The 68,908-nt window shown below is 57.6% G+C and overlaps 3 protein-coding genes across 3 annotated transcripts; 1 reads left to right on the top strand and 2 right to left on the bottom strand.

The window, feature by feature from the left end:
- Positions 1-6,142: 6,142 nt before the first annotated feature.
- Positions 6,143-9,418, bottom strand: LOC115336970 (C-C motif chemokine 19-like). The gene is made up of 4 exons (XM_030004824.2): positions 9,299-9,418; positions 8,020-8,143; positions 7,559-7,655; positions 6,143-7,025 (listed from the first exon to the last, which is right to left on the bottom strand). The coding sequence occupies exons 1-4, from the start codon at positions 9,354-9,356 to the stop codon at positions 7,005-7,007; spliced, it is 300 nt and encodes a 99-aa protein (XP_029860684.1). The 5' UTR covers positions 9,357-9,418; the 3' UTR covers positions 6,143-7,004.
- Positions 9,419-16,015: 6,597 nt separating this feature from the next.
- LOC115337485 (C-C motif chemokine 21-like) lies at positions 16,016-19,136 on the bottom strand. Its single transcript, XM_030005841.1, has 4 exons — positions 19,017-19,136; positions 18,297-18,417; positions 17,994-18,180; positions 16,016-17,652 (listed from the first exon to the last, which is right to left on the bottom strand). Exons 1-3 carry the CDS (start codon positions 19,081-19,083, stop codon positions 18,009-18,011), a joined length of 360 nt encoding a protein of 119 aa, XP_029861701.1. The 5' UTR covers positions 19,084-19,136; the 3' UTR covers positions 16,016-17,652; positions 17,994-18,008.
- Positions 19,137-54,919: 35,783 nt separating this feature from the next.
- PHF24 (PHD finger protein 24) lies at positions 54,920-66,033 on the top strand. Its single transcript, XM_030005644.1, has 8 exons — positions 54,920-55,279; positions 60,795-61,167; positions 62,101-62,286; positions 62,747-62,825; positions 62,936-63,138; positions 63,631-63,797; positions 64,021-64,122; positions 64,249-66,033. Exons 2-8 carry the CDS (start codon positions 60,799-60,801, stop codon positions 64,343-64,345), a joined length of 1,203 nt encoding a protein of 400 aa, XP_029861504.1. The 5' UTR covers positions 54,920-55,279; positions 60,795-60,798; the 3' UTR covers positions 64,346-66,033.
- Positions 66,034-68,908: the final 2,875 nt, after the last annotated feature.

Genomic DNA, 68,908 nt, shown 5'->3' with positions numbered 1-68,908 from the left:
GCTTTCGTTCCAGGCAGGCAATGAAACCCACAGCCCTGCAGGCTCTGACACCGGGAATTCCCTGGGGTAGATGGCCTTGGCAGTGGCAGAGGAGGATGCTGGAGCATTGCGCAGTAGCTGGGAAATGAAACCAAGCACGTTGAGAAGAGGGTGAATCTGTAGCTGTAGCGTATCCGGGACACTTCTGCTTTTGTTCTTTGCAATACAGTTGCTGTCATCCATCACTGTAAATGCTGACTGGTGCTTTTCCAAAAGCCACGTCAACTAAATAAAAGGTGGGAAACTGCAAGTTGCAGGATCTTTCAATGAAGGCACTTGGTTTCTTCACCAAAGACCACCTCAGCAGCTCACAAGACTCCTGAAAATAAATGCTGCTTTTCTGGAGCATTGTCCCCCCCAGAGACAGTAGAAAGCCATGGCTTGATAACTTAAACAAGATTAAGGAATGTGCATGTAAACACAGTTGTGCTTGCAGTGTGGGGACAGTCAGTGCACGGCCCAGCAGAGAAGGGGTTTTCCCAGCCAAAACATCTGCAAGAAAGAAAATCTTGCTTTCTGTGGGAAAGTGGAGAAGAGTGAGATGTGTTTGTGGAGGAAGCAGACCGAAGGCTGCAGAGGGTGAACCTCATAAGCCAAGCAGCCATACCACACCTGGCACACCTGCAGTGACACAACACAGCTGCCAAATCCCTCTGGACAGGCACAGAATAGCCACCACTGAGGCAAAGCCTGGAACAGAAAAGTCAAAGGAAACTGGGCAGAAACTGGGCAGCATGGGGCCAAGCAGAGGTTTGCACTTGATAGAGCTAAACAGGTATCACAGGAAGAGCCTCTGAGTCTGCCTTACTGCTAGCAATCTTCTGGCTTTCCCTTTCCACCCCAGACAAGGAAAGGTCTTTCACACTTACGGGTTTAATGCATCCCAGCCAGCCTTGGGCTACACATCAATTTCCCAAATTCATGAGAGGCTCCAAAATCTTCTCTTTTTTGCTGCTGTCCTTGCCTGGTTCTCATCCCATGCTTGTCCCTCCCATCTGCTCCCAAGCAGAGCTAAGGGAGCTCCCAGATCTTCATTAGTCCCCTCCAAGCTCCATCCCTGAAGTCTGAGCCAGGTGGTGCCACCTCACCCCAATCTCCTACAGATCCAGCTATGTTTTGCCATGCAGCCATGCCATTTTGCTGTGGTTGCAGAGCAATTGAGAAAATGAGGGAGGGCAGGTTCCCCCCCAGCCTCCTGGCCAGGGGGCACACCATGGGGAGCAGAGAACACCTTACCTGGAGGCACAGCTAAGCAGGAAAACAGGAGGGAGAGGTGGGGAGTGCCGCAGAAATGACACTAAGCCTCCCATCACTGCCTACCGGTTCATTGGGAGGGATGGGTAACGGGAAAGGTACTTTCCAGATATTTCTGGCAGCAGGATAAGTCTCCTATTTGCTTGTCCTCCTGGTTTTCTCTTTAATCTCCAGTTTTTACTGCTACTGTGCATAAAGAGAAGGTGGGTGCATCTGAGGGCAGAGAGGATGGTTCCCCCTTCCCTTTCCAAAGGGTGCTCTGAGCCCTGGGATCTGGGCAAGGGTGCGCCTGGCTCGTGGCTGAGCCCACACTGCAATGCGCTGTAGTACCTGCAACTTGTAAAAGCACCGAGCTGAGCCCTGTGTGGGCACAAGGGCCCCAATATCAGACAACTTCTGGGCTCAGTTTTACTCCAGGGACCCGGGCCAGGAAAAGCATGCTGGTCCCATGCTGCAGTCCTGGGGATCAGACCTAAGAAGCCAGACCATGGAGGTACAGGCTGGGCGATACCACCAGGGAGAGTTCAGCTGCAGGAGGAGGGCAGGCAGGGATGGCACCAGCTCCTGCTCTGGGCCCCACAGCTTGGCCAAGGGTGCTGGCATCTTCCCACAGGACAAATCTCAGCAGAAAGTGTCCGGACAAGCAGCACTGGTGATGACATGTTGGGAATGAGGGGAGCAAGCAGGGCCTGGCCTGGATCCTCTCCATCACCCACACATGTTACTGTTTAGGCAAGAGCAAACAGCGCAATGGGATGAGACTAAAGGGGCTTTTCCTCACCTGGCTTCCCAGCTTTCCCAATCGTCCACATGTCTCATTTCCTCACAAAAACCCGGGCAGGTCCCTGAGCCCCTGCCAGCCAGGTCCAGCACTGGTGCCAAGGGAGCTGTGCCCATGGAGAGCAGCCCCTTGCATTGGCACCAAGCAGAGGAGACCACCAGCACAACCACCCCTTGCACTGGCAAACATGCCCAGGGCATGTTCACAGCTCCCGTGGACCCCTCTGCACCAGGGAGTGACATGCGAGGGCCGCGGGAGGGGGAACAGCTTTTAGCCCCCGTGGTGCTGCTCACCTTGCCTGCCTCTGTGCAACTGGTTCCTCCCCAGTCACTCCAGGAGCAACATGTGCAACACATGGGGGGTGCTGGTGACAGAACCCCCACCCGTACACCATCTCTTTGGAGGCAAGGGACAAGACCAGTTCCAGTAAAGCCCCTGGAAGGGGTATTATGGCACCAAGTGAGACCAGCGTAGCATTTCCCTTTGGTGACCGCTCTTGTTGCAGAGAAGCAGACGGGTGTTTTTGCTATAGACTTTCAATCCTACCTCCTGGCTAGGAATGCCCACGCCAGCTCAGACCCTGAGAGAGCAGCAGCAGATTGTACCTGCTGTGTCTTGTGCCCCTTGAATGCAGCCTGGGAAGCATCCAAGACAGCTTTCACCATGCCTGGGAGAGACAGGAATGTTCTCTTGATCCCAGCTATGAGACCTGGCTGCCAGAGAACAACCTAAAGCATGCTCAGTTTCTTTGCATAGATGCAGTCTTGTCTTTCTTTCCTGGCCTTGTGCACAGTCACCAAGAAAGCAGCTGTTCTGTCAGCTCCCTAGGAAAGCTTTTCAGTTATAATGTCTTATTATTCCACAACATGTGAAATGCAGGTCCCAGGCATGGATAAAGGACTGCAGGTGATTCAACTGATGCTCCAGAACACCTCAGACCAAAGTGATCCTTGCACGTAGCCCCAGACCTACTGAAGGCATGTCTACATCGTACTGCAACAGATCCTGATCCTGCTCCACCAATCCCTGAGGATGCAGTGAAGGTAGGCAAAGAGCAGGAAAAACACGGCTGGGGAGAGAGAAACAGGAGGACTTGGAACATTTTTTATTGAAACTAACTCTTGGCTGGGACTCAAGGTTTTTGACATGGCAGTGGCTAGCTGCTTTCTCTGAGGAAAGTGGCTGCTTCCCTCTAAAGAGATCGCTGACATTTTGTATCAGAAAAACTTACTCTGTAGTTTATGAAGTACTGAGCCCTGCTGTTTTTTGACAGATTTCCAAGATTCAGGCTCTGGAGTAGGGACAGCTGCTGCAGGGCTGGAGGAGAGACAGACAGCCAAGACCATGTGCCTGGCCCAGGACAGCATCTCCTCCTGTCCTTCACTGGTGGATGAGGACAGTCTGCTGCCTCCCCCTTGAGAGCTGCAGAAGGCAAGGACCTGGCAGGGATCTGTCATGAATGGCTGCATTGCTCTGAGGAGGGTGCATTTACTCCTCCCAGAAGAGATGGCAGCCACGGGCTTTGCAGCCACGCTCTTACAGGCATGTTGGCCAAGCCATGCCTCAAACTGATGGAAATAGGTAAACCTGCTTCCAACATCCAAGAGCTCAGCGCAAGCCCCTTCTCCCTCAGCTTCCCAAGGAACTGGGCCAGGACACCATGCTCCTTGTCAGGGTAGCCTTCAGCCAAGGATGAACATGATTCGCCCCAGGCTAAGCCCCTCCTGCAGCCCCTGACCTGCGCAGGGACCCGCAGCAACCGCAGCAGCTCAGCCCTGGTGCAGATCCACATCGAGCTTCCTCCCCTCCCTCCACAGCCACAGCCCCTCACGGGTCACTGAGCGAGCGGCAGGAAGGCTTCTGCCCAAGCAAGCACAAGTTATCCTCATTTCCCACTCATGCTGTTTGTCTTGGCCTCTCTTCCCATACCAGCCTTCCTCCTCTTCCTCCTCCTCCTCAGGATTGTATTGCTGGGGCTGTCACTATAGTTAATGAGCTGGGACAGAGCTGGTGCTCTCAGAAAGTCACACCCAGAGACAGCCAAGCCCAGGGCATTGCATGTGCAGAGATACCAGGGAGGAGGACCCCAGAGGGGGGAACATCTGGAAAAGAAGCCCCAGCCACCAACCAAGGGACCCAGCAGACCAGGGGAGGAAAAGGGCCAGGGCTAAGCTTGCATTCAACAGGTCTCAGCAAAACCCGTCGGGTGCCTGGACATCCCCTGGTTTGGATAGCCCAGCCTCTGCACCACCATGGATGCCATCCCCTGGGGGGGGGCTGGTGGCCACTTCCCTGCTGCCTTCAGGAACCTGGGCCATCTCACTCCCAGCCTGGGCTCAGGTTTGCTGGCTGGCACCAAAACCAGGCCAGGGACAGTGTAAATAATTTAACGATGTGGACAGTCAGGTATGACACCATGGTCTTTGGGAGGAGAGCATGGTGCCTGGCTGTTGGCCATGCAAATCCCACTCATGCATGTTCAGCCCATGCTTCAGCTGAACGGAGCAACTTTGTTCAAACATCTCATGGCCTGGCCAAAAGGGCAGTTCCCAAGGGGACATAAGGCCACTTTGGGGCAGCAAGACTGTAGTCCCAGCGCACAGACTCAGGACACCCAAGGCTCAGGAGGAAAATGGCCAAGGACTCTCAGCTCATCAGTGATGAGGCGCAGCAGCTGGTGGGCTGCCCTCTATGCTTTATCCATGGATGTGCCCAGGAGCAGGTGTCTTCACCTGCCTCCATTTCCCCAAAAACTCTTTCTCCTTGCCTGTACCCCAGCTGCTAGGCAAGCACCGAACTGGCAGGGCAATTGGCAGACCTGATCAGCCACACTGTGCCTCAATTTCCCTTCAATGCAAGGACAAAGCTCCTGTTTCTGCAGCTCTTCATCCATGCCCCATGCCCCTATGGGAGCTGAGAGCTGGGGAGCTCCAGCCCAGCAGCCGCACCAGAAGGACTGAAGCAGTTTGGGCTGGATGGTGCAATGGGCCGAGACCAGTTGTATGAGGTTCAACAAGGTCAAGTGCCGGGTCCTGCCCTTGGGTCACAACCACCCCACACAGCGCTACAGGCTTGGGGAAGAGTGGCTGGAAAGCTGCCGGGCAGAGAAAGACCTGGGGGTGCTGGTCGACAGCCGGCTGAATATGAGCCAGCAGTGTGCCCAGGTGGCCAAGAAGGCCAACGGCATCCTGGCCTGTATCAGAAATAGTGTGGCCAGCAGGAGCAGGGAGGTGGTTGTTCCCCTGTACTCGGCACTGGTGAGGCCGCACCTCAAGTACTGTGTTCAGTTTTGGGCCCCTCACTACCGCAAAGCCATGGAGGTGCTGGAGCGTGTCCAGAGAAGGGCAACCAAGCTGGTGAGGGGCCTGGAGCACAGGTCTTGTGAGGAGCGGCTGAGGGAGCTGGGGCTGTTTAGCCTGGAGAAGAGGAGGCTGAGGGGAGACCTTATCGCTCTCTACAACTGCCTGAAAGGAGGTTGTACTGAGGTGGGTGTCAGTCTCTTCTCCCAAGTAACTAGTGATAGGATGAGAGGAAATGGCCTCAAGTTTTGGCAGGGCAGGTTTAGACTGGATATTAGGAAAAATTTCTTTACTGAAAGGGTTGTCAGGCATTGGAACAGGCTGCCCAGGGAAGTGGTGCACAACTGGAGGTGTTCAAAAAGCACGTGGACAAGGCACCTCAGAACATGGATTAGTGGGCATGGTTGGTGGTTGGACCCAATGATCTTAAAGGTCTTTTCCAACCTAAAGGATTCTATGATTCTATGAATACTGGCATGGTCCCTCCCACCCCATCTCTGCCATACAACTCCCCGGGGACCCACTCCGGCAGCCAGGCTGAGCATACAGAGTGGGGTGCCCACCTTGCCATGGTACTGAGAGACTCCCAGGACAGACTTGCAGCCCAGCTGCTGTAGAACATGTCCGTCACCCCTATGAAAGCCCCTTTCCCCACCCTTGCACCCCAGCGCAGCCCCCTTGCCACTGTGGCATCGCAGGCAGTGCTGGCTGCACACCCCACACTCCATGCTGGCCTTCAGGCTCAAAGACAAGACAGGTCACACTACTCGCTGGCTTTTCTTTTTATTTAACAAAATCACAGCACAGTGAGAAAGATAGAAAAGAAGCAACTTACACACGTAATTGTTGCATCGAACAGATCTAGCAGCAAATACCTGGAAGTAGTGTGAACACTGCTGATGCATCCCTGCCCAGGCAGGAGCGCCGGGCAGAGTTTGAACATGGTGGCAGGCTAGGGGACTGAGAAGGAGGGCAATGTCCCTGAGGAGAGCAGGGGCTGAGGGCAACATCGCTGCCTGCTCTGCCGCCGCCACATTACTGGCTCTATTTCTACCTGTGCAAGGAAAGGCAGGAGGGGAAATAGTGCAGGGAAGTCAGGGCGTGAGAGAGGGACTGCATCAGCCACGCTCTGCCGGAGAGCCTCTAGGTTGTGCGCAGCAAGGGAGCAGCACAGTGCATGGCCAGTGAGGAACATCTCCATCCTTCCCCTCCATCTCCACACTGTCCCATTCTGGGATGCAGAAGGACTCAGGCTTGGGGCTGATGATGGAAGCCAAAGGGATCAGACTAGTGCTGGAGGTCACAGCTGCTGCGCTGAAGGAAAGGCTGAGGTGCCCCAAACTCATTTCACAGAACAGTCCACCAACCAGCTTCTAGGCTGCAAAGGCAGTGGAGTTTCTGGTCCAGCAGCCCCTGGCTCAGCCTGACGCAGGTTGCTGGGTCACACCGGAGACAGAGGGAAGAAGGGAGAGCAGGCAGGCCTCTGCCCAGCCCCGTACACTGACACAAGTCCTGAGGAGGGTCGGCTCTGTGGCTGGAGGTGGAAGCAGGTCGGCTCCATTAGCTTCAGATTCACAGCTGGGAACCAGCCCCACTCCAGGTGCTGGGGCTGGCCAAGGGCTTCTTCGGAGCTACTTGCCCCGGGGTTTGGCCTGGGGAAGTGAAAAACCCAGCTGCGATGAGTGTGATCCTTGGGGCAGGAGCCTTCCCAGAGTCCTTTCCCATCAGTCAGGCTGGTCACCAAGGGATGACCTGGCCTGGCCAAGCCATGGTGGTGAAGCAAGAACCTTGCAGGGCTTGCAAAGCACCCACCAAACTCATTGCAAGCCCTCCTCGTGAAGATGCACAAGTTACAAACTCCAAACTTGCAGGGCAGAAGTGGGGAGGGGTTTGCTCCCGGTGTCATTTGCTGCGGCACCCGTTGGGCTCAGCCCAGGGTGGCACTGGGTGGGCAACAGCCCCAGGGCTGCATTTATTTGGGGTGGAAGAGGGACTGCAGAGGAGCCAGACTGGTCCCAGTTGGATGGAGGAGGGATGGAGACCAAGACAAATTACTCATGCCTCAGTAGAGCATGTCCCAGCTCTTCCCAGCAGCCCAGTCACACTGGGAAAAGCCTGTCTGGTGGTGGATAAACCAACCCCCGGGCTGCCCCCATTCCTGGCAGAGAACAGGCATGGCTCTTACCTTCCTGGCAAAGCTGGCATCCAGCTTCTCTTGGAGGCGAACCACCCATGGGGCTTGGAGGGGGGCACAGAGACGCTTGCCCTTTGCAGTGATGAACCTGCCAGGCCCATGGGGAAAAAAACCAAGACGAGGTGAGCAAGACACCCCGGGGATGTTCAAGCACAGCTCATGCTCTCACCTGCTGCCTCCCTCACTGCTCTCCTCTATCTCTACCTTGAGATGACTTTCTTCCCTGACTTTTGTCCCAAGTTTTCCCCTCCAGGCAAGTCCTGCTCTGATTAAGCCTCTGATCTCCAGGGTCTCTTCCACAACCCTCCCTATTCCCTCACCCCCAAATCCAGCTCAACATCCCTCCTCCACCCTGCTCTGCCTCTCTCCCTGCCTTCCCGCAGGGTCCAACCCCTGGCCATCACAAGCCTGGGGCTCTTGTCCCTCAGACATCACCACCCTGGGGCTCTTACACGGCAGCCGGGATGTCGCAGCCATCCTGCACCAGCTGGAGCCGGTAATCCTGCACTATCCTCCACGGGATGGGTGTCTCACTTGTCCGCAGGCAGCAGTCGAGGACGTTGTTCCCGCCGTGCACTGGAGGAGGAACACACCATGCAGGCTGAGGATGCTCTCCCTGTGTTGGCTGTGCCTTCACCCAGCCTCCCCAGAGGGTGAAAGGGCTGCGGGGCCACCCCAGCAGAGTGGGGTGGGATGGTGCCCACCAGTGATGCCCACACACCACCCCAGAGGCACATGTGGGCACCAGATTTATTGCTCCCACGCCCCGGCGCCGGGAGCCCTTCACCTCCTTCTGACAGAAAGCAAAGGAGGTGAGAAGCAGCAGATTGGCAGAGGGCAGCCCTTCTGCATGCCTGAGTTCCTCCCACTAGCCCAGGGCCAGCGCCGGCTGGCAAGTGGGGCAGGATGGGGGTCTTCACCCCGCTTCAGGATGCTGCGACACTGAAGATGCCCATTCCCGAAGGGCTGGGAATGGCTTCAGCTGTATTTGCTGAAGCAGTCATAGGTTTTGCAGCTATCCCATCACCAGCCTGCCCCGGACCAATCGGTCCTGTGACAGCTGAGGGACACAGCTGTCTGCACTTCACTGCAGCATAGGGGAGCTCTGTCACCCTCCAAGAAAATGCTGTATTCACTGTTAATGCCCATCAAGGCTGGGAGTGCCCAGGGATGCCTGTAACCTTGGGCAGCAAGGTGTGGAGCAACACAAGGTGTCTGAACTTCCCAGCTGCCCACAGCAGAGCAGAGGGCCTGGTGTCACCCACCCAGACAGCCGTGACCTCTGCAAACCCCATGTCCAACACCAGCAGCCCCTCAAACATGCGTTCTGCCCTAACACACGCCTTCCCTCCCACTCCCAGCCCTGCCACTTGCCCACAGGCTGCCTCACGCCAAAGGGTGCCAGGGATGCTGTCCCAGTGTGCTGGGGAGAATGGGACCAAGGCAATCCCAGCCCAGTGTGCACAAGCTGGGCTAGGGCACTGGGAGGCAGGATTGCTCCATGGCCTTTCCCAAGTGCAGCTTTCCAGCCCCAGTGCCCTGCAGGATCCTGCCTGGACTTCGGGCAGGAAAGAGTCCCTCTGGGATGGGTCACAAGCAGAGGACACAGGAGGGCTGTGACAGAGCCCCAGCCATGGGTCCCTCTAAAAGTCTGCTGGAAATGCAAAAAAGAGCAAGAAACTGCATCCTCTCCCTTCTGCAAGAAAGGCAGCCCAAGAGGTTCCCTCTTACCATCTAGGATATGTCCCAGCAACAGGAGACTGAGGCAGAGAAGATGCGGCTGCTGCATTTTGCTGCTGATGCTGGCAGAGGATGGGCTGGAGGCGACGGTGCTCTGGGCAGGAGAGCTGAGCTCTGCACAGCTTCCCTGTGCTCTGCTGCTGGTGCTCCCGGCTGCCTATTTATCCTTCCAGCCTGTGGCTTTCACTTTCTTTTGGGAGAAGGGGTGGGAAGTTGCAACAAGTCTTGCCACAGGCTGAGTTTTAATCTTTGAATAGTTCCCGAATATCGCCGCTGCTTTTCCTGTAGCCAGCTGCTCTGCGGTCCCAGAGCCAAACACCCTACTGCCCTCTCCACTGCCGGCACCTGGGCCACAGGGGCTGCTGGTCAGGACCAGAGAAGCTCCAGGGTTCGTTTACCCTGTGAAAGCACCCTGAAGCCCTGGGCAAGCACATGGGGGGGGGGGGGTGTCACCCCATACATTTCCCAGTCCATCCTCTGAGACACTTCTGGGACATTCCCATTAGATATTGCATAGGCTCAACCCACTGATACTTGGGGGAGAACTTGCCTCAACCCCATTTTGGGGGTATACACTGGTACTGGGGTGATGCCTGACTCCTCCTGAGCCACCCCTTCTGGTCGCAGAAGCCTGGCTGGCTCCCCCTGCCCCCCCCATTGCCTGTGGGGGGGACACATCCGAAGCTGGTGGATGGAGGGGAGCCCAGCCAGCGTGCTGTGCTCCAGGGCTGTGATCTCACATCCCAAAAGACAACCTGGTTTCCAGGTGTCCCAGCAAATGGGATCTTGGCCAAAGGCAGCTACAGAGCTTCCTGGAAACAGGTTTTCTCAGCACAAGAGCAGAAATCCCCCACGGAGGCTGTGTGCACGGCACAGAGTGTCAAGAGCTCAGTGGCTGCGTGGGCACTGCAGGGAGTGAAGTCCCATTGCAAGCCTTCACAGGAGCGCAGAGACAGGGGCTGTTTCTCCTTGGGATGGCGACTTACCACCGTGCCAGTGCCACCTGCAGTGATGTCCCTTAACCAGCCTGCTTCAGCCCTGATATGTGGCATGTGGGATGCTGAGAGCAGTGGGGTTGTGCAGCCCGGGGAAGGGACGGTGAAGGGGGTCTCACTGCTGCCAGCAGCTGCCTTGTAGGGGTTTGGAGAGATGCCAGAGCCAGGCTCTTCTTGGAGGGGCCCAGGGACAGGATGAGAGGCAAGAGCACCAGTTGCACCCAGGGAAATTCCCACTGATAGTAGGAAAAATATTTCCCCACCGGGGTGAACAAATCCTGGAGCAGGATCTCCACCCCTCCACCCTCTCCCATGCTCCAGCTTCAGCCTGTCCTTGCACCTCAGCAGAGAGCAGTCCACAGTCCTTCCACAGGGACAAATATCTACCTGGGGACAAGACAGAGGACTGGGACCCGGGGATGTCAGTAGGTCCCTCTGCTTCTCTCAGCAGTAGGACACAGCAAGCTCTGCCCCTTCCCTGCTCCACAGCAAGAAGAAAGAGGACACTCCAGCTGTGCCACCAGCCAAGGTGCTCCATCCCTGCACTGGCACTGGCACTAGCCTCGTGCATGGGGTGGTCTCCTCCATCATGAGAGCATTGTGTCCAGCCGCTCCTGTGCCCCGATAAGCCAGGGCTGTGCCAAAAGGGGTTAGGCAGGGGCAAGTGGGCAGGATGAGTGGCCCAAGCAGGATGTGCCAGCTTAACATCAGTCAGCACCTGCTTTCTTCTAGCACTCACAAGCTATTGAAGAGAAATCTTGGCTGGTGTAAGGGGAATTTAGGTGGCAGAGGATTAGTGTCAGTCATCAGCCCCAGCCTCCCTGTGGGTTTGGGGATGCAGGCTGTCTCTGGGACCTGGTCTCCACTTGGTCTCACTGCAGCACTGCCAAAAAGATGATGCAGCAGGGGGGATAATGTCTCCTGGCTGCTGATGCTGGTGGCCAGACCCCTGGGTATAGCCGCTCCTAACCTAAAGCCGGCTCCTCCCCAGGTGCTGGACTGACAGAGAGAAGCCCCCTGCAAAGAGGGAGCCCCAAAAGCAGAGCCCTGACCCACCAGTGAGGGATGCTGGGGGTGCTGGACTGACAGAGTGAAGCCCCCTGCAAAGAGGGAGCCCCAAAAGCAGAGCCCTGACCCACCAGTGAGGGATGCTGGGGGTGCTGGACTGACAGAGTGAAGCCCCCTGCAAAGAGGGAGCCCCAAAAGCAGAGCCCTGACCCACCAGTGAGGGATGCTGGGGGTGCTGGACTGACAGAGTGAAGCCCCCTGCAAAGAGGGAGCCCCAAAAGCAGAGCCCTGACCCACCAGTGAGGGATGCTGGGGGTGCTGCCTGACAGCAAACCCTTGCCTCCTTGCACGTTCGGTGAGTTTGACAGCTACCAAAGCATGCCTGAGGACTGGCAGGGGGAGCTGGGCATCCCGTCCTGTGGGAACCCCCTCCAGGCACTGCTGGGGTCCTGGTCCCCACAGCAAGCGGGGGAGTCCCCGCCACTTTCCTGGCACAAGGGTCTCCCACACGCTGCTGGGTCCTGTCTGGCCACGCACTGAAAGCAGCGTGTTCGGTGTTGGGAATACATCCTTCTGGTGATAAACCCCTTCACAGCCTCTGGCTGCAGGGGACCCCTTGCTCTCGCGCTGCTCGCAGTCCCTGCTGACACAGGGGGAGGAAAAAGAGGCTCTGCCTCCTCCCAGCAGCTGTCTGGATGCCAAGTGGGTGAAAGCACAACTGCTCCGGTCACCTCTGCTCCCCAAGAGGGGTACTGGAGGCTGAGGAAAGGGGCTTTCCGCTTGCGTTGTGAAAGGGGAATGTGACGGGTTTCCCCCTCTCCACTGGGGTCAGTGGGATTTCTAAGAAGAGAGTGGTCATCTCTGAAGTGCATCCCTGTGGCATGCAGGGACGCTGCCCCATCCCCCTCGCAGGGCTGAGCCTCGGGGACCAGAAGAGACGGCGCATATGGGTAAGAGGAGATATTTTGGGGTCCAGGCTCTTCAGACACATGCAGGCAGGGAACGGTCAGGGGATCCAGTGCGATTTGGGAAGAGGGGAGAACATCATGTGCGCTGCCCCATTTAAGCCTCATCCAGAGCAATTTGGGAGTGCTGGAGCTCCAGCCCCGAGGACACCACAGGCAGCACGAAGCATCCCTGAGCACTCACCGCTGCAGAAGCCTCGATAATGTAGTTGTTAATTAAAGTGGAAACCGTGCATGGGGGGGATCCTCATGGGAAATCAAACCCATCAAAATGTAAATGGGCCGTGTGAGCATGACCTCCATCTCCGGGCTCTCCTGGGGGAGCACCAGCCATGCTGCCACCCTCCCAGAGACCTGCCACCTGTGGAAGCACCCGGGGCAGCTGCTCCCCGCTGGCTCATGGGCTCCAGCACGCTCCCTGGGGTGCCTTGTGGTGGTCTGCTTTCTACCTCCCAGCTACGGAGCCGGAAAGGGCAAAGGGGGAATTTCAGCAAATTCCAGGCACAGCCAGTCCCTAGGGCAGGATCTGGCCTGGCTGCATTCACCTCATTGGGAAATACTGGGCAGGCATTGCAGCTGTTTCAATTTCCTTGCAACTCCCAGCATGAGGCAGCCTCCCTCACAGCTCCCACTGCAGTCCCAGTCCTGGTGCAGCACGGGGACTGGGGCCACCACTAACCCACAGGGCTCAGGGCCCTGCTGGATCTCCTCTAGCTGAGGGAACCCAGTCAATCTGATTTAAATGGAGTTAAAGAAAAAAAAGAGCAAGCCATGTTGTTGCCCTAAGGGAGTAAAGATGGTCCTGAGAATCTGGCTCAGAGGGATGCAAAAGGTGCCAATTCCTGCTCTGTTAGAGCCCATCTGTCCCTAACACTCTTTGCCTTCAGTGCCATTGATGTTGAGGTCACTGTAGGTGATGGGCAGCAGAGCCAAGACCTTTCAGCTGGGTACCACTTGACCCCCCCAGGTGAGCACCCATCTCCCGGGGTTCCTACAACTCACTTGTCCCTCAGCATCATCTTTGGGCTGCGCAGTTTCTCAGCCAGGTGCTTCCTGCAAATGTCCTTGGACATGCTGTGATGGCACCGAGATGGCAGTGGCCAGGTGGGATGCCCGCAGCCCTGGCTCCCTGCCATGACACTGCGTGTCCTCCTCTCTGCAACTTCTCCAGGGGTTTCAGGGTGGGATGGCTGGGGAACAGCTTGGAGATCTGTGCAAAAAACAGTCCGTCAGGAATTTCCTTGTCATCTACCATGTGGCTTGGCAGGAAGGATGCCTGGTGAGGCTGCACCCCAAGCTCACTTGTGGACAGATCTAAAAGCACATAGGATGGACCAAAAGCCCTGAAGCCTGCTCTCTTTCACTGTTCTGTTGGCTCTTAGGCTGACACCAGGCAGAGGAGGCTGTGGGGTTCTTGATCTGGTGCAGCTCTGGGACACAGCTCACGTTGGCCCTGCTGCAGGACATCCTCAGAGGAGAGCAGATGCTCTTCCACCACCCCTTGGAGATCTGCAGCCCAGGAGCAGGTCTGCAATCCCCAGCAGGATGGAAGGCAAGAGGAGGGATGTGGGGTCTGGGCAAGCGGAAAGAGGACCATCAGCATGAGGACATACCAAAGCCAAGTGGCTCCAGCCAGCAAAATGGAGGATGGGGGAAGGAGGGCACTTGGGAGCTACATGTAGGCAAGGAAAGGGTTGAGTGGAGCCTCTGAGCTGGGGACCTCTAGGACAGGATGGGTGCCAAGGGATGGCAGGGACTGGGAAATACCTTGGGGCAGGAAGGGTGGGAGTCCCTATTGCCCACCAGCCACTTCTACAGCTCCTCTTGGCTCTCAAGACCATGGCAGATCCCAGGAGGGCGGTCTTGGTGGAAAGAGCACCAAAAAAACACTTTGAAGCTTCAGTTGGAAACCACACCCCCTCTAACACCCATGCAGCCCCACAAACAGCCCTTGGTGCCCACAGGGCTGCTGCAATGCAGCTGGCTCCTGCTTCTCGGGAAGAGCATGGGGCAGAGGGACAGAGCTGGTGCACGTGTCTCCAGGTGAGCCTCGCTGGAGCTCAGCCCAGCATTGCAGCCCAGCACGCTCCGCTGCCGGCACAAGCCCAGAGCACCGTCTGCGCCAGCTAACAACTGGAGCTAGATGTTTGGCCCAGGTTCAAGATTTCCCTTTTCTTCGCTGTACTTTGTGGTTTCTGTCTTGCCTGGCTACTTTCTGCTGTCACTGAAGCCTTTCTGTTTCAGGGTGGCCAAGATCTCCTAACTTTTTGCTCTGCCTAACACAATTGCAGCTTTCTTGCCTTCCCTGCAGAGTGTCTAGTGGGGCTTGTACAGCCCTTGCACACCCACTGCTCCAGCACATGCTCCATTGACACTGCCTTGTCTTTGCACCTGGGGTGAAGCAGCGGGTTTGCCCTGCCCAGGGGTACGACTGTGTGACTCCTCCTCTGCTGCCTCACTGTAGCATCATCTTAGAGCTTCTTACACTTTTCTCAGCTGGGGTCCGTGGATTCACCTCCTCCATAGGGAAGGGGGTTTGGCCCCTGCTGCACGTTCCAGATCCTAGCCCATCACCTTTCCCTTCAGCCTCTCACAGGGAGTCACCTCAGAGGTGTTTCCCTGGTGCCATCTCACCGTGGCAGCACTGTGGCCACCTGCCTCACCAGCAAGAGCCTCCCACTAACCCCGACACCTTCTTTTCCTTGAAAGAAGCATTCTGCAGTAAAGCTGGAAGGGGTGTGCAAACACCCGTGCAGGCGCAGGCACAGGCACACGTGGGGCTGCCTTTGTGCATCCATGTCCATGCCTTCCTGAGCAGGTATCTGTCCGTGAGCATGGGGCAAACTCCGGTGCTCTTCCACAAGCCCTGCTCTTAGGGTAAATTTTAGGGTAAATTAGAGCACCCCCATGGGCAGGTATTTTAAACCTGTTTTAGCGTAATGCCTACCTAGCATTTGCAGGGGAAAAAACACCTGTGTGGTGTTTACATCTGCAGCCACAGAGGGATCAGGATACATTTCACATGCGGGCTTGCTCCTGCCATCTGCTCATGCTTGCTGTTTGTGGCTGCGAACATACTCGTCTGGGCCTCATTTCTAGGGGGTTTTTGCAATCATTTCACAATCCCCAGACACCACAACCAGCACAACAAGGAGTCCTGCAGAAGGCAGGGCCAGCCTCACAGGGCTGGATGCTGTGCGTCCCCAACAAACCTAGGGTTGCCTCCAGCCCTCATACAGCCGCCCTGGCTGACTCCCCGTGAGCGGGTGTCAGTTCCCAGGCTCCCAGCAAAGCCCAGGGCAGAGCACAGCCTCATTAATAACTCAGTTTAATGCTGTTTTTCCCAAAGCAGCCAGGAGCACAAAGCCCCAGCTTTGAGCAAGCGGTGCTTGTCCAGTGAGGTTTGGAGTCAGAGGGAAAGCCATAAGCAAAAGAGACCATGTAGAAAACTGTTTTGTGCCCCTGTGTTTGCTGGATTCTCAGGACCTCTCCATGGGGTCAGATAAGCAAACAGGATGGCTTGACCTTGCTGGGTAACACAGCTGCAGGAGAGGGGACTTGCACAGTCCCCCTCCCCTATGCCAGCAGCTCCCAGCCCCTGCACTCCAGGGACGCAGCGTCCAGGGGGTCTGCAAAAGCCAGGACCTGGGGGATAACAACATGTGGGGCAGGGGAGCAGCCCCCCCCCATGCAGCCCTTCCCACCCCACCAAAGCCCATCACAACAGCCAGAACAAGTGATTTCGGTCGTAAAGGATATATTTTATTGCCTCACATCCTGTCCAAAAGCCGATCTGGCAGACAGCCACATGCTCCCACGTGGAAGAGAAAGCAGCACAGAGCCAGCTCAGCACTCGTCCCGTACTCAGGGCTGGTATCTTGGACTTCACAGTTTCTTTACACAGCCTTAAAATAATAGACCTAAATGCCTGCCTAATAAAGCAATCAAGCCAGATAAATGTGCTTGATAGAAACACCCAGCTACAAGCTTTACTCCAGCCAACACACAGCCTTTGCTGATACTGTTAAGCCCCGCAAAGCCTATTATTGCAATTATATGACTAACTAGACCTTTACTGACCAAAGTCCACGTCTGAAGTCTCCGCAAGCAGATAGCACTACAGCTGCGGTAGAATTGTTCAGCCTGCTCCTTCTCAGCGTGCTGGTGGGGGTTTGCAAGCACAGGAGAGATGCTATTTCCCCGCTAGCCCTGTCCCGGAGGTCTGTCCCCCCCTCTACTTGCAGTCTCACCTAATGGTGTCCTTGGGTTACTGACTTCTCATTTTACTAAAGGTTTGGGATAGAGCTACTCTCAAACGGCTGCAGCGTGTCTGCAGTGGATTTTGCAAAGTCTTCTATTCCCCACCTGAACAGCCTCACGTGCAGTTTTTCACCATGTGGGCTTTTCAGACGTGGGAAGAAAGTATATGAGGGTTTCTTTTTTTTTCCCAGAAAACTAAGCATTTGGCTTAATAATATCTGAATCTCTGATAACAGCAAAACCAAGGGAGATAAAAGGGTAAAATTCCACTAGAATTAACAATTTGTTCTGATTTCATTGCAATTTTGTACCTAAAAAAAATTAAACAATCCGAGGTACAAATCCTGACTATCTTCCTCCAAACTACACTGCAACAGTGCTCTAAAATCTGAAGGGAAAGCCTAGAACAGCCCAGATATACAGCCACACTGTCACCCCTGCTGTCCCCAAACTCCGCATCTCAGCCGCTATTAATTGCCCTGCAAGGAAGTGCCCAGCAAGCAGCGCAGGCAGGACCATGGGGATGTGGGATCTGCCTGGCAACCCACAGCCCTGCAAGCTGAAAAGGAGTGAACAGGTGAGAGGGAAATGAACTGCAGCCATCATTTCTTTGGTAGAAAAATAAGAGCAATCTTCCAGAAAAGCCAGCCTGCAGCATAAAGGGTACTCTGTGAAGCACAAGGAGCCAGAAGTAGAGCCTTCCAGGAAGACTGAATGAAAGCACAGTCTTTAAATATAAATACAAATGTATAACCCCCCCCCCCCAAAAAAAAAAAGTCATAGAAAAAGCTGCCATCCTGCCAGGCTACAGAAATCCCCTTTGGTGCCCACTTCCCCCTCAGCTCAACTCCCAGGCCGGTCCAGATCCTTGCTGGCGTGGCCATGGGGCGAGCAAGGACCAGGGTGCTACCCAGCCGCCGAGAGCACCCAGCCAGTCCAGGGGGTCCTGGCTGGGGGGATCTCTGCGGCAGGCATGGCAGTGCCAAGGGGGCTGTGGAGCAGAGGGCAGCCCCCTCGGCCAGCCCCATCCTCGCCCTGGGGCTGGCAGGTGGGTGGGTGGTCTGCGGATGTCGATTGCCGGGTGGTGGGTCGGTCATCGGTCGGGAAAGCATCCGTCCTAAAGGAAGGCAAGGAGGGGGTGGTGAGGTGGAGAGGGTCTCTGCGAGAGGACCCGCGCCAGCCGGGGGGCTGTTGCCTTGCACGATGTGCCTTGCCCATCCCCAAGCATTGCTTTGTCCCAGCAGTCCCAGAAAGAAACGTGATTTTAAAGCAAGCACAGACCAGGAGGGAGCAGTGCCCTGAACGCCTCCGCGCTCCAGCCACAGCTCTGGCAGCCCTCCCAGACTCAGCCTCAGGAGCTGGACGCCTGCCTTCCTATGGGGAAGGATCTGGGATTGGGGGCAGCACCCTCACCCCATCACCCTGTTGCCCTCCACTCCCCCCCCGCTCCCCCCCTACCTCTTCAGGCTTGACTTAGACCCGCTGCCGCTTCTGCCGCTTGGGTCTGCCCCTGGGTCGTGGGGACTGTCCCTTCTTCTTGTCCTGCTTGTCATTCTTGACCTTCTTGTCCAGGTTCTGCATCAGCTTCTGGACAGCAGGGTCGGTGGGAGAGGCACAGATTTTCTTGTTCCTTTTGGTGGTAAACCTGGGGGTGCAGGCAGAAAGGTGTGCTCAGGGGTGGGCAGGAGGAGGACGTGGAGAGGGAGGGTTTGGCTAAAGCCGAACTGCTCCGGATGGTCCCAACAGCAGTGGGGTACTTACACGACAGCACGCAGCAAACATCCAGACTCAGGTCCCTGGAGGCTGTAGGACTTCACCCAGTTGCTGGGGATAGCCTTTCGGCTGTTCTTCAGGCAGCAGTCTGAGGCTGAGCTGCCAATGCCTGGGAGCAAGGGGAAGATGTGGGATTTTGGACCCTCACCAAGCCAGGGCACCTTCCTAGCTCTGGAAGAGCACGACATGGCCAGCTGACGGCACAGGGCTTTCTTGATGTCATTCACGGGAGAGGTGCTGGGGCAGCACGTGAGGGTGGGACCCCTTAACCCCAGTTGCAGGTCGGACCCTGCCCTGGGCATATGTGACACCAATTTCCCTGCCACCGGAGGGGAAACTGAGGCAGAGACGGGCTCCTTGCAAAGGGACTAAACCTTGCTCTCCTGACTGCGCTTTTCAGCGCGGGGTGCTGCTGCCCCTCCAGCCACATGCACACACACACACACACACACACACACACTCCCAAGCCAAGCAAGCGCTGCAAGCCAATGCCGTACGCCAACCAGGCATGCACACCCCCCCCCCCCCCCTACACACAACTGCAGTGCAAACCCCACGCCTGCAGCCATGCACGCATCCAAATGCACTGCAAACAGCCCCCGTGCACTGTGACTGCACCACCCAGCACCCCGCACAGACCCCGCTGAGCACCCATATCCCCTGCCTCATCCCACCTGCAGGTGGGAAGGAGGGCTTTGTGCCCCTCACCTTGAGCCTGGGCAATGAGGAGGGTAGCAGCCAGCAGGAGCAGCGGCAGGAGGAGACGCAGAGCCATGGTGGGTGCTGAGCTCGGTGAGGCTGGGGAGCAGGACACGCACTGCTGCCTTGGGCCGAGGCTGCTCCTATTTATCTCTGGATGCTTTGCTTTCATTTTCGACCAGCCTGGCAGGCAGCCCACCAGCCAGCCGAGGGCTGGGTGATGGAGAAGTGGGAGGGTGGGGGATTCCTGTAAGCCACAAGCCCCCCTTTACAGATGCGTCCTGTCTTGTTCCCAGATGCCCATCACGGTGCGGGGTGCCAGGTGGGGGGCATGGCGGAAACACGGCCCCAATCACGGCTAGATGAGTTTGTAGGCTCCTGTTTCCTACCCGGTCTCGCAACCTGCCACTGCCTGCTCTGGAGGATCGGGTGTTCCTGCTTGCCTGTTTCTTCCCCGGGCAGGGACCCTGGCGGGTGGCCAAGCCATTAGGGAAACCAAGGAGTCAATCTGTTTTGCTCCCCCACCTTGTGCTTTGCTCCCGAGCCAAGCCACCCACCCCATACAGGTGAGAAGGGGCTCAGGGTGACTCCACATCCCAGCCCCCTGAGCCCCCATCCCTGTCCGGCTGCCTCAGGGACCTCCCCAAATGGATGAACACATCTGTAGGGCTGGGATGTGCAAGGGCCAGACTGCAAATGGGACTGGGGGAGATAGCATACATTGGTGCTGATACCAAACTGGGGGGAGCTGAGAAGGAGTGGGGACCTCGACCAGCTGGAGGAATGGGCTGATGGGAACCTCCTGAGGTTTAATACTAACAAGATGCGAAGTCCCAAGGGCACGATGGTGTGACCCTGCGCAGCTGGACAGGTTGGGCATGGCTGGCAAGGTGGGGGCTATGCAGAAGTGGACCCAGGCGAGCTGAACAGGAGCCTGCAGGGCACCCCTGTAGGGGCAATGACCACCCAAAGAGATGGCCATGTGGCTGGACCAAGCCCTGAGCAACCTGGTGTGACACCAGTGCTGCTCTGAGGAGGGGATGGCCAGAGAACTCTACATTTTCATGTGATCACCAGGGCATGGTCTGGAAAAGACCAAGGATGGAGGTTTCTCAACCACTTTGGGCAACCTCTTCCAGTGTTTGAAATGTTCTCCTGTTGAAAACATTTTCCCCACCACTTAATCGGAATTTCCCTTGAGACATGCAGTGCCACTGCCTCTCACCCTGCCCCAGGGCCCCTCTGAGAAGAGTCAGGCGCCAGCATCTCTCCAGCCCCCCTGGGAAGCCCCCACCAGCAAGGAGCTCCCTTTGCCATCCCATCCCCAACTTCACCACCCCACTGCTCATAGCCCCTCTTCGCCTGCCATGGACTCCTGCTCCTTGGCCAGCTCTGGTCCTGCTGGCCATGTCAGCTATGTCCTGGCAGCCCTGAGGAGATGCAGAGCCATGATGGGGTCTACCTGATGCTGGGGGGGGGGCCAAGGCCCTTCCCAGGCCCCACTGCCTGTGACCTGGGGTGCAGCCCCAGGACTTTTCACCAGTTCCTGATAAGGACCCTCATAAACAGTTATCAAGGGCAATGAGTAACCCAGGGGGAGACCAAAGTCCCGGCTGCTGTAGAAAGCAGAGCTGTGATAACATGCCCACACTCTACCCAACCTCAGTAGGGAGGGGGCAATGCTGGAGGGCTGGGGGGCTCACCAACAACTACCCTGCAGCCCTCTCTTGGGCAAGGAGGCAGGCAAGCTGCAGCAGCTTTCTGCCTTCCTTGTGGACAAGTTGGGTGCCTGGGGCACCGTGTGATTCAGGGCTGCACGCCTGGGGCTTCCTCCATCACCTGTGCAGAAGAGAAAGGGAGCTCCCATGCTGGGGGGTACCCATGTGCCCAGATGGGGGGAGGCAGCTCCCCACACACTCGTGCAGCACCAAGGTTGGTGCGGCCTTGGGCAGCAGCCCCTGGCGCATGCAGCAGGCATGGGCCATGGGCAGCAGTAGGTTGCCTGCAGGTCCATCTCCCCACGGTGCCTGGCAGCACAGGGAACAGGTCCCTGGAGGCGTCTTATGTGCTGTGACCCATCCCTCCAACACCAAAGCACCAGTGGCATCAGGACAGGGCAGGAAAAGGAGCGCCATGCTGGAACTTACACCTGTCCAGCCCTTACCTGTGCAGCCTCTCCAGGCAGCAGTGCCCAGGTGCTGAGCACCCGGATGAACCCCCACACTTGGCGCAGCTGGCACACTGTCCCTGTGCGGGAGAAGCTGGGGGACCATTGATGCTGTAGCCATCCACCCTGGTCAAGTCTCTCCCAGAGCCTATGTGGTATCAGGACAAGTATGTGGAGAGAGGGAAGACATGTCACAGGTTGGCCCTGGCACAGACCAGTCCAGCCCAGGGCTCCTTCTGCTCCCAAAGGAGCCCAGGAGAGCTCTGCGATCCCAGCACAGAGCCCGGACCCCTTCCTTGCCCAGTCTCAGCCTCAGCCATGGCAGCAGGCGCCTGGAAAGTCCCTGGCTCTCTGTGTGTTTTCAAGACACCGCAGCAGCAGCATCCTCTGGCCAGAGGCCAGCCCCAAACACAGTGTGAGCTGCTAAGTAGGGTCAGGGCACGTGTTCCCTTCACAGGCATCAGTCTTTGGCAATTCTCTGGTTGCTGTGATTTGCACCCTGAAGAAAGCAGCCGGCTGAGCAGACCCTCACACCATTTCTTCCAGGGAAGGTGGATTGGAGAGGACCCAGGAGGGAACAAACTAAGGGCAGGGGTACTTGGCCATTGCTCTGGCTGAGCAATGCAGAGGCACTTGCATGCCTGAGCAGCAGGGCCCCATGGAAATCATCCTGGGGGTCCATGCCCCATCTCCCCTTCTGCCTCCCTTCCCTCAGAGCCCACCATTCACTCTTTCCTCTCCAAGTGCCTTGCTCTGTCCCTCCAGCTCAGGGAGAAAGCAGGGAGCTTCTGGGAATGAGAAAGAGTTAAGCATCCCTGTTTGCAGGGGGGTTGCAAGGCAGACCAAACTTTTGGGATACAGAGGAGCTGCTGGGGGTGGGGGGTGGAGGCAAGGCTTTTTAGGGCTCTCCAACACCAGAAATCTCCAGCAGCTGCTCTGGCCAGGCACAGTTTCTCACACGCACCCACATAAACCCATTTCTCACCAGCTTGGGCTCCTGCAGCCACCAGCCTTTTCCCAGAGCTCAGCGGTGCAGGATGGAGGCAGACACAGCAAAGGGGACATAACCAGGCAGCGTGCCCCTTTGCAGTGTCTCAGCTACAGGGAACCCCCTCCTGGCCCCAGGATCTGTGTCAGACACCTTACAGAGCCTTTGCAACAGGGCTTCGTGCAATGGTGCCTCCAGCTACCCCCAGGCTCAGGCAGCCCAGCTCCAGCCCTCTGTGCATCCCTGTGGTGGAGGGACCTCCAGACTGCAGGAAGAGGGGAGGGCGTCCTCAGCAGAGACTATGATGTCCCCACACACTGAGTGTGCAAAAACAGTGGGACCATAGCAAAGGTCACCAAACCTCCTTGCTTGTGAGCATTTCCCAGGCAGTGAAACCCCTGTGGCAGCTTGTAGGGACTCACTCAAGCCTTGGTCCCAAATGCTTCCCATGTTTTCACCCTGCACCCCAGCACCAGAGCCTGGAGTCTGTCTACGAATTAATTCCCTGGCTTCCAGCATCGCAGTTTTGTGGCATCTCACCCTGTAATGCCAGGAGATCCTCTCTCCTGATCCCTTCACGCTGCTCACCCAGCCCTGGGCTGCCCTTCAGCCCTGCAAAAGCCCCCACCTCTGTCCTGCTTAACCAGACAGCAGGTCGGCTCCCCAGGTGGCTCGGGGCTGGGAGCAGAGGCTCCTCGGGTTCAAGCATGGACTGAAGCATCAAGAGGAGCCAACCAGGGGGACTGGGAATTTCCAAATACTTCTGAATGCTGCCTCCAAGTTAAAGTCACTGCTAACAGGAACAGGGTCGCGCAGCTCAGTTCAACCCACTGACCAGCAAATTCCTTCCTGCAGAGGCCCAGTTCCCAGGACCCAGCACAGAGGTAGCTTGCAAAGCCCAGCGTGGAAAATCCCCACGGCTGGGAAGGGGAGCAGGCTGCCTGCCAGGCACACCGTATAGAAATGCCATATAGCAAAACGGTCCTCGGGAAGCGGGAAAGAATTGCTGGAAGCCAGAAGCACACGAGCCAGGCAGGCTCCCCGCTGGCTGCTGCAGCGTTCGGTGAGGCTGATGGGAAGAGCAGGGTGAGCACAACATGCTGGGAAGGGCAGGGAAGCCGGCTCTCCGGGAGTCCCCTCCCGGCGCACGGGAGCTGGAGCTGTCTGGGCTTGGAGAGGGTCTTCGGCCAGAAGAAGTTTGCCCTCCTGTCGCCCACATGCCCCAGGTGGAAATTTGGTTTCCCAGCTGGGTGTGGGTGCAAGGAGTTAACCCTTTGGTTCCTAGAATGCCTGCGGAGCGGCTCAGCCACTTTGGGGCAGGACAGGCTTGCTGCTGGAAAATGTGCAGGGGGTTAGCGAGCAGGCTGGGAGGGACCCAAGCAGGTCCTGCACCATGGAAAGATGCCCTCTTCCTACAGCATCCTCTGCGTGGCATGCAGTGCCACCCATAGTGCTCCCTCAGACCCAAAATCAAGAGACTGGGCATGATCTGTGTTTTGTCTCCCCATGGAAAGCACGTGGCTAGCATTGCTCAGCTCTCAGCCTTCCTCATCCAGGCATTACCCAACACACGGGATCCTTTGGGCTCGGGCTGTTGTGAGTGTGCACATTTGTCACTTCATCACCAGGAAAAGTATTTAGTGCTGAAAGGGGTGATGGCTTAGAGCCTGTCCCTCCCTGGCACGGCGGAGACCTCCATGGGGTAGTCAAGGTTCGTGGTGGAAAGGGGACATGGTGAGAGGCTCCTGCTCTTGGCAGAGATGCTAGGCCAGAGAGTGGGAGACACTGCAGCAAAGAGGGGTTCAGCTGGTGTTTGCATAACCCTCCAAAAACTGTGCCCCTCTCAGCCAGTCCTCAGCCCTTCCACCAGCCACAGGCCCAGCCCTGCCTCTTCCACCAAGAAGCACATCCCTCTTCCACCAAGAAGCACACCAATCCTCCATCCAGAAATCCCATCGTTCCTTATACAGCAGCGCAAAACTCAGTGGAAGCTGCTGGCACCAACCCAGTCTTCGTTGAAAGTGGAGATGTAACAAGTCATAAATCCTGTCATGGCAAAGCGAGCAGCAGCCCCCAAAGCAAGGCACGGTGTGTGTGCCAGCCGAGCCAAGAGCTCTGTGCAGTTTGAAATGGGTGGGTTGGCTGGGCTCTGTCCAGGCTGGGATGCGCACATGCGTATGCTTTGTGCAAAGGCATCATCCTGGCATGTGAATTCAGAAAGACTCAAGAAGCTGCTCAGAAAAAAGCCGGATGGGTGTTGTCAGAGAGGGAACTGCTCCTTCTTCATCTCAGGACGTTGGACTTTGTACTTGACACCAGGCAGAGCTGTGCTGCAGATGCCCGGCGTCCGCCCAGCAGCCTGCTTTGACCCACGCTTCTGGCATGAGCTCAGTTCCATGGGATGGAGAGCCCAGATCCAGCCTCCAGAGCAAACAGCAGCTGGCACACATGGCAAATTCATCAGGAGGGGGGAAATGGAGACAGAGAAGTTAAAGACGGCCGAAGGGAAATGAAGCAAAACATCAAGAAGGCTCTGGAGAGTTTGCAGAAGACATTAGAGCAACACATAAACTAGGAACTGGATATGCTTCAGCCAAGACTGGAAAACACCAGAGAAGGGCTCTGCTCCTGGTGATGGCTCAGCCAGCTCCCCTAGCCAGGGAAGCAGCCACCCAATGCCCAGGCAGTGGTAGAAAATGCAAAAGGCAGAGAGAAAGCAAAGAGAAAGGAGATAAAGCCCGACAGGGCTAGGAGCTGCCAGGCACCGACACCAGGCAGAGACCGCCACATTGCCTGACAGCTTCATGGGCACAAGCATCTGGACTTGGCATCAGAGGGAGCAGGGTGCCAGGAGGGCATCCGAATAGTGGCCAGCCGAGCCCTTCCCTGCAGTGGGCACAGAAGGGAAGCAGCTGCTGGAAGGGGCAGAAACTGCCAGTGGGTCTCTGGGAGCCCAGCTCCACAATGGACAGGTCTCATCCTGCCCAAATATAATTAAAAGATAGGAAGAAGTTATATACTCCATACCTAAACTGGTCATTAACAGTAATTCAGAGCAGCAGGGCAGAGTGATGGAGCCATCAAAACCCTGCAATAACTGATGCCACCGAGAGACCAGCGCTTGAAGACATGAGGAGTGACCCAAGACTCATTTTGGCACCCAGGCAAACAGGAGTAACGCAGAGGGGATGCCCTGCACCACCAAGGAGACCTGCAGAATGCAGAGCAACTTCCACCCAGGCACGCAGAGAGCAAGGACTAATCCAGGCACACCAAAGACCTGGGGAGTCAAGACTGGCCATTTGACCTGGCCATCAAATTGTTGTCTCCAAGAGGAGGCAAGGGGCACACACCTGAACATGGGGAAAACAGTGTTTGGAGCTGGGACTCTGCTTGAGATGCCGCAGCCAGCCGGCAAGCATCTGAGCTCTTTGGTTCGGTGGGTGGCTGCAGGCAGTGTGCAATGGGCTGGGAGCAGTGCGAGGGGCTGGAAATTCCCTTTGGGGCTGGGGATCAGTCGAGATGGCTGTTTACAGCAGGGGCAAAGCTGCAGGGCCAGAAGCTGGGAGACCTCCCAGCAGCACCCACCTGCCAAAGCCCCGCAGACCCTTCAATGGCAGCTCTGGAAAAGTTACCCAGACAGTTTGCAAGACTCTCCTGGAGGGTGCCTGACTCAGGTATCAGGAGGAAGGGGAGACACACCACCCTACCCACCGATGGGTCCCATCCTAATGCATTGGCAGCACAGCAGACCACACATGCTGCAGAGATCTGGAGGAGCTCAGGGCTGGGAAGATGAGACTGAACCCAGGCCCTGTCCCATGTCCCCCAGAAGTGACTGACTGTGGTCACAGTCACAAAGGGGAATTTCCCCCCCCCCAAGAATACCATGAGGGCTGCAGCCCCAGTTTCCATCTGTGCAGGGCTCCACTCCAAGCCTGAAGGTCACTGTGACAATTGCCAGCATTGCAAACCCCACATGGCTGCACCAAGGCAAGGTTACAGAGGCAAGAAAGAGGTTTATATTGATATGGTTGGTATTACTCAATAGGCAGAGAGAGCATCCTCAGGACCTGCTGCTGTCTCCATTGCCCTCAGCTACTTCCCACTGGACAGTGGATCACTTAGACAAATACCACAGCCCCTGAAGCCCCTCAGGACACAGCTCTGGCACATGTGGTCTATCTCATGCCCCTTGGGTTTCTCTCTCCACTCAGCAGGGGTATGAGGCCGGATCCAAATCTTCCCATGGGTGTCCAGATAGAAATCATTCTCTGCCTGTTCCCATCTCTTCCCACTCTCGCCAAAGCCTTATTAGACTCAGGCTCAATACTGAGTTGGGCAGGACGTGTCCCAGCAACTGACAGCAGTGGCTTCACTGTCCCATCACAGCCCAGGGGTAGCACAGCTTTTATGTAAAAATAGGCTGATCTGCTGTTGTGGGTTAACCCCAGTAAGCAACTAAACCTACAGCTCACTTACTCCTCCATAAGTGGGATGGGGGAGAGAATCAGAAGTGTAAAAGTGAGAAAACTCATGGCTTGAGATAAAAGGCAATTTAATAGATAAAGCAAAAGCTGCATGCACCAGCAAAGCAAAATAAGGAATTGATTCACTATTTCCCATCAGCAGGCAGATGTTTACCACTTCCAGGAAAACCTTCATCATGCTGATGAAGTAAATACCTTCATTACTTGTAGTGGCTACTTGGGAAGACAAACAATGTAACTCCGAATGTTCCCCCTTCCTCCTTCTTTCCCCCAGCTTTTATTGCTGACCATGACACCATATGGTATGGAATATCCCTTTGGTCCGTTGGGGTCAGCTGTCCTGGCTGTGTCCCCTCCCAACTTCTCGTGCACCCCAAGCCTACAGAAAAGGCCTTGAGACTGTGCAAACACTGTTCAGCGATAACTAAAATATCCCTATGTTATCAACAGTGTTATCAATGGTGTTATCATAACTGTTTCTTCCAGTTTGTATCAACTCTTCAAAACCAGTAAAATCTCCACCCCTTATTTGATACCATTTATGTTATGCTCAGGTCCCACACCATCCAATACATCCTCATTAACCACCTCCCCACCTCTTCCTGTCCTTTGATTTATAAACAGGTATCAGTCCCTTAGTCTATTGGCCACCCCTGTAAAATGTCCGTAAAAAGTCCATAACATGTCCCTTGAGTTCATTTAGTCCATTACTTTGGGCTCCATCTCTTATGATGGTCACTCAGGACAGGAGAGATGGTGTGTTGCATGGAGTTATTGGGCATCAAAGCCAGCTCAGGTCAGGTGCCTGCTGCCCTTGCACTGCTTCTTGTGAGGCTTGTCCTCCACTGGTTCAGGTGGTTCCTGCTGTAGTAATTCCTACAACATGCAACTCAAATCATCAGTTACAACAATGTAAAGGTATATCCATTACGATCTCCACCCCTGGTCCCTATGGACCAGAGCATACAGTTTAACATTGCAGTGAACTCCTCCCCTTGCCCCTGCTCCACTGTAGATTCATCCATGGGCCACAATCCCTTCAGGGGAGAGCCTGCCCTGGCATAGCTTTGTCTGTGGGCCACAATCTCTTAGGGGTGTTCTTGCTCTGGTGTAGCCTTTTCCATGGGCCACAGTCTCTTCAGGGGTATACCTGCTGTGGCATGGATTTTCCATGGCCATAAATGCTTCAATGTGTACCTGCTGCGACATGGACGTATCCATAGCCACAGACACCTTGGGGTGCACCTGCTCCCACGTGGACTCATCCACAGGTCACACAGTCCCTTTGACTTGTGTTCACACTGGAGTTCCAGCCTGTCCTGTACAGCAGCACAGGAACAGAAGCGATGCCCTGGTCATCTGCCAGCCCAGGCGCATCACCATTGCTGTTACCAAAATGTTCCCAGGCACAGCAGAGTAAGATGATAAGCAGTATGGCAAGCAGCAAAAGCAAAAAGCAGTCACTAACAAGCACTAGACTGTAATAACCAGTAAGGCAAGCAGGCCTCATGGCAAGCACAGGAGCCTGCCAATTAGTAGCTAAACAGCTCCAACAGCTATAAATTCAGTCTACACACTCCAGTCAAATCTCTCATTATCTTGAACCCTTCGAGCACCATGCTGGGTGCCAAAAAGGACTCCATCCCAGCCAAAACCAGTACATCTGCCATATCCCACATGAACACCTTTCTATTCCCTGATTAGAGCTTCACCATCCCACTCCAACTCTGCCCATGATGCTGTGGAATTCCCAGGTGGGATCACTGCAAGAACAAACTGCAAGAGCCAGCCTCCTTCTGCAGCTGAGGCCAAAATACAATAGTCAGGGAGATTCATTTTGATAGACGTGAAGGACAGGAGCAATGGTTATGTTCGTCCTGTCTGACCGCAGACCAGGAGCTATCATCAACTGAGCTCGCTGTTGTGATCGATCAGGTCAATTCCTCTTCTGTAAGCACAACCCAGATAGCCCTGCTGTCCATCAGTATGTCCAGTCTCAACAGTTTCAGCAGCCAAAATAACCTGTACTTACAAAATATGTGGCTGGCACAAACACCAGGGAATCACAAACAGGGCATTGGAGTTGAAGTAGCCTTGTGCACACGTACATCAATGGACCACTGCTGACACCATGCCATTCTGGAGTCAGCCTTTCAGAAAAAAAAAATTGATAAGGCTTTGAAAAAAGGATGAGGAGGAATATGGCTCATATACAAGCCAGAACCTCCCTTTATGGCACTGGGGATATTTTAATAGGTGACTCTAATGGGGCAGGAGACTGATGTGCAGCCTTCACAGGCACCCAAACACATAGTGTCCCACCAGATTTACCCCAGAACAGTATTCACTGGGCACATTTACTGACTCAAAGCTGCAGGGGCAGACCAGATTGCAGTAAGCAGTTCTCCATCACTCTGGTTGGCCATGGCCAACACTTTGTTCCTCACAGTAACTGCAATGATGAGCTCTCTCATGGCTACAACATCCAGATTCCATGGGCAACGCTTCACAAAACAAGAAACTTCTAATACACCCTTCACCCAATAGATTATAAGCAAATCCTACAATGTGCAGGAGGGACATCCTGCCTTCCCAGGGATGGAGAACTGGTGGCACTTGTGGAGAGTACAGAGCATTTCCAAAGCCCCAGACAGCCCCAGGCTGCTCTGGGGATGCCATCAGGTCAGAGCTCAGGATGAACCTGACCGAAATATGGTCAGCCAGGTCTCCCTGCGCTCCCAAATCATGAGCTGCTTCACACTCTGCAAGACTGAGTTGCCCTGGAAAAAGGATCTTGGCTGGAAAACAGTGAGGAAGCTGGTGTCTTTTCTGGAGAAGACCCCAAACCCTTCCTCTGTGACCTGGGGAGATGAACAAGCAATCTGCCTTGGCCCATCTGGTACTTCCCACAGCCCAGAGTTGCTCTGTCCCAATGGGCTGGTGTGTCCTGTCTCCATCCTTGTGATGTGTCTCTAGAGCCTTGGCAGGCGAATGCTGCCGGGAGGTCTCCCGGCTTCTGGCCCCGCAGCTCTTCCCTTGCTGTAAACAGCCGTCTTGCCTGATCCCCAGCCCCAAAGGGAATTTCCAGCCCCTCGCACTGCTCCCAGCCCATCGCACGCTGCCCGCAGCCACCCACCGAACCAAAGAGCTCAGATGCTCGCCGGCTGGCTGCGGCATCTCAAGCAGAGTCCCAGCTCCAAACACTGTTTTCCCTGTACTCTGGCAGGTGCCTCTTCTCTTCTGCCTCCCCTTAGGGACCAGTTCAGTGTGACACATGAGGCCCTTTCTCCTTTGCAGAGGGCAATGGAGACAGCAAGATGGTCTTAACACAGCCGGGGCTGTTGTAGCATGTAGACACTGGGTAGAGGGACACCCGTGTGCACTCAAAGCAGATCTACCTCTGGTGGCCCAGCTGTTGGGTGGCTCTGCACACACCCATGGGGCCCCGCACTGTGCATGCTCTGAAGGTCCAACTCCCCATCTTAGGACCATCCCTGCCTCCCCTGATGGGTCCTGTCCCGATGCCTTGGCAGCAGAGGAGACCCTACATGTTGCAGAGGTCTGGAGGAGCTCAAGGCTGCCAAGATGAGATTCAGACCAGATCATGCCCCATGTATCCCAACAGTAATTGACTGTGGTTGCAATCAAGAAGGGGATTTTGCGCCCCCAGGAAGACCACAAGGGCCATGGCCCTAATTCCCATCTGCACAGGGCTCTGCTCCAGTACTGAAGGTCTCTGTGAGAGTTGCCAGCATTGCAAAACAACAGCCTCACTGGAGAGGAGGAAGATGTACAAACCAGCAGCAGAGGCTTGTGTGCCGTTTCAGCGCCAAAAGCTCTGGAGATGTTCCTGCGCTCTTTGTATTCACGTTGTGCTCCCACCTGTGGGAGCAGGACTGCCAGTGGTCTGCAAGCCCAGAGCCCAGCTCCCCCCATGAGCTGCATGCCAGCTGCCCAGTGAAAAGACCTATGCACCAAGCCTGGAAAACCAAAGGCTAAAGCATCTCCCCTCCTTGCCTCACAACGTAGCAGCCCTCCATGATCCAACAGCCAAAGCTTTGTGGCTAGAGACGGAAACTCAATGTTGGAGCTAAAATCCAGAGCAGGGGAGGTGGGGACCAGACTTCAGAGCATCTCCAGCTGCTTCCCAGGTGGACACGGACAGAGGGCATGGCTACCCATGATGCTGGCAGTGCTGTGGGGTTCAGAGGTGCAGATAAGGAGCTTCAGACCCCACACGGACACTGCCTCTTTTTGTCCAATGTGTCCAGTATCATGGAAATGGGTACCACGTGCTTTTTTGACAAGGCAGGATTTCCTCTGAAGCACGATCTGTATTTTCTCTTCCAAACAGTAAGACCCTGCCAGACTCACAGGTCCCCTTGCCAGAGGGGTGATGGCACTCAGGGGCAAGGGAGTGAGGGCACAAGCCTCAGCACAGCCCCGCCACAGGCTGGCAGGGTGCCCTGAACCCCCCTGGGCTGCAGGACCCCCTGTCTTCCTCTGCTCCTGTCTGCAATGGCCCTCCTGCTCCAGGGAGGCTGCTTGTCCCCATCCAGCCAGCTCACCCCGTGCCAGGACAGCACTAGCACACATAAAGATTGATCTAAGCAGGTTTGGGGAGAGGGTTTGGAGCATAAACACAAAGGCTGGGTAGGACATTTCAACCAAAAGCACACGAAACACTCTGCTCTCCAAAAGCGGCTGGAACAGCCAGGGTGGATGGCTGACCTTGCACCTCTGCATGGCTCCAGCTTCTCGTGTAAGTAACCTCTGCTCAGGGGACCCCCACCTCCCATCATCAGCCCCATCACACTAACCCCATCTCCTCCCTGCCTCTCATTGAGAGCCTTTTCATCTCTTGTCCTCATGATGTTAGCCTCTTTTCCCGGGACAATAGATCTTCCCGGAACCTGTTGAAATTTGCAGTTGCTCATGTATCACAGGGAATTAAAAGATTAAGCGTATCTCCAGGCTGTCGAGCCCGAGTTGAGCGTCCAGCCGAGATCACACACAGCCACTTTGGCTAGAGCACTGCAAAGATAAGGATAATGCTCCAAACATCCAAGCAGCTCTTGGAGGTCAAGCTGCTCTCCCTTCCCGCTTGATGTTATCTGCCTTGGGATCTCCTGAGTCACACACAGATTTAAGGAAAAAATCTCATCTTATTTAAAAACTTTCAATTGCCCGAGATGTCCTCCAGCTTGGGGATGTGCTAGGGGCTAAGTGTCTCCCCAGACACGCGCACCATCCTTCTGGTCACCCCTATACCCCTGTCAAATATTGGCATAACATTTTCTTCTAAATCTTCTGGAAATCCCCGCTGTCCCAAGATTTGGCCGGTGCCTGTGCTCAGCACGCTTTGCTGGAATAGGCATTTTATATACACTAAAGCGAGTGACACAGGATGTTAGAAGAGCTCTTCTGGGGTGGGCACAGCCTATCCGACATTGTACTCCCAAATCTCCCTTTGAGGACCTCCCTGAAACAACATGCTGGGTCTATCCACCTCCACTGCAGTCCCTTGGCCATGAGAGACACCAGCATGGCAGCCCCAAGCTGCCCAAGAAGAGCTGGGTGCAGAAAGCTCCAGCTGGGGGACCTGGAGCCTGAGCCCCCCACCAAACTCACTGGGGAATCGGCAGCATCCCTCGTGGGTCTCCGTGCAGGCAGCAATGCCTCCCTGCCCCAGAGCAATCTCACGGTTGTCTGTGGTCTGCACTGCACGGGGCTAAGTCTGGGCAACCCAGTGGTCTTCCCAGGCTTAAACACCAAGCCATGTAAGCAGAAGCCCAGAGGAACAAGAAACGAGGGGAGATGTGGCACCCACACCTTCCTCTGTCCTCACAGCACAGCCAGGGCTCTCCTGCCCATCCCTAGCTTCCAGACCATCTGCTGGCCAAAGCCACCAGCGCACCACACACTGCTTGCTCCCTTCTCCCACGCCGAGGATGCCCCCATAAAAAGCTGTCCTTCCAGTTCCTCGGCACTAGACTCAACACAGTGCAATTTCTGGGAAGCTTTGGATCTTACATGTGTTTGTCCCACTTCCCAGGCTCCCCAGCTGCCCAGCTGTTCCCTTCCGTTTGAGCTAATCAGAAAGATTAAGGCAAAGACCCAGTCTGGAAGGTTTGCAGACAGCTCCAGCCTGTTTCTCCAAACAGCTTTTGCAGTCGCACTCCTGCACAAAAGCACACAGGCTAATAAACCCCGTGGCATCTGTGCAGGGAATTCCCAAGAAGGGTTCAGTGTTAACCCACCCCAGCCAGGAGCCAGCCACCAGCTTAGCGACACTGCAAACCATGTGGGCCACCAGGAACAGGTCCTTCAAAAGGAAAACTAAGGGAGGCAGCAAGGCTGGAGAACAGGTGCCCAGAGCTGCCAGAAAGGACTCATGTCCATCACACATCTCACCACAGAGCCTGGGTCCCAGTGTCCCCTGTACCCTCAAGAAGTCTGCCCAGCTGTCACCTCCATCCTCCCGACCGCACTAACATACTCGCCCACTCAGGGAGGGGGGAACCCACCACCCTGGCAGGGCACAGTGGAGCTGAGCAGCCAGCCCAGGGCAGAGGGGAGCCTCCATCCCAGTCCTCCCAGCCAGATTCCCCTGTCCTTTTGCTGCCCTGCGGCTGCAGGCGGTAGCTGCTGGCTGGAACTCTTCATTACTAGATTGACTCCAGATTTTGCAGCCTTCAAACTGTTGTGGCCAGGAAAGTCCAAACCAACGTGACAGAGAAGCCATCCTTTATCTGTCCAGCTGTGTGCTGATGTTTCTGCAGCCACCCACCAAGCAAGCTGCTGTCACTGTCAAAGTAAACAGGTTGTCCTCCCTCTCCTAACAAGCTCGAGAGACCGCTTTGAACCTCCAGCCCATCTGTAGCCCCGTGTTTGCCACTATATGAAGTAAGCAGCTTGCAGCTGGCCTCACTGTGACTGCACAGGGAAAGAAGGGGGTGCAGACATCTGGAGGTCCTGATGCACTGCAGTATATGATGGACAGTTGACAGACAGGACCATTCCAGCCATTCAGCACTGAGTCCTGAGGGATGGACGTGAGGGTGAAGAGAGAAGCTAGATGCTCCCTTAAGAGGGGCTTGTGGTTGAAACGTGCTGGTTTCCCCCAGCATGGTGGAGACGGTCCCCCAGTATCTCTGCTTTTGAGGTGAGGAAGCTATTTCCTTGGGCAGTTTGCTTGCAAGAGCGTGACAGTGGGCTATGCACTGCCGTGACACCCATGTGCTTTGAGGACACAGGGTGGCTGATGTGCCAACACTAGGGCAGGAGCAGAGCACACATCCCATTTCCCTGGCAATGCAGGGACTCGAGCAAGCCTGTCCAGCTCCAGGCGTGTTGAACAGGGAGGTCTGTCCTCCTGTCTTTCTTCTGCCTGCCACCAGCCCCCTCACCCTCCCCAGGACCAGCACAACACAAAGCTGGGGGGATTTACATCAGGCTCAAATGGCTGCAGACATTTGACCTTGCTTGCAGCCATGCCAGGACCTCCTCTGCCTGCCAGTGAGTGGTTTTGAAGGCAGGCAGCGGGCAATGCTTGTACTGCTGCAAAGCACAAAGCTCGGGCTAAGGACAGCTGGATTTTGGCAGGGCACAAGGTGCGCAAATGACCCGGGTGCAGGGAGCCTGCCGGCTGTCCCATCTGCGGTGTCTCGGCTAGAGAAGATCCCATCCCCTTGTCGGCATGGCCAGCCGTTCCCAGTGTGATGTCTTCCAGGCATGACAGCCCGAAGCTTTTGCCGATAATACAAACAGGACAACTTGAACCCAAAACCTCGTTAGTTAAACCAGAAACATTGCTCAGATTTACAGAGGGGAGATTTTGAGACAAACAATTTAATTTAACTGAGGAGCACAATCGGAGGAAGAAACAGGAAAAGTACTTTCAAATCTCTTTTTTTCTTTTTTTTTTTCCCCTAAAGTAAGCTGAAAGCCACGTGGGAGAAAGGCTTGGGTTTTCCAGCCAGGGGAGCTGCCAGAGGAGCACTGGGGACCCCACACTGACCAGGGGAGCCTGGGAACTTGCAGCACTGATGAATATTCTTGCCGTGAACCATGGGGAAAGAGGTGACTGTTTCTCATTAGTCAGAGGACAAAAGCATCCCAGAAAATCTCAGGGATATGACCAGATAGAGAGGCTTTTTGGGTGACTAACTGTCCATAGATGAGGAGCAAGGGAGGATAAAAGGAGGAAAAGGAGAGCACATAGACCCAATTTCTCAATTTCATGACGTAGTGGCAGCCACTTTTGGGCAGAGAAACTGTGCTGCCTGTACAGTTTATCCCTTTCCCTGCTAGTTTCCCCATAGCTGCAGCCCCTGGTCTTTCAGCACCTCAACCATGAAACCAGGGATCACCTATAGCTTCAGAAAAGTCTTTTGCATTGGTACCTCCTGATTTATTACTGCAGCGGCCCTGGAGCAACAGACTCCTCCCGAAGCAATGCTTCGACTGCAGTGGCACCACTGGAACATCACCGCGTGTGCTGATAAATTGCGTGCACGCTCCCTCGCATGCTTTCAAGCCAGGGCAGCTAGTGCCGAGCTAAGTGTGTGAGGGTGAGCAGGGTCAGGGACCATCCTCAAGGGGTGGGGGATGCGGCCGCTCTGTCCGGGGATGAGAGAGCTTGGCCCCAGGCTTCTCGCTGCCAGCTGGCCGAGGCGCTTGGTGGCCTTCCCGCGCACACTTAATCAGCTCGTCCAGACCCAGCAGTTGCCTCATTAATCACCAATGGACGTGGGTCCCACCAGGGGCTGAGACAGCCCAGCCAGCTTCCTTCCCCTGTGCACCCCACACGTTCCCTGCTTTACACCCTCCCGCCTCTGAAACGTAGGCGTAACCTTGTGCCCTGCTCCGTTCCCAATGCTGACGTCAGCGTCCCACTGCTTTTTCCCCCAGAAGGCACTCTGGGCCCCCATCACCCAAGCAGCTCGGCCCTCAGCCCCAGGGCATGCCCTGCGTGGGACCCCCCTGCCCCACGCCACTCTTGGCCCCCTGCCCCGCAGCTCTCTGCGTGAGGCCAAAGCGTTTACAAACGCTTTCCAAGCAGCTCCATTAATTTCCCCACTCCCATCTCCTTTGGAGCTGGCAGAAGAGCACATGGGATGAGTCCGAATCCAGAAGGAAATGCTAGAAATTGGCTTCATTTCTTATCTAAGCTTGTTCGACTCCTCAGGCTGTTTGGTCCCGCTCCTCTCCACCAGCTCGAAGAGCCTTGCGCTCCAAGCAGGTCCTTGCCAAGACCAACTTGCCGCCAGGCTCAGACCAGGCACCAGAGACTGCCTGGGGTAGAGCAGGCTTTCCTCTCACCAAGCATCAAGCCGTCATTTCTCCAGCTTTCCCCCATCCCTCCTTCAGGCTCCCTCTGCCCAAGGCCATTTTCAGCTGCTGATCTCCCCAGTCTCCTCCCGCTGCCTTCAGGGACTCACAAATCCGTCTCATGGACTCGCAAACAAAACTAGGTCTCAAGTCCAGCCTCCCGTCCAACGCAGGGCAGTGATGGGATCAGACCAAGTTGCACAGGACTTTGCCCACCTGCGTCTTGAAAACCTCCAAGGCTGGAGATCCTACCACCTCTCCAGGCCCCTCTTCAAACACATGACTGTCCCCATGGGGTTAATTTCCCCATTCTACCAGCTAGATCACTCTCTCTCCTGCCCTCATTATGCATTTAAAGCCTGGCTCCATCTTCTCAATAATCTCCCCATAGATGTTGGGGCTTGCTCTTAGGTCTCCCCAAAACCAGCCCTTCTCAAGGCTGGACAAGCCTAGCTCTTCCAGCCTCTCCTTGCAGGGCAGGAGCTCCAGCCACCGCCATTTTAGTGGCCCCCACTGAACTCACTCCTGTTTACCGATGTCTGTCTTGTATTGGGGGTCCGAAACCTGGGCGCAGTACCCAGCTGTGGTGTAACGAGCGCTCAGCAGAAGAGGATAGTCACTTCTTGAGGTCAGCAGGAAAGACCTGAGCCCTTCTGCCTTTTAGCAACTCAAGTGCATTGCCAAAACTATTGCTCCGGCTGCCTTGAAACGATGTTCAGATCCTGTGTGCCCGAAGAACCTGTGGGTGATGCCCAGCACAGCACCAGCCCCATGTTTCTGCGTTCCCAAAACCTCATGGGGTAAGGCAGTGGAGGACATCTTTTGCAGACAACAGATCCGGAAAAGAAAAAGGTTCCCTGGTTCTCTGGATGTCTATGGGAATGGAGCAGCTGCAGGATGCATTTTCCACAGACTCACAAAGCCTACGGCCAGAGGGAGCTGTCAGATCACCTTCTCACAGCCCTGAGCCTCACTGGTGGCTGCGTAGCTACCCAGTCCTTGCAATGTTTTAGCTCCTTGCTTGTCTCCCTGTGCCTGCAGATTTCATCTACAACCATTTAATATTCATTTTCCATCGTGCTGAATGTCATTAGGTACAGCACTGGTCCTGGAGGAATAGGCTGGCAGGTGCCACTTCCCTGCTGATGGCTATCAGTGCCCGGGGTCACACATGCTGTCCCAAATCACCTCCTGCCCCTCCTCAGCTCAGGGCAACCTGGAGTTCCCAAACCATCACGCGGACTCCCACCTCCGCTACACTTCCTAGGGTAACCATAATGTCCTTCACAGCACAGGGAAGGACAAGAAATGGCAGTGCAGCTTGCAAACAAGGTTACACAAGATCTCCAAGTTTAAATTGTGTAAACGTCACGGAATCTGCAAAAGGCTGCAGAACGGACAAAGTAAGTTGGAGGCTATTCTGGAGCATTTGTTTGGTGAGACAGGTTGGCAAGAAGCAGCAACTAAGTAATGTTAGGTTGTTTTTTTTGTAGAGGGCAATTCAGCAGACTGATGATCAAACCTCTGAAGGACCACAGACAAGAGGAGAGCTGTTAACACCAAGTCCATGCACACACCACGAAGAGATGCTCTCTTCCAGCAGCAGGGTCGCAGGGTGCCCCAATGTCCGGGTAGAAGTGTCCTCTTTCCACAAGCTGCTCACATTTATTCACCATCCCGGAGATTCAGGAGGCAGAGGTGGAGAGCTGGGCAAAAGGGGCCCCTTCTCACCATGTGTGTTCCCATTCCCCTTTAAAACCTTGTGTGGGAGTTTCATTGGCTTTGCTTTACTCTGCTCAGGCTTTTCCCAGAAAGAGCAAGCAGTCATTCTTCTTTCAAGACATTTGTAGTAACAGCCATGCCATCCCTGTGCATCTGACTTACATGAAGGATGCTCTGTGCTCCGGGTGACATGGATGCCTGAGCAGGGAGATACCCAGCAGATGCCTGCCTGCCCCAGCATCGCCTGGGAACAGCAGGGAAATTCCAGTTGTATAAGAAATAAATACCATTGCAGCTAAGATCCCTCAGCCCATTTTTTCAGGGCTCTTGGGTATAATTTATCTGGGCAGCTACTTTTTAAATATTTGCCCTTGGTGTATGTGTTCTAGCATACCCTCTAGTGCCCAATAAACTGGAAAGTATTTCACACCCTTCCTTGCTTCTTCCCAAACACTGAATACAGATAATTGCCTTCCCTTCTGCATATTGCGTAACAACATTTTCATTCTTTTTGGAACCAGATTTAAAAGTTGAGGATGTGTTTTGGTAGTAAAAGCTCTCCTCCTCCTCATTGCTGTGGTCAGCCATGCATATCTCCCAAGAGCATTCACAGTTTTATACACTTCCCAACTTCCCGTTCACATCTACTCATGCCAACCCAGCTCATTTCAGACAGCTGCTCCCCCTTCTTTGCTGAGCCCACCAGTGAAAGCCCCTTCCTCACTGCACAGTTAGGGCTTCAGCCTCTAATAATGCCTTCCTGAAGCACATGTCTTTTCCCTTTTTTTTTTTTTTCAGGCCTCACTGCTTTGTTAGCTGCAAAACTTGCTCAGGCACACTCAATCCCACTGTCTATGTCATAGGTGAAGATATCAAATAGTACTGGTCTGAGTATTGTCCCTTGAGAGACATCACTCATCACTGGTTTCCACTTGGACATTGAGCCATTGACTGTAACTCTTTGGATGCGGCCATCCAGCCAGTTCCTTATCCATCCCTTTTCCCAGACCAAGCAGAGATTACGACTGGTCAGCACCACTGCAGTACCATGGGTGCCCTTAGCTTGGCACAGGTAGCACAAGCACGTGTGCCCAGTGGCAGGGGCACTGCAGTTTGCTCCTGCAGGTTGGTTGCATTGCTCCTGCGAAGACAAGCTGTACTGGCCTGGGGTCTCTTCTGGGCTTGAGGATGTTAAGCTGGGAGATGGCACAGCCGCCTGGTGTGGCATTCCCTGTGGGAGGCCACCACATGCCCATCTCCCTTGCAAGTCTCTGTTCCTGGGGGTGCTCCTGGGGTTGGCCCTCCAATGCATCCATGGTGCGCCCATCACGTGTGCTCCTTGCCATGGCTCCAGCCTCGGATTCATAGCAGGGATCCCACAGACAAGGGCCAGCGAGAGCATGGTGGACACAATGAGGGGCAAAGCCCGCACCAAGCCTAGGGCTAGGTCTTCCCTGGCCGGATGAGCTTTGGCGGCATTGGGCAGCCTTGCCACAGCACCACTCACTGCCGGGACCCTGCACCAGCAAAGGCATGGCCCCCAACCACAGTTCCAGTCCCCCTGTGCCACATACATCATCAGGGCTCAAGGGGCTTCGCAGCCATGCAGAGGTCCAAGGGAGCAGGCAGACCCCAGCTCTGCAGGGGCTTGTCTCTCTGGGTCAGGTCCATGTTGCTCAGGCTCTCAGGGGAACTGAGGTTCAGTTCTGCCCCACAGAGGTGGCCAGGCTGGGGGGAGGAGGGGGAGAAAGTGTGGAGCAGTAAGGGCAGAAGTGCCTGGTCCCCTGGGCTGAAGCAGCAGCCCCACTGCAGCTGGAGGAACCACTGCCATGATAGTGGATGGGAACTGGTGGGGCAAGGGATGCAGCGCAGGGCAGGGTATGTGTTGGCCCCGCAGGGATGCCCCAAGCTGCTGATGTGTGACCTGCTCTGGCTTAACGAGGCACTTTGGCTTCAGCAAGGGGACACAGGTGCAGTATGGCCACAGGGGGCCAGCCACAATCTGCAGGAATTTGGGCAGCAGCTGATGCAGCCTTTCCAAGGACCACTGCACTGCCCGGGGAAGCTTCACAGCTTTAGCTCCAGGCATTTTCTTGCTGTGTGCAACCAAAACTTGCTGCACACCTCCTGCTTCAACTCCAGATTTAAGACAACAGGCACTGCAGCAGGAGGCTGGCTCCCATCCTCAACCATGCACAAGCATGAGGTGGCAAAGTTGGTCTGATGGCCATCATCTTCCTTTGGCAGGATCAAGCTGGTCCTGCTGCAGATCCTACTGCCTTGCAGACTGCATTGGGAAGGGCTGGGGGGACCATGGATGAATTAGGAGACCATCGCAACTCCTCCTCAGTACAGGAGAAGGAGTATCTCGCACACGATGTTCCCCAGTCATGGTGGCTGGATGGAGGAGCAGACCCCAGTGGGCAGATCTTCAGCTCCACTGTCTGGCTTGCAGCCCCAAACCTCTCAGTCCTGAGGGGCTCGGGGGCAATCAGGACCTGCAGGCACTCGCTGTGCCTGAGGAGCCCAGCCGGTGTCCCTGTGCTGCTGTCAGCAGTTTGGGAGGGAAGACTCCACGTAGTGGTCGCTCACAGGAAGGCCATCATCTTCCATTGGCAGGGTCAAAGCTTGTCCTCCTGCCAGTTCTGCTACCAGTCCTGCTGCCTTGTTGGCCAGCCTGGAAAGGGCTGGGGGGGGTCCATATGTCCTAGTTTCAGCTGGGATAGAGTTAACTGTCTTCCTAGTAGCTGGTACAGTGCTATGTTTTGAGTTCAGTATGTGAAGAATGTTGATAACACACTGATGTTTTCAGTTGCTGCTAGTAGTGTTTAGACTAATGTCAAGGATTTTTCAGCTTCTCATGCCCAGCCAGCGAGAAAGCTGGAGGGGCACAAGAAGTTGGCACAGGACACAGCCAGGGCACCTTTTTCCCGATTTTCTCCCCCATCCCACTGGGTGGGGGTGGAGTGAGTGAGCGGCTGCGTGGTGCTTAGTTGCTGGCTGGGGTTAAACCACGACACCATGGACAAAATGAGAGCACACAGGGACTCCTCCTCCCTCCGAGGCAGCCCCCCATCCAGGCAAAGAAGGCTCTTGTGCACGGTATGCCCCAGCACCCGCTCCTGGCTGTCACAGGCAAAGCAGCGTGGACCTTCCTGGGCACCGGTCTTGTCTCCTCACATCCCCGCAGAAGCAGCCCCCCTGAAATGGCGGCAGGGAACCTGCCAGCCATAGCAGATGGCACTTCTTCCCATGCTAATGAGCCGGCAGGATTTAATTCCTGCCTCCCATTAACACTCATTAGAGTGTCACTTGGCCATTCTTCTGTGTCTATCACATCTCTGCCACTTCTGATTCAAGATGTTAATTCAAGGCCGCCTCATGGTACCCCAAACCCTGCACTAAATGGGTCTTAAGAGGAGGCAGGCACAGAGCAGCACGCCCAGCATCCATGGGATGGACAGATGGAGCTGGTCTTAACACCCAGACCGGGTCTGGACTCAGGGTTTTCCCATGGCATCCCCACCTTGCCCAAAATCCCACAGCCCCACAGGGCTGAAAGAAGATGCAGCCAGACCTACCGCAGCTTGCTGGGGGCCAGAAGTAGGTTACTTTCCACTGCGCATAGAAATTATATGATGCATATTCATCAGTTACGGTTGTGCAGAGATTACACAGTTGCATAAATAGCAGGTTTAGGGATCACTGGCTGCACTCTGTGACTTTCCCAGGGCTTCCTCCCCTGAAAAAGAGATGGAAGGTGGAGTCATCTCATGAAAAATAAAGGTCAGCGCTTTAAGTGAAGTCTTAGAAAAATACTGTTTTCTTTACTGTACATTTTTGCACCCCTCAGGTGAACAATTCAGTGATCGTAAGCCTCATCTTACTATTTAAAATTATATTTATCAGCTGTAATCACTCTCAATACATTTTCATTCTTAAAAATCAATTTACCAAACTCTTCACAAGTATGATGGAAAAAAATTGAATTTGAAGCCCAGCCTCAGAGGATCGATGCTAAGCAGGTCACTGCATCTGTTTACAAAAGGAAAACATTATTTCATGCAGCTTCCTTTGAGCATAGCAGAGCCCAGGGAGCCTAAAAGCTTTGAGCAGTGGAGAGGATTTGGGGATAGATGCTCTGCAATCACCTGTGAAGGCAGGAGCTGGGGGCAAAGGTGCCCCAGGGCATGCAGTCCCACCCTGGTTCCCATGTTGAATGAGGCTCTCCCCAGGCAATTGTCACCAGCCTGGCCATGCCACCGGCTCTCCGGTGTGTGCTTCCTTGCCAGCCTCACCAGGCGATGCCAGCTCCCTCTGAAGTGATGAGGGCCTGGTAATCGCTTCACCCAGCAGTGAGACCGCTCTCAGGTGTCACCAGCCTTAGAGACCTCTCAAAATGCAGCTCGGTGGTTTTCACCCAGTGCATAGACAGCTGTGAGGGCCCCCAAAATGATTCAGGTTCCTCTCAACTGCAGGGTGTGAAGTTAACCCTGGGGGCAAAACGTGCTGCAGTGCTTCTGCCCATCCTCAACAGATAGGTCTCATCTGGAACTCTGAATCAGCCATAGGTAAAAAGAAAAAAGGCCTGGAAAAGCAATGATGTGAGCAGGGTCTGTGCAACACAGAGGCTGGGCAGTCAGCCCTGGGCAAATACTAATTTCTGCAGTCCACTCCCTTGCAGACACAGCAAGACCTCAGAGAGTTACCCCCTGCCCTGTCAGCTGCACATAGCAATGATCAGCCAAGCTACTGACCACTCGCTTTTTCACACTTTCAGGTACTGCTGAAGCAGGTTCATCGCTAGCCTGTAAACAGCAGTATTATTGCCTTTCAGGTGGGGATTGGCTGCACAGCAGCACAGAGCAACTGGAAGCATTTCAATACTCTCAAATTTTGTAGTACCTGTGACCACAGAAAAAAACAGGCTCTTTTCAGCCAAGCCTTTCATTAATTTTGCATCCAAAAGAGAAGCTAATATCTAAATGTAAATCTCCTTGCTTCCCCAAATGTCTCATTTGAACTATATGGGACTCTTCAAGAAAGACAATCTATTTCCCAAGCAAGAGCTCCAAGTGCCTTGGGATAACACTACGGTTCCTTTTTATTGCACCTGCAGCAACCCCTGTATCATCCTCTGTATTTTCACGTCTCTTTATCAACAGAGGAAGCTGGGGGAGAGCTGTTGTTAGGAGCTATTCAGGAATGACTTCTGTGATCTGTGCATCCTCACCAGCGCCAAGGAGAGGGGATAATAACTTCCCTCAATCTGCTGGCCACACTCCTCCTAATGTAGTCCAGGATGTGGTTTGCCTTTTTCGTGATGAGAGTGCTCTTTTGGCTCATATTCAGTCCGGTGCCCATGATAACCCCCGGCTCCTTCCCATCAGTGCTGCCGCTTGGTGCTCAGCTCCCAGGCTTATTGCACCTCAGTGCTGCACTTTGCATCTCCCTTGCTGAATTTCAGGGGATGCTCACGTTTATTTAATCCATCCCGGACTGAGGCTGTGTCAGGTGTCAGCCATCCTCGTCTAGTGGCAGCTGAAGCTTTGCTGAAGGTTCATCCTGTGTCAGTGCCCCTGTTGCTGATGGCAAGCCCTGCGTCAGCTTCAGTCGTTACTGGCTACCCATCAGCTGTCAAGCTGGTGGCCACCCTTGAAGTCCAGCACAGTATTCCCTTGGGAAATCCCTGCTTGCCCTTTACATGCTCAGGAATGGCTTCTGAGACCCTATGCTCCGTAATGGGTCTTACAGCAATTACTGCTCCCTTTACTGATCCTCACCAAGTCACGTCTCCCCTCCCCTAGAGAGCACAGAGCCCTTTGCCTCCTGGATGGATAATCCGCACTACCAGTCAGTCCTCCTTCGACCTTATAGCAATAGAAAACAGAAAGCAGGGGTCAGAGACCACAAGATATCCCTGTGCTCCCTTTGCTCTGGCTTGCCAGCCCAGGCACTGGGTCCCAGCCATCCAGCAATGCCCTAAAATCTCCTGCAGGATGAACCATCTCCAGCACAAACCAAAGCTTTGGGTGATCCCAGCTGTGATGTTTCTGCGCAGGCTGGAGCTTTGCATCTCAGCAGCAGCCTCAGCTAGTTTTATACAAAGACGTTAACGAAATTCAGGATATCTTGGTTTTGAAAGCGCTGCATAATTGCAAGCTGTTATTGCCTGAAACCGCATTTGCAAGATGCAGTCTCAACAGCCAGGCAGTTTGGGGAAAAGAAACATTTGCTCAGTGTGGGAGAAGCTCCTGCAGAGGAAACAGCCTTGCAATACCCTTGCCAAGCATTCACAGGTCTTCTCAGCTGCCCAAGCACCACAGTTTTCAAGAAGAAACCTGTGGGCAACATCCTACCCGAACTCCCATGGCCCTTGCCATAGGCTCAGGGTTTTTCTGTCCCATTCCTCTGTATGCCATGTAAGATCCTTCGTCACACCACCAGCATCAGGTAGCAAAGCCAACAGTGGCTTGCAAAGGGGCAGGTCTACAAGCTCCCCACCCTGAACTGCAACATCCAGAAAGCCTCCATGTACACATTTCTACCCTGCTCACAGCACTGCTGAGCCTTTGCTGACTGTGCCCTTCCATGCAAGTGCTTGTGATCCCTTCTAGACTTCTTTTCCTCATCTGCCTTGAAAAGCAGAGGCCTGGGAAATGCTGGATTTGATCAGGCATTGGCAAAGGCACAGGCATGAGTGTTTTTTCAGGCATGTGATTCAGTGAGGGACTAGAGCACCCCAGGAGGAGAGGGGCTGGATTTTGTCTTGAGCTTTGTGGTTATATTTCATCAAAAAAACTCAGCTACTTTAGGCAGGATCCTACACCTGCACAAGGTCTGATCAATGGCTTAGTGCTGCTCACCAAGGGTTCGAGTGACAAGTTCAACCTTTCCCTGCAGGACTTCCCTCAGCCTGGAGATGTGGCCACGTGCACTCCCTATCACTGTCTTGTGACAAATAGAAAATCTATGCATATCTCATCCCTCGTTCATGTCTTCACTCATCCAAACCCACCTGCACCCAAACTTTGGAGGACTTGTTGGGTCACACAAAGCTTAGACTGTGCCTTCTTGGTATCACTTGGCCCTGGGAGCTGGATTTTGCAGTGCATCAGTTTTTGTGATGCATGGGACAGTCCTGTATGAAGTCTGACCACAGACGGGCCACCCAGTCCTTGGGGACAAAGAGCAGGGAGCATCCACAGGCTGACTCCAATTTGGGACATACCTCCATTTGGGTTATATATTAGGGCAGGCAGGACTTTCTGAAGTGGGTGTCCCAGGTCCTCCAGGGTGTCTGAGGGATGAGGATGGCTCAGACAGAGACGGAGAACATCCCTGCCAAAAGATGCACTGGATGCTGCAAGTCTACTCAGGTTCAACAGGAGACCAGTTCGTGGGAGAGAGGCCCACTGAGGACAGCTAAATACTCATGTGGTCACCACTAATCCCAGGGGAGGGTGGCAGGGCTGGTGGCCACACACGGCTCTGCATGGCCCGGCAGCATCAGTGTTAACTGGGCTCTGCCCCAGCCCTGCCAGGAGTGCACGCTTGCCTGCAGAGCAGTGCTTCCAGAACGCTCCTTGCAATTACATGCCCTGCCACCATGCAGGCAAGTTATTAATATTTATTAGGCTCAATTATTCATGGCCTCTTTAGGATCCTGTTGTTTAAGTCCAGCTTGAGATCTCCAGGCTAGCAATCACAAAAGTTGCTTTCCAGAGGAATTACAGTAAATCAATCCTTTGGAGATGTTCCAGGCAGCTGTAAAACTCACAGACGGAGCTGCCCGGAAAGGAACCTTCCGCCCAGCCCTTGGAGACCCAAAAGTGCTGCACGGGAGCTCAAGCCCTCCTGGGGTGGGACACCACGTCTCCTCTTGCCACTACCTGCACGGAGGTCCCACTGGCCATCTCGTTCTGAAGCTGGCAGGGGAGAAACAGCCTAGCGATAACGGATTGGAGGTTTCTCCCTGTCAAAACAACACCTGGTGAGGATGGAGAACAAACTGTGATGTTCACAGCAGAGCAAGGCAGAGCAGGCAGTAGCCAGGAGGATGCTGCCTGTCCTGGCAGCTGTGACAGGGGATGCCCTCGCTTGTCCTAGCTCCTGGCTGCTGCTTGGTCCATAGTTGGGAAGCCACAGGGAGGGTGCAGGATCCAGGAGGGATATCCTAGGGTACTCCCAGCAGGCACATCCCATGGCACAGGGCATCCCACTGAGACCTGCCAAATTGCTCCATGAAAGCAGGGCTGGCAGCAGCTAGGACCATGCACACAACCTGGATGGGGAGGATTTGCCATCCTGCCCTGTTGATGCTCTGATCTGCACTGTGGCAAGCTCTGGGTGAGTCCTAGTGCCAGACACCAAGTGCACCAGCCCCCATGGATGCATGGGAGGAGGGATAGGGTCTGCCTGCACACTGTCTGCAGCAGACGTGAGCTGCCAGGGCTGCATTCTGCTAGCAGAAAGCCATCTGGACCACTCAGAGATGCTCAGCAAGGCTGATAAGCCAAGGCCTGGCACCATGCTAACTGTGCCCGCCGAGTTGTCTCACAGCTGCTTGCAAAGCCCCGGGCAGTGTAGGCGATCCCGGCACTTCCCCAGCAAAGCCTGAGCTACACTCCTGCTGCTGACCTCTGCATCTGCTCTCAGCCTGAGGCTTGGAGCAGACACCCCACAGCCCACGGCCACTTCCAGCAGCTCTCAGGACCCTAGAAATAACAGGTGGGACAGGGGACTCCCAGGGGACCCACACACTGCTGGAAGGAGCTGTGGGGTGGGCAAGATCCCCCAGGTCATCGGGCATGGCACATGTCCCTGCAACCTTCCGTGACTAGGGTGAGCAGACAGCATCTTTGGTGGTGCTGGTTGGTGCTCATTGACCACAATGGGAATCGGGGCATGCAGACCTCATGTAGACACCTGGGAGGGGAAGGAGAGAGCATATGCAAGAGAAACAGCCCTCTGCCTTACTCCAGCCCCTTCCCTCATCAAGGGCTGGTCTCCAGAGAGCTGAGGGCTCTGAGGAGCAGAGTATGGCCAGGGAGGAGGTGCACGGCCAGGAGGGACTATGGTGCATGGGGTCTTCTCCAGAGACCAAGAAACACCTGAGAAGCAGCCTTGCCCACAGTGATTCATGGCTGAGCCACATTGCCAGCGTGCATGGGATGGAGCAATTCACTCAGCGGAGAGGAGGAGGAGCAGGGATTTCAAGAGAAGCAGCCCTACATGTTGAAGCCTCAGCAACGAGCAGGCAGAAGGAACCGGCTACTTCTCCTCCAAAGCCAGAGTGGTGGTCCTGTGCCACCAGGCTCGGGTGGGTGCCAGAGCCCATCCAGAGGATGCCAGGATGGAGAGGAGCTGGGTGGAGGCACTCAGATGCCACAGCAAGGGCCATCCCATGAGACAGGATGTCCCAAAGGCCACATCACCCTCAAAAACTGGATTTCCTTGTATTTCATCCTTCCTCCGACCTGCCCTAACCTCCCCCTGTCTCCCCTGTGTTCCTGCAGCAGCCGATGCCTCCTGCCAATGACGTGGCCCTCCTTTGACTAAAATCTGCAAAACTGTGCTGTGCTCTGGGCTCCAGAATGGCTCAGCATATAAAATTTTGATCTGTTAAATGGGTTTGCAGGGGAAGCTGGGTGTGCAGGAGAGGGAACACACACCCACCTCCATGCCCTCTTCCCGGGGCAGCTTCCTCCCCTGCACCAGGATGGTCACTGCCAGAGAGGATAGAAGAGGGCTGGAAGGCGAGGGAGGGCTCATGCCGTGCTGGTGCTGGCAAGGAAAAGCAGCCCAGAGCCCATCCGGCTGGGCAGGAGGTGCTGGAGAGGTCTGATCCAGCTCACAGAAAGGCCAAGGGTGGTGAAGAAGTGGATTTGGAAGGAGGAGAGAGGTGGGACTGGGGCACAGCCGGGGAGCAGGGGAGACTCGCAACCCAGCTGCAGAAAGCAGGGCGGGCACATGCCAGCGGGCGCTAGTGCTACTGGAAGTGGGGGTCCTGCCCCATACTCTGGGACAACACCAGGTCAGAGACAAACGTGGGCCAGACCCTCTGAGCTGTAAGATCTGCCCCACATCATCCCCCAGCCACCTTTTCTCCCTCCTCCACCGAGCCGCCGCACCAGCTGGCTGCACCACCAGCCCAGCCAGCTTTGGGGATGGTGGGTCCCGGGGGCCGGCACCCACCGCCTGTCCCCACACTGCCTGCCCTGGGGAGCTGGGCACCCTTGTCTCACAGCCCTCCCCTCACCCCGCTGAACAAACCCAGACGATCCTACCACCAACAGTGCCTCAGACAGGCTCCAGCAGGCAGGGGCATTTTCTTTTTCCCCAAAAAGCCTCTGAATCCCAGCAAGAGCTGCTTTAATCAGAGCTTTCTGCCCTGCGGGACTCCATGCAGTGTAATGAAAGAGGTGCAGACAGCCCTTTAACTCTCCCCTCCCATCAACCCTCTGTTTGGCCTCCTCTCCTTTTTTAATTCCCCCCCTCCCTGCATTTCAAGCCTGCTTGGTAAATGTTTGAAAGTGATGCTGATGCAGTTGGTATGGCAACGCCAGGCTGGGGCCCTGCCTGAAACCCCAAACACACAATTAGCTGATTAAGAGGCGAGGCAGCAGCATGCCAGGGCTCTGCCACTCCATGGGGCTGTCCCCGCTCACCCCATTGGAGGTCCTCAGGGGTCCCCAAGAGGGATGAGAGGCACCAGGGGCTGAGATGCAGCTCAGGGAGCATGCACAGCCCCTCACATGGGTAAAGGACCATGTTTCCAGGCTTGGAAAGGCTAAGGAAGAGTCTTTGCACGAAGCCTGCCTGTAGGATGCTGTGGCATGGGAATGGGGCTGATGGAGACACCAAAAGCAACCTGGAGGCTGCTGGACCCACTTGCATGCACCATATCCCTGTCCAAACAGCAGCACCCAGGAGCCTTGCATAGCCCCCGGCTTGGGTGCGAGTCACGCCACGTCCCACCTCCACGGCAGACGGGACCCAGCTGTGCCCCAGGAGGATGCAATGGTCGGATCCAGCATTCCCAGCTCTCAGCTCCGCTAAGCCATGCTCCCCTGGAGCCAGCTGGGCTCTGCATCTGCCCCCAGCCCTGGGGGTTGCCTGCTTGCCTCCAGCCCCCAAAACAGGCCGTGGTGGTGCCTTCATCGGCAGGGCAGAGGTACTTGGGCAGGCTCTGTCTCCCCTCCTCTCCTCTCCCCTCACACAGCTTTATTGCTCATAAAGTGGCTCAGGAAGGCAGTAATCATCCCCGTGGCAGCCCCGGTTAATGAAGTCGGCCTTCATTAGGCGTTTCCGTTCCACTTGAAAAGCTCTTCTCTGAGGATGCTCAACCAGCCTGCGGCAGAGATGGCCCAGCCGAGGGAGGACGCGGGGACAGGTGACACTGCAGGGGGCAGCCAGGCTGGCAGGGGGGGCAGCCAGAAGGGCTGGCATCCCTGCCCGTGCTTCCCTATGGAGACAAGTGCATCCCTTGCAAGGAGCTGTGGGGCTGGCACTGGGACACTGCAGTTGCAAACCCATACCCTGCACCTGGCCACAGCCCAGCCCCAGTGCTCCCCCTCTCACCCCAGCCTTGACCCTTCTCCCCAGTCCCAGGGCTCATCCTGCTCTCCAGACCCCTGCAGTGTCCTAGGGGACAAGTCCCTGCACCAGGCTCTGCTATTTGGGTACACCCGTGTCTCCGCTTAGGGCAAGGGGGGTACCAGTCCCTGGAGAGTCATGGGGTCTGGCCTTGACCCCTTTCTGGGGACTTGCAGGTGGAGGGGAGAGGACAGGCTGCGGGGGCAGCCGCTTCTCTGGGAGCTGGCTGGAGTGGCCCTGTGAAGAGGGTCATTTAGCTAATGCCTGCAAGAGTGCTTCTAGATTAGAGAGCGCTGAAGTGCTCGGCTATTATCTGTCCAGAGGGAGCATCCTCGTCTCATCAGGGCCAGGCTTGGCAAGCCGCCAGCTGCAGGGACAGGTCGAAAGACCCACGGCTCCGTGCCCCAGCTGCTCTGCAGGGACATGCCACCCCCAGGAAGGGCAGCCCAGGGTAAGCCCAGGCAGCTGCCCTTGGGGAACACCTTCTTGCAGACCCCAGACCCTAGGGCATGCCCCCTGGGGCAGGATGGGTTGTTGGCTTCCTCCCATCTGCTTCATCTCCCTGCTTCCCTTACCCTTGCACCTTCCCCCCAGCTCCCCTCAGGGTATTTTGGCACCCATCTGCACCATCAGACCACGTCCTTTCTCTGTACCCCCTCCCCAGGTCCTAACACTGATCACCACCAGCTTTTCCCCCTTATCACAGGGATGAAGGCGGCTCATGGAGGAGCAACGTGGGTAAATGGCTGTACAAGGTAGCATGGTGCTGAGCACCTCACAGTCTCTCTGAGGGTCCCTAGAACCCAGTCTTGTACAGGGAAAGCGGAACAGCCAAGCTGTGACTGCAGGACAGTAGCAAGGAGCAGACAGCAGCATGCAGACAGGGGCTCACCTGGAGGTGGACAAGCAAGAGGATGGATGGACTGGGTGCAGGCTGGATCTCCTCCTTCCAGCAGCTAGGAAAGCTGGTGGCATGCATTGTCCACTCCGGGCTGCCAGTCCATCAGATCTAGGGCTGCCATGGCTCAGCCCAGCAGTTGTGGGGACGCAGTGGTAAGGCAGGGCTGTGTCAGACACGGGCGAGGATGAGGAGGAAGCAGCACTCAGCTCTGCACCAGGCCAGGGCCCTGGATGGAGCTAAAACAGCCCTGGGCAGCACAATGTGCTCATGCCCCAAGAGGGGATGTTGAATCAGGCTGGAGTGGGAGCTCAGTCTAAATTTGCACCTGGACAAAGGGGAGGTGTCTCCTACCCACACAAACTGGTGCCTGGCCCTGCCCCAGCTGGGATTTTGGCTACCACGTGCATCTGGACAGACCTCAGTTGCAAACTCCCGGGTCCTGCAGAGCTCAGGGCTGAAGATAGATTCATTAGGCAAATTCTGCTCCAGGCTTTAGTACTGGGGGATTTTGGGGTGCCATAAAAGCTGCTAGGAAGGGGGCAAAGCCAGCCCTTGCACCCTGACAGTGCACACACGGCTGCTCAGTAATTATGCCCTGCAAGAGCTCTGCACTCCAGCCCTGGGTTGGGAGGGAAAAACTCAGAGCAAACACACACAGTGCCATGGCCGCAAGGCACACAGCCAGCATCTGTGGCGTCTTAACCTACTTTGGGTTTGTTACTGCGCTTCTGCTGATGGGGGCCAAAGGAGGGGTTGCATCCATGCTGTGCACCATCTGGCAGCTTCTGCTCAGGGCACCCTGACCACCGAGGGCAGGGGGAAAGCCGGGACCTGCCATCCCCATCCCTGTCCCCATCACCATCCCTGAGAGCACGGCAGGGTGAATGCAGAGAGCAGGAGCCACAGAGCAGCCACCACCCCATCAGCAGTTTGCAATGGCATCGGCACTGCAGCCCCCCACACACAACCGGGGCAGGGACTGTTGGGGGGGACAGGAGTGGGAGAGGGAAGGTGTCAGAGCAGCCCAGGGTGAGGAGCTGCTCCAGGGAACTGGCCCCCCCAAGGGAAGCTGGTTGAAGCCTTTGGGGTGGGGGGCATAGGGCTGCAGCCCCCCTCCACCATCAGGCTGGGGCTGCAGGGAGCCGGAGGCTGTGGGAAGCAATGGATGAGTTGTTGGGGTGTGGGATCAGCAGAGGACAGCTGCATTGATGGCCAGGGGTGTGACAGGCGGTGTCAATGATCTGCCCTCAGTGGTGGGAGGGTGACAGACAGCCGTCAGCCTCATGCACAGCACCTACGGTGATGACCAGGGGTGTGACGGACAACCGCCAATGAGTCAGTGTGAATGTCCAGGGACAGTGATGGAGAGCCATCAGTGAACATGATGGACAGCTGTCAGTGGACATGAAGGAGAGCCATCAGCAGGTGGCCTTGGGAGGTGCTGTCTGCAGCCAGCATCAGATGTCTCACTTCGGTGCCATGGAGAGCAGGATCATGTCTGCAGCCGGGATCAGGTATATGGGTGGGATCCAAGCCCCTTCCCCTGTGTGGAGCCCACACAGGTGGAGGGCATGGGCTGGGACAGCTGGAGGGAACCAGGAATGGTCTCCCTCGCTCATGGGCTTGCTCCTGTGCTGCTTGTTCCCAGTGATGGGCGATGCTCTGCCTTTCCCTGCCTGCAGTCTTACACGGCAGCCCATCAGGCAGCCAGTTTTTATCCCATTTCATGCTGATTTTGGCATCATCCTCCCCGCCTGAACCAGCTGCCGCGAGGTGTGCCGACGCTTCTCCAAACCCTTCCCGCAGCGCGTCAACACTATTATCTCCATCAGCCAAACTTGTAATCTCCTGAAAAAAGATATCTCGCTATTTTGACAAGTTCTCTTTCCCATCACCCCCCGCTGACTGGCAGGAACGCCGGCTCATGCAGTCGCCCTGCCACTGCTGCTCCTGCTTCTTGGCAGGAGCCAAAAGTTCGGGTCCCCCCATCAAAGAGCAAATCCTTCACCCTGTGGCCCCCCAGGGTGCTGGTGGCTTCAGGGCCGGGTGCCAGGCGGGAGCCGGGACGAGCCAGGGCGGCATGAGGCAGCGTTCCCAGGTGGCGGGCTCCAGAAGCAGCCGCAGATGGTGAGCCCACACGCCACGTCGCTGCAGCAGCCAGTGACCTACACGTGGGCGTCATGCGAGATTTTGGAGCGGGGGGGGGGGAGCTGACGAAAATGCACATTCCTGCTGCAGCTCAGCTCTCACCTCCGCCCCTGCAGCCCTCCTCCGGCAGCCCGGCGCTGCCGGCTCCGCCAAGAGCTTTCCTAGCCTGTTGCCATCATGGCCGCTCCGACAGGCGCCCGGCCATGCTGTGGCTTTTCGGAGAGGGCAGGGGACCATGTCTTCCATCTCCCCAGGGGGTGCGAGAGCATCCTGCATCTTGCACGGGGCAGAGGCTGCTGGACGCCCCTTGCAGAAATGGATCTGGGCTGCAGCTCTCCTTTGGTGGGACACCGCACCCGCCGGCTGGGCCCTGGTGCACCCAAAGGCTGGCGAGCAGCTCCCACCCTCCAGGCTCAGCCAGCCCGGTCCACAGAGCCTTGCTGCGAGGGTACAGCATGGCCATGCTACGGAAGGGACCGCAAAGCAGCAGGGCAGACGGCAGCGGGACCCCCAAGCCCCTCTGCAGCTTGAACAGGAGCAAGGCTGGGGCTCCTCGCCTTTGCTTTTCCAGGAACCGCTGCACTCGGCCGGGGGCCCACCGGGGCAGGGCTCTCCCCACAGAGGCACTTAAAGCTTTCACAGCCTGCCGGCACACTCTTCCTCCACCGCCTCCCCCTCCACCTAGTCCTCCGGGACCAGGGTTCATCTGCGGTGATGTTTTCCTCTGGCCTCATTTAGAGCTGGCCTCCACTTTCTCCACCCCACACGCATCCCAGGACATTTCCACCGTGCTCCCCAGACCAAATAATGCAAAATGTGATTCACCCTAAAGGGAAGCACCCCTGGGGAAGGATGAAGCACAGAGAGGCACCCTGGGCCAGGGCAAGGCGACCAGAGGGACCCACGGCCGATGGAGCAAAGCAAGACAGGACCTGACAGCCACAAGCCGAAAGCAGATAAATCCTGTCTGCAGCCTTTGCACATCTCGCTCAGGTCCCGGTGCAGCACCCAGATGCTACCTTTCCCAGCCCCCGGCTCTGCTTTGCAGGTGACAGGAGCTGCAGACGGTCCCAGCTCACTCCTAGCTGAGACGTGGGGGAGTGGGAAGAGTCTGTAATGGAGGTATGGCTATTGTGGGACCACTGTCAGCACCCACAGGTCTAGGGAGGGCTTGCACAGGGGTGAGGAGCAGCCTGAGGAACTAGCCTGGCACCAGTGTGTGGCACAGGCTGGAGCAAACCTGCCCCGAATATGGTGCTGGGAGCACCCTCGAGGCTGCCCTGCCCTTGCTACTTGCTGCTGGAGAGGCAGGGCACTGCAGGTATATTGGACGCTGGGTCCAGCACAGGCTTTTTAAGAGATTGGGAAGACCTCAGGGATGGTGCTGCCCATCTCCTGGGAGCCACCAAGCTTCAGCCGCTGAATGGTCCTTCATCCCATGGCTCCCACCCCATGGTCCCCAGGTTCTCTGCATGGGAAAGGTGACGTCCCCCCACTGCCGCTCACTGCTCTACTGAGGCCTCCTGAGCCCCTCTGCAGACACACACGTCACTGCACGCATGCACAGATGTCCACTGCTCTGTGGGGCTGGCGGGTCTGCACGGAGCCGGGCAGGCCCTGCCCCATGGAGGGCACAGGGGCTGGCATGGCCAGGATATCAGGCTGGGGTGTAGGGTTCCCCAGCCCAGCAGCATCCCAGGGACAGGAACAGTGCAGTGGGACTGAGCAGAGCATCCCTCTCCCCTAGCCAGGACAGGATCTGTTGTATCCAGCCTGGCAGAGAGGTATGGCAGCCCTGCAGCCATCCCCACTGCCCAGGCCCCTCTGTGCTAACCTTCAACACTAATCCCAGGCCTGGCTGGAAGCTGCTCCTAGGAGGGCTCAGAGGCTTTTGCACCCTAAATCATCCCCAGGTACAGCTGGCAGCTCTTGAAGGGGAAAGCACAACCCCCTCAGCCAGTGGTACCCCATCCCAGGAGGGTTACAGGGGGCTGAGTGACTATCTCCACCAGGACGGTGCAGGGCAGCTGGGGATGCACGTGGAGCAGATATCCCGCCTTCAGAAGTGCTGCATTAGGGCTGTGCTCTCCTCTCCAGCCCAGCACCCTCCCTCCTGCCCCATCACCTCCCTTGCACCCTCTGTGAGCCCCCAGGCCTGCTGCAGCCCTGTGGTGTGCACCCAAGTAACATCCAGTCCTGGGGACCAGGGGAACCGAAACCCGTGGTGCTGCATTGCACCGGGCACACAGGGCTGCCTATGCCCCTGCTGCACCGCAGCACCGGGAGGACAGCCTGCCTGCAACGCTGACCAGCAGGCATTGGGTTAAAGCAGTTGCAGGTAGCCTGTGCCCATGCCGCTGGGTCCAGGGAAGACCCTGCGGGTGGGCAGGGGAGACCTTCACTTCTCCACGGATGCAGCCCCATCTCCGTAGTCCTTGAGGTTGTCTCGAAGAAAGGCAGTTCGGCCCGGGGGGCCAGAGGAGATGCAGGGAAAGCTTTTATTGGTGTCTCCCAGCCAACGTCAGCCCGGTTAAAAAAATGCTTCATGTCTCAGAGAGCTGTTTAACATAGCTCAGGCAGCAATTGGTACAGGGACAGCAAACCAGGCTGCATCTGCTCAGCCCCAGTCACAAGCTCCCTGCTTCCTCAGTGTGCGCGCGTGTGTGTGTGTGTGTGCGCGCACTAGACACAGGCATCCACTCCCAGCATCTTGCTGTCTCCTGCATCCTCCGGCAGCAAGTGCAGGGCTCTGGCTCCCCGGGTACCAGCCTCGCCGCTCCATCCCCCGGCGGGGATTTGCATGCAGGGCGCGGGATGCAGTGAGCACCCTCGAGTGGAGAGGGGGTCGTGGCCAGAGGCAGCGGCAATGGACACCGTGTGGACTGCTTTCTAGGGCTCGTGCTCCCCAGACAGACCCTGACCCTGGTAAGTGCCTTTTTTGCTGCCGTTGGCTCTTTGCCCAGTGCATGGCATGGGCTGGCCGCATGTCACAGCACCCATGGGTGGGTACCCCTGCTGCTCCCAGGGTCCTGGTGCCAGGCTCCTGGGATGGGGTGCCTGGGAGTGGGGATGTGAAAGGGGTGGGAGGGTCCTGCCCAGGCATTGGGGTCCTCATGTGGGTGCTGGGGAGAGGGGCTGGGGAGGGAGATGAGGAAGAGAAGTGGGGAGCTGAGCAGGAGCCGTGTCTGCTGCAGGGGAAGGGACTCTGCTGTCACGGCATTTTCATCCCCCTCTGGGAGATGGAAACATGCGACACACCTATAAAATCTGCCATGGCGTGGCAGGATGGGCAGCCTGATCCAGCAGGGAGAGCAGCCACCAGCTCGGTGTCCCCAGGAGGGGGACACAGCACAGCTGGGTCTCCAGCCACTCCCCAGACCTCCCCACCAGGCTCCTGCAGCCCTGCAGAGTGTGGGGAGGGTACAATCAACCACGGACCCCCCTGCCCTTTGACAACGAGGTCACCTCGCAGCAGCAGCCCCAGCAGTGCCACAGTCCCAGCATGTGCCACCTGCCAGGGAGAGGGGACACAGCGGTGCTGCCAGACCCCTCCAAGCATCCCCAGCCTGCTCAAGGAGGTGGGATGCGGAGTCCCCAAGCAGAGCCTGCTCCCTGCACTGCCTGGCCCCCCTCGCCCCAGGCAGGCAGCGGCTGGCAGGGTGTGCAGGGCTGTGCCAGAGCCACAGCAGCTCCTCCCAGCCCTGCTTGGTGCCCTTCAGACCGAGCCCTGGGACCAGGCTGCCATGGGGCCCCGGGTCCCCAGGGTGTCATCCCCATTGGTACCCCATCCCTCTGTCCCCAGGTCCCTAATGCTGCTCCCAGGAAGGCACAGCACTGGGGGGTAAAAACACCCGGAGCCTGGAGAGGGCAGGGAGGAGGCCTGGCCCGCAGGGACCCCATGGGGACAAGGCGCATTTTTCCCCCCCGGCCAGGGTGCCTGGGAGGGGGTCCTGCTCCTGGTGCACCCCTGCTGCGTCCCCTTGAGGGTGGGTGGAGGGAGCGCCATGGACCCTGCTCATGGCATGCACCAGCCCAAGAACCTGCTGGCCCTTGGTTCGCTGGCAGGGCTTTGCATCGAGGATGCAACGTGGGGCAGGCAAGGATGGCTGCGGGGGGGGGCAGGCAAGGAGCCAACAGCCAACCCTATGGGCCCTATGGCTCTGCACCCTCAGCTCCCCATGCCACTGCCAGGCACTGCAACAGACCACTCTGCACCCATGGCCCCCGAAACACACTCATCCCACACCCCCATCCACCACAGACACCACCACACACCCACACCAACATCCCTGCACCCAAAGCCACCACCCACGCCGTACCCACAGCCTGCACACCCCCCACCGGGCTGTAACACCCACCCTGTTCTGCTAGCCATGCCGTAGAACATCCACCCTGTAACAAATCCACCCCTAACGCATCCACCCCGTAACACATCCACCCCTAATGCAGCCATCCCGCGCTGCTCCCCACCGCAGCCATCCTGCGCTCCCAGCCACCACAACGCCCTCGCTGTGCTGCGATACACCCACCCACGCATCACCCACCACCCCGCACCCACCGCCACCCTCACAGCTGAACCCGGTACTCTGTAACCCCAGCACGAGCCACAGGTGCTCCCCGCTCCCGCTGCCATGGGGGAGAGGAGATTTTGGAGCCATGCAGGGACTGATGGCTCTGTTTGCTTCAGGATGCTCTGCCCTGCTTCATTCTCCCAGGGTGCCTCCGTGCTGGCCACCAGCTCCATCCCACCAGTGCTCCCATCTCCCCCCCCCCCCAAGACAGGCTGATCCCCATGACAGCCTTGCCTCAGTTTCCCCATGCAGAGAGCTGTGTGGGGCTGGGAAAGATGAGTCCATGGGGGCTAGAGGGATTAAGTGCTTTCTGGCTCGGTGTTTTGCTGCAGGGATGAAGCAGCAAGGAGCAAATCCCCACCAGAACAGCACGGGGAATGGATGCTGCCCAGGGAACGGGGCAGGAGTGTAGGGTGTTGGTGCAAGGGAAGGGAAGGGGGTGGGAAGGTGATCACTACCCACGGTGACAGCCCCCAGTGCCGGCAGGGCTCGCTGGAGCCAGGCGTTTGCAGGCAGCTCCAGCCCATGCCCAGATTTAGCTCCTCCGTGGGGGCGACCTAAAAATAGCCCCCGTATTGGCACCCGGCAGCAAGGTCGAGGCCTTGGTGCCTCGGGCCAAGGTGAGCCGGGTGGTGGCACCGGGTCCCGACCACCAGGCACCTTGAGGGGTGGCCACAAATAGCAGCAGAGACACCTTCCCCCGGGGACATGTGGGGATGCAGGGGCTGCTTGGTTAGCTGGGCTGCTATGGGGTGAGGATGCCTCGGTCCCCCCTCGCCACGTCCAGGGGTCCCCGGGGAGAGGGGGGACCCCCCAAGCCTGGCAGAACCCTGAGCCAGGCCAGGCTCTGTGTGGGGGTGATACCCCACCCTGCACAGCCAACGGGTCAGGCAGGGCATGGGGGAAAGGAGGTCCTGGAGAGTGTGGAGCAGGTTTGGGGTATCTGGGGAGCATTGGGGCCTGTGGAAAGGCAGTGGGGTCTGGACACAGAGCTTGGGGTGAAGCCATTCAGCCCCTGGATGAGCAGGCAGGGTCCGGCTGTGCAGCACTAGCAAGGACAGGGAGGCCAGAGGGGCTGAGAACAGACACAAGCCATGACAGGAGTGACACCCTCCAGACTCCAGGCACGCAGCAGCTGGTGGCACTGACTGTGGCAGGAGACACCCGGGGTGGCCTTGGGAGAGGACAGGGAACTGGGATATGGGCTGGGATCCTCTGGCAGTGGCGTGAGGCAGTGGGGCAACCACGCCATGAACACACAAGGGAACATCATTTTGGGGCGATATAGCAAGTCCGTACACCAGCCGCCCTGCTGATGCCTGGGCTGCCCTGCCGTGCCACAGGGTGGCTGGGGATGGGCCACCCAGAGCCCCACAGTGCTGCAGGGAGATGCTGCCAGCACGCTGGGGATCAGAAGCACCAGTGCGGCTACTGGGGGACTGGTGTGCCAAGTCTTCTTTCTTTATTTTTCAGGGGAAAACCCCCCAGGCCCCCTTTTTCCAGCGCTTATTGTACTCGGGGTTCATACGTCTGCTTGGCGTTCCCTTTTTTCCATGTGTGCGGTTAGTTAAACCAAACTATTTCTACTTGTGTACCCGAGCAAAATCATCTCGTTCGCCTCTATGTTTGGAGGGAATTGTTCCCGGATTTGCCTCTTCTTACCAATGATTCGCATCTGTACTATGTGAAAGTGTAATCATGCACTTTCGAGGCTTGCGTCGCCTTCTTTAGAAGAGACGCAATAAAGTTTCGACGACCGGATGCATCTAGGTGGGGAGATTTGATTCTGCGGATACATTCCTGCCTGGGGAAAAACCTCCTTCGCGCAGGCTGGTGAGGGCTGGTGGGCAACATATAAACATTACATGGGTGTGAGTGGAGAATATTTGAGCACAATAGTCAATCGGAGGCGACCTATGCTCTTCACCCTGCCCCCCCCCCCCCCCACCTACCCAAGCCCTGGGCAGGATGAGGCCAGGATCTCGCCAACGCTCGGTGATGCAGGGACCTGCAAAGGCAGCCGTTGGAGAGGGGATCTCCCCGCGGTGCCCCTGGCTCGCTGGCTTGCAGGCAGAGCTGCAATGCTGCCCAGCAGCAGAGCTGATCCTGCCCATGGCCGATGGGGTCCTGAGCTGCCCGGGCAGGGGGTGGCAGCACGGCGAGGAGGCAGAGACACCCAGATGTCTTCTTTCCTGCTGGCACAGCTGCAGGGATGCTGTTGTTGTGGCTCAGGCACGTGCCTCCAGCTCTTCCCCGCTCCCACCTTTGCAAAGCCCCAGGAGCTGCAGTATGCCGGGCGCCAGCCCTAAGCCAGGCATGGGGGCCGATGGGAGCAAATACCCCCACCCACGCGTGTGCACGCTGCTGGGACCCCCCCCCCCCCATGTGGGGACTTGGGGCCCCCCCCCGGTGGGACGGGGCCCACATGTGTTGCACACCCAGCTCCTCGCGTGGGAATCTGCACACAGATGGTCCCGTGGTGGTGGGGGGAGGCTGCGAAATCACATGCATGTGCGTGTGGCGCTGTTTGGGTTTGCACGCCCGCCCGCGCGTGCGCGTGAACAGAGCCCACGCGGCTGGGGGTCACGGGGCAAAAGCGTGGGGCCGAGCATCTCGCGGGTGTGGGAATGAGCAAAGGGCCACGGGCTGCCGCCTGCCAGCACGCTCTGCTCGGCACCGCTGATGTGGGGCAGCTGTAATCACCCTGCCCAGGCTCCCTGCCACAGCAGTGCCCGCAGCGCCGTGTCCTGCCACAGCCACGAGATCCCGGCATCTGCGATCGTGCTGCTAATTATCCCGCTACCTGAGGACTTCCCTGCTGAGGCTGGCGGGGCGGGAGATGGCTGCTCTGACGTCCCACACTTGCACAGGCAGCGAGTGCTGCCTCCTGGTCCCCGGACACCCGCTGGGAGTGCCTCTTGGCTGCAGCGTCTTCCATAACGCAACCCTGGCGGGGCACGGGGGCAGTGCCAGGACACAAGAGGGGTGATGCTGCGCCCCACACCGCTGGAAACCAGATCCTGCTTCTCCCCAGCTTCAGCTCACCCCCATTGAGATGGAGCCTGACCTGCTATTGCTGCTGCCATTGCCCTCCCCGTTCTACCCCAAGATGATCTTCCCTCGGTCCTGCAGCCAAAATTCCTTCCTGGGACCCATGTGCCTCAGACCCATGCACCGCTCCCCTTCGCTCCTGCACCCTCACAGCCCTCCCATGGCTGACCCAGCTTCTCCACATGGCTCCTTGCAGGACGCAGGATGCCCAGCAGTCAGGGCAGCAGCACACACACGTACACGCAAGCATGTGAGCCCAAGAGAGACTGGGGGGTGAAGAGAAATGTAGGGAAGGTGAAAGACCCAGTGCCAGCTCTGCTACGCCCTAGCCCTGGGCAGAGCTGCAGGGAAGGACCCCTCTCACCCTTGGTTGGCCAAAGAGGCTTTCTCCAAGGCAGAAAGGAGATGCATGCAAGGGGCAGGGTTACAGCTGGTCCCAGTCCCTCTGGGATTTACTGGTCTGGTGTGGGAAGGGCCTGGATGTGTTTCTTGTTAAGCTGGAGTCTACAGAGCAAGGATGGGAGAGGCAGGGCACCCACAAACCAGCTCCCTGCCTGCTGTCCTGCTCCCCCCAACACTCAGACCCTCCATGGCCAGATCTCCACATGGCTTCGGGTCCATCTTGCCATGGCCACCATGGATGACCCCAGCACCAGCTTGCCATGGAGCCCCCACTTCTCCCTGCCCTGAACTGATTCCCGCACAGCTGGGGGAAAAACCACCGGGACACCTTTTTTCAGCCAGGGACACGGTGCAGGGGTGGGGAGCAGCACTGCACCCCGAGGCCTTAGCACTGAGTACCTTCCTTCCCACCGCAGAGCCATGGGTGTGCTGATGTCCAGGCGGCAGACGGTGGAGAAGGTGCAGAAGGTCAGCTTGGCCGTGTCAGCCTTTAAGGACGGGCTGCGGGAGCAGCCATCGACACGGCGGCGGGCAGAGGTGGGGGGCACACGCCGGGGGACGCTGGAGCAGGAGGTGCAGGAGGGAGAGGAGGAAGCATCAGCAGGACCTTCCCAGCCGGAGGAGAGCAGCGCCAGCAAGGCGGCCTGGGAACGGCTGCGGGACGGCCGGGGCGTGGAGCCGGAGGAGTTTGACCGGGCCAACAGGTTCACGCCACCCGCCTTCATCCGGCCCAAGCGGGAGCTGCACGATGATGAGCCCCCGGACATCAGCCTGGAGCAGCGGGAGCAGGCGAGCAGATGGAGCATGGGGACAGGGAGGGAGGGAGGGAAGGGGATGGGGCTGGGGCTGGAGATGTGCAGGGGAGACCCGAGGGATGTGCAAGTGTTCCCAGTGCCTGCCGGGCAGTGACAGCCTCCCCGGGCACAAGCGCCTTGAAGGCAGCTCAGTGGGGCAGGGGCTTGCGGGCCGGGCTGAGCAGCTGGAGGTGCCATGCAGGGAGGAGGATGCAACTGGTCAGATGTGCCCTGGAGGGATCCTGGGGTGTCTTGGAGAGGAGAGGTCCCTGCTGGGCACAGACAGCTCCAGCTTTGGGAAGAGAGAAGGACCATCTCATCTACACATTCGTCAGCCTACAGCCAGCCAGCCTACAACGCAACCCATCCACCCACATCTGTGACCCTTACAGCCTAGCCCATCTACAACCCAACAGCTTATCCACCCATGCCCGCAATCCTACAGCTCACCCGTCCACACCCATGACCCTACCCATCCATACACCCACCCCAACAAGCCTGCACCCCAGCCCACCTACAGCCTTACCGCTTATCCGTCTACACCTACAACCAGCCAACCCACACATCAGCACTTCCACTCACCCATACTACAACCCTAAAGACCAGCCAACCTACAACGCCACAGCCCGGCTTTCCACACAACCCAGAGAACCTACGACCCCACAGCCCCACCGAGCCTTCAGCCAGACCCATCCACCCTCCATTCAACCCCACAAACCCATCCACCCTCCTCTAAACCCACCAGCTGTGCCCCCTATGACCCTACCACCCACCTATTCCCTATGCCAGCCCCACGCAATCCCACTTTCCCATCCCCTCTGCCCCCCAACCTCCATCCCCACCTGCAAAGAACCACCCTGACCCCCACCTTGAGAAGCCAGCCCCTTGCCCACGCTCCCCCTCTGAGCAGCTGCCCGTCTCTCCCCAGGTCCTCAATGACGAGATGTGCGAGATCTGCGAGGTGTGGACAGCCGAGAGCCTCTTCCCCTGCCGCGTCTGCAGCCGGGTGTACCACGATGGCTGCCTGCGCCGCATGGGCTACCTGCAGAACGACAGCGCCGTGGAGGTGACGGAGACGGCGCACACCGAGACGGGCTGGAGCTGCTACTACTGCGTGAGTACCCGGGGCGGGGGGACACACCAGGCTTCTGCCAGGTGGTGGCTGCTCCCCAGCACGGACATGAGCAGGGTCCAACATTGCAGCCTGGTCTGGGGCGATGGGGGACCCGCTGCTCCCCAGCTCCTGCCACCCACCCTGGCCTGATGGGGAGCCACTGGATGGGAGGGGACAGAGGCCCTTAACCACCTCCCCACCCCAGCAGCCTTGGCGGGGGACGTGACACCAGCGGTCATGCCGCTGGGCACATGAAGAGCCATCGTAGAGCTGAAATGGCACCCAAAGCCCAGGGGCGTAAAGCCACCCCACTGCGGCACCCCTGGGTGACACACCGCACCGTCCCTCTCTGCGCGCCCACACCCACGCGCCTTCAAGGGATCCCGGTGACACGGCACGGGCGGGTGCTCGCACCATCCCGTGCCTTTGCCCTACGGCTCCTCTCTGCCCCACAACCCAGGACAACCTGAATCTCCTGCTGACGGAGGAAGAGATGTACAGCCTGATGGAGACCCTGCGGCACTGCAAGATCATTCCAGGTGCGGACCCTTCCCATGGCGGGTCGCGGACGGCTGTGGGAGGCAGCTGGGGGTGGGGGGGGGTGGCTGCCCCCTCCCCGGGCACCGCACAGCCAATCTGTCCCCCGCAGAGACCTGCCTGACCCTGGACGACTTCCTGCACTACAAACACCTGGTGCACAAGCAGCAGTTCGAGCGGCCCATGGCCGAGGCGCAGGAGGAGCAGGCAGCCCTGCAGTTCTCCGCCCTGGACCCCGACAAGAAGGGGCACATCGAGTGGCACGACTTCCTCTCCCACGAGTCCATCCAGCTGCTGCAGAAACTACGGCCACAGGTACAGCTCCAGCACCCAGGGCTGTCTCCCGCAGCCAGCACCCACGGCCACGGCACCCAGGGCCAACTCCCACAGCCAGCACCCACGGCCACGGCACCTGGGGCTGTCTTCCACGGCCAGCACCCATGGCTGCAGCACCTGCGGCCACCTCCCTCAGCCACGGCACCTGAGGCTAGCTCCCACGGCCACAGTGCACGTGGACAGCCACCGCAGCCATCACCCATATCCATGCCCCCCAAGTCCAGCTCCCACGGCTGGCACCCATGGCCATGGCACCCAGGACCAGCTCCCACAGCCAGCACCCGTGGCCACGCCACCCAAGTCCAGCTCCCACGGCCAACACCCACAGCCACGGCACCCAGGGCTTTCTCCCACGGCCAGCACCCACAGCTGTGACACCCAGAGCGGGAGACCCCCACGGCGTTGGGCATGGGACCAGGGGTGTTTCCCGTGGGGCAAGCACTCCCCCTTCCCCTCTCCGCCCCCCCCCAGAACGCCCTGCTGCGGCTGCTGACGGCCAAGGAGCGGGAGCGGGCGCGGGCGGCCTTCCTGGCCCTGGACCAGGACAGCGACGGCTTCATCGGGGAGGGCGAGAGCCGCCGCGCCCGGCACGCCTGGTTCCGCAAGCACCAGAAGGAGACGCCGTCCTGCAACGTCAGGTATGGGGACGCCCACCCCGGGGTGGGGGCGACGGCCCTGCCGGGGACTCTCGCCACGGTCCCAGCACCCGCCGAAGGGTCTCGGCGTACATACGGGTGCCCCCCCCCCCTTCCCGCCACCTCCCCCTCCGTGGCCCCGCGCACCCTCTTCCCCCCGGCTGCCGCCATTTGGGGCGCAAGGAGGTGGGACGAAGCCCACCCTCCTCCCCCCCCCCACTCCCAGTATCAGCCACGTAGGGCCCATGTCGGAGAGCAGCCCCGCCAGCAGCGGCAGCGGCAAGAGCCAGGAGAAGACCCCGGCGGCTGCAGAGCAGGAGGAGGCCAGGTGAGCTGGGGGTGGTTTGGCGGGGGGGAGGACACACACACACACACCCCCCGCCGCCATTTTGGAGGTAGGCATGGGGGGGAGCAGCAGTGTGGGGACGTCCGCTGAGCCCGCCTTTGCCCGCAGGCCCGTCGACTGGCCCAGCTTCCTGCGGGAGAACGTCGCCTACATCCTGGCCGCCCGCCCCAACAGCGCTGCCCTCCACCTGCAGCCCCCCGCCTAGCCCCAGCAGCGCCGCCATCTTGGGCGGCGAGGCCTCTCCCGCCACGGAGACCTGCCCCGCCCTCCCCTGTGGGCGGAGCCGGCCGCCGATTGGCTGGCGGGCGAGCGGCCGCTCTGCCCTCTCCCCCTGCCTCCGCTTCGGATTGGCTGCGAAGAGGACGGGCGCCCAGCTCCCACAACGGGCTGAGGGAGCGGGTGCGGCTCTGGCGGCTCTGATTGGTGGGGGGGAGGTGGGGCGGGGCAGGGAGTGGCCCCACCGCCCCCACGCCCCACAGGGGTCCGCTGTGGGGGGGGGGGGGGTCCGGTGCCCAGGGATGCCGTGGGGCGCAGGGAGCAGGCAGCCTGCGGCCCCCGCCATCCCCGGCCCCACCGCACCCCCTCACCCGCCAGCGCCGGGAGCAACCGGGGACCTGACCCCGGAGACCCGCCGACCGAGCAGGGTCTGCACACCCCACACACACCCCCCCCCCCCAACCAGGAGAAGTGGGGCTCGCTCTGGTCCTGGAGCTGGGTCCGGGTATTTGTGGGGCGAGAGCGGAGGCCAGGGCAGCCGTGCACCCCCAGCCTCCTGCAGCACCGTGGGGCAGCGGGGCAGCAGCACCCCGGGCGTCTGCGGCAAGCTGACTCCTCGGAGGCAGGCCGCGGCTGACCCCCGCTTGGCCTCTTTCACATCCCTGCCCGGCTCCAACCGGGGCTGGAGCCCAGGACGTCCGTCCTTGCACCCACAGCTCGTGACCGTGTCTGGGAGAGTGTTTCTCAGCACGGCTTGACCCTGCCCTGCTGGGGATCAACCGTTTAATGCCAACAGCGATGGTGTGGGAAGGAACAGAAAGGAACAGAAAGGAACATCGGGAACAGAAAGCACCCGGGGGGTGGGAGGGCAAGGTCTGATGCACAGGAGCGCTCCCCTGCATCCCTCGTCCCCTCCTGTCCCCCTGGTCCCACGGGATGCTCTCCCCGGGCTCAGCGTTCCGGTCCCCACACCAGCCCCATTCACTCCTGCTCCCTCCCCAGCATGGCGAGCGGGCATCCCCACCTCACTGGGGGCATTAGTGCTCCGGCGAGGAGGAGGAGGAGACAGACCTCAGAGCCCCCCAGGGTGTCAGCTGCAGGGATGAGGCAGTCTCTGGGCAGGGTTGATGCCCAGCGGCCCTAAGACGGACGGATGCGCTCAGCCCACAGGTGAAGGAGCCCGGACCCCCGTAAACCTCGCCCCACACACACCAGGAGTCAGGATGCCCAGCTCCCACAGCAGCCCCAGCAGCTGCCCCTGACCCTCCGACCCTTTCCCCGCGGTGCCCTCAGTCTCTCCCTGCCTGGCGTGCCCTGGCTCAGCCGGGGTGCCCCAGGGTGTGCACAGACCAGGGATGCATCTGTGAAAGCCTGGTCACTCCCTCACCTCCACCCCCTGATGCGATGGGGGCACCGTCCCTCTCAGCCCCCCCCCCTTCCCCAGTCAGTGCACAGGTCCCCTTTCCCGGGACTCTTCCCGCTGCAAGACAGGGAGGCATGCCAGTGCCATGACATCTTTCTCTACCGTCCTGGCGTGCCAGGCCAATGGGGATATTTTGGATGCCAGGTCAAGATGGGGCCAGAGCCATGGCCATGGCGAGGAGGCGGCCGTGGGTGCATGGGTTGCAGCACCCGCTCTGTACTGAGAAGCATCCATTAAACAGCTGTGTCCAACTAGCCTCCGGCTGGCGTGCTTACGGGACTTCTGGCTTCTCCTCAGGGATTTCTGGGGACCCCACAGCTGCCTGTTGTGTTTATCACCCTGACCCGGCCCTCGGGTCCCTGTCTCATCAGGCCTCGTGTCCCCAGAGTGTCCCACAGCAGCGACAGGGGGAAGCCTGGGGTTGCACCCAGGACCCTGCAAACTTGGGGTGCCCCACATCTCACCAGGAGAGCACACAGTGGGGAGAGTGCCTGGCTGGCCCCACAACCACACCATCCACTGGGATGAGGGTGCTCCTTGCCTGTAGAGGCACTGGAGGCTGCGAACAGAGCACTAGGCACCGGGGACAGCTGGATGCTGGGAACAGGCTGTTTGCAGCGGTGCTGGGAAACTCAAAATAACCCTGCAGAGATACCAGGGGTCCCCCAGAAGAGGTGTTTGGAGGGTGGTCCCCATGGCTGGAGGCTCCTCCAGTGCTAGCCACATCCATGGAGCTCCCAGGGAAAGCTGCGGCTGCTGCTGGTAGCACGTGGTCTGTGGGAACCAGACTGCTGGCAAAGGGGGCTCGCCTGCCTGGGGGGGCTTTCCTTGCACAGCGCCTATGCTGCAGCTAGGAGGGGAACAGAACTTGAGAAGTGGATCCAGGGGAGAACGAGGAGGGGGACGCTGTCCTGGCAAAATCCATAGAGCCTGTGGGGACACAGAGCTTGTTGCTAAGATCTGGACTTGGATATTTCAGCCCATTCCCATGGCTGTAGTGGGCTGCCATTGCATCCAGACTACAGCGGTGGTGTCCAGCTGGCCCACAGAGAAAATCCAGTGAGCATTTCAGGCCCTGGAAGCTGGATTAGATGTAAAAACTCCTGGGAGAGACACCCATTGCCTTGAGGAAGAGGACGGGCACTCAGAGAAAGGAGGAGCTGGCGGTGGTTTGTGTGCCTGAAGCTGGGATGCCACAGGTGTGTGATGCCATGTGCTCTGCCCCACGGAGGGAAGCCCAAGGGAAGCCCTGGTGTTAATTGCCACATTATTGCTCTGTCTGCTGGAGCTGAAGAGCAAGTTGGGGCAGAGCACAGGTCCTGGGGACCCTGGGGGTGAAGCACCCTCAGCCAGCACCGCAAACCCACACCCTGAGCACCCCACAGGATCCAAGCTGGGAAGGCAGAACCTCCCCAGACCTTGATCCAGCCCCACTCTGCATCCAGCCCTTCCCCAGGGGATAAAGCACGGGCGGCTTTCCCAGCCAGCCCCAGCCTACCCTGCCACCCCCTGCAGCAGCCTGGCACCCCTGCCCAGGCACGCAGCCGGCTGGTGTCCCTGGGGAGCTGGCTAACAAGGGCCGCAGGTGGCCAGGCTGGCCCACGTCCCGCAGGGCTGTGCTGTCACCGCTGCAGCGCCAGCTGCCCAGCACGCATGCTCTGCCGCAGCTGCAGGTCCCCAGCAAGCTCCTGCCGTGGGGCAGAGCGTGCCCCAGCCAGCTGTGTCTCTGCATGGGCGGCCTCGAGGTGCGGGAGGACGTGGTGGGGGAATGGGCAAGGTGGTGCCGTGGCATCTCTTAGCTGTCACCTGCTCCTCTGAGACTGGTGACCTCAGAGACCCTGGCCCCAGAAAGCCTCCGTGGTCTGCAAACTGCTCTCCCAAATGCCGGTGCAAACCTTCCCCCACATGTTGGTGCAAACCTCCTCGCGACCTGAATGCTGGTGCAAATCTCTCCCCAAATCATCTCATGCAATCATCTCACTCAACACTGGTGCAAACCACTCCCTGAATCCTCCACGAATGCTGATGCAAACCTACTCCTGACCGCTGGTGCAAACTTCTGATCAAGTGCTGGTGCAAACTTTTCCCTGAACAATGGTGCAAACCTCCCCACCGAAAGTCCCAGAGGCCCCAAACAAAAGGATCGGCATGCTCATGTGGGATTTAAGGCTGGGGCAGGAACCGGCTGTCCAGCCCGCTCCACCCCAGACCCCACAAGAAAGGAAATCCCACAGTGGGTAAATTCATGCTGTAGTGACACTGTCTGTGTAGCCCACACATCTGTTGTCCCAGGTCCATCACCCACCACCGGGTGCCACGCAGTGGGTGCTGTGCTCCCCGTGGGGCTACTCCCCAGTGGGGGTTCCCAGCCCTAGGTCTCCAGCCCAGCATCACCCAGTCTGGTGCCAGGGGCAGCGTCATGGGGTCCTGGGGGGGCAGCTCCGGCTCACGCACTATGTTTTGCAGCAGCCAGCGGTCAGACCGTCGGCCACCCTTCACCCAGGTGGTCTTGCCATCTGCAAGGGGACTGGAGCACCTCGGGCTACCCGTCCTGCCCGACTCAGGGTGTCCCCGTTGTCCCATGGGGACTCCGGCTCCGGGGGCGGGGAGCAGTGCCCTGCTCTGCGGGGAGGTTGCACCCTCTGCTGGGGTGCACGGCCATTGCACAGGGCTGCCACCCACCCCAAAAAAACCCTCTGCTTGTAGGGAAGATGAGTGCTTGGCTTTGCACCTCAAGGTGCAGGATAGCACCCTCCTCCAAGCCTGGGCACCTCTGCCTGTCCCCGGCGCTCCCCCGGGCTTGGCCAGGTGCCATCAGGTCTGGTGCGTCCCAGAGAGGAGGTGACCGTGCTGTGCCCCGTTCCAGAGCCCGCCGACCCTCGGGGTACGTGTGCCCCCGGGGAGCTGTGCTGGCACGGGGCAGACAGGGGTGACCCACTGGGCTGAGACAGTGTCACCGTGAGCCCTGGTACCCGGCCATCGCTGAGGCAAGGTGTCAGAGCCCCATCCCATCACTGCCACAAGACCAGCCAGGGACCACCGACAGGAAAACAGGGTTCTCTGGGCAGTGTGTGATGGTGACAGCCACAGCCCCTGGAGGCAGTGCCACCCTGGTGGCCCCAACCGTCC

Source organism: Aquila chrysaetos, chromosome Z (genome assembly GCF_900496995.4).
Source record: "Aquila chrysaetos chrysaetos chromosome Z, bAquChr1.4, whole genome shotgun sequence".
Taxonomy (NCBI): Eukaryota; Metazoa; Chordata; class Aves; order Accipitriformes; family Accipitridae; genus Aquila; species Aquila chrysaetos.
The sequence above is the reverse complement of the archived record's forward strand: the minus strand, read 5'-3'. Positions and strand labels throughout refer to the sequence as shown.

Excerpts from the sequence above, each read along its gene's own strand:
- PHF24 (XM_030005644.1), top strand. The coding sequence starts at position 60,799 with ATGGGTGTGCTGATGTCCAGGCGGCAGACGGTGGAGAAGGTGCAGAAG. Across the intron at positions 63,798-64,020 it reads ACGCCGTCCTGCAACGTCAG|TATCAGCCACGTAGGGCCCA; the intron begins GTATGGGGACGC and ends CCCCACTCCCAG. Across the intron at positions 64,123-64,248 it reads GCAGAGCAGGAGGAGGCCAG|GCCCGTCGACTGGCCCAGCT; the intron begins GTGAGCTGGGGG and ends CTTTGCCCGCAG.
- LOC115337485 (XM_030005841.1), bottom strand. The coding sequence starts at position 19,083 with ATGGCTCTGCGTCTCCTCCTGCCGCTGCTCCTGCTGGCTGCTACCCTC. Across the intron at positions 18,418-19,016 it reads CCTCATTGCCCAGGCTCAAG|GCATTGGCAGCTCAGCCTCA; the intron begins GTGAGGGGCACA and ends CCTTGCTCCCAG. Across the intron at positions 18,181-18,296 it reads TGTTTGCTGCGTGCTGTCGT|GTTTACCACCAAAAGGAACA; the intron begins GTAAGTACCCCA and ends CTGCACCCCCAG.
- LOC115336970 (XM_030004824.2), bottom strand. The coding sequence starts at position 9,356 with ATGCAGCAGCCGCATCTTCTCTGCCTCAGTCTCCTGTTGCTGGGACAT. Across the intron at positions 8,144-9,298 it reads GCTGGGACATATCCTAGATG|TGCACGGCGGGAACAACGTC; the intron begins GTAAGAGGGAAC and ends TTCCTCCTCCAG. Across the intron at positions 7,656-8,019 it reads TGCGACATCCCGGCTGCCGT|GTTCATCACTGCAAAGGGCA; the intron begins GTAAGAGCCCCA and ends TGGGCCTGGCAG.